This window comes from Tamandua tetradactyla, chromosome 7 (assembly GCF_023851605.1).
Source record: "Tamandua tetradactyla isolate mTamTet1 chromosome 7, mTamTet1.pri, whole genome shotgun sequence".
Classification (NCBI taxonomy): Eukaryota; Metazoa; Chordata; class Mammalia; order Pilosa; family Myrmecophagidae; genus Tamandua; species Tamandua tetradactyla.
In genome coordinates this window covers 173,546,521-173,618,609 of record NC_135333.1, presented here as the reverse complement: position 1 = coordinate 173,618,609, position 72,089 = coordinate 173,546,521, and positions in this window count along the sequence as shown.

Sequence of the window (72,089 nt, the reverse complement as noted above, 5' to 3'; positions counted from 1 at the left end):
ATTCTGTCTGTCTCTTCCTGTTAATCTGTCAGTGGTCCCTCACATGGCAGCAACCCTTTGGTAGTTTCTGGTTCCAGCTCCTGTACCACATATGCTCCAAATAACCATATACTTTTCTTTCTCGAGGAGATTTGAAGGGCTTTTAATTCTTTGCAATTCAAAAGTCTATAATTAAAATAGATGCCACGAAAATTTCTCACAGTGAGAATCTCAGAGAAAGGCAGTGTCATAGAGAAAGACACAAAATCATAGAGAAGAGACAGAGCTTCGTAGAGGACTATTTCCATGGTTTTGCCCTTTAGAATATTAAAAATAATAATTACAATGCCTTTTCCTTGGATAATTCAGTAACTTATAGTTACTAAAAAACTGATTACACACAATCATCTCTAAAGTGGGGATAATAATAGTACCTGCCTCACGTTTTTGCTGTGGAGATTAAACATGGGGACTGCCTGTACTAACATTTCCCACAGAGTAAATGCTCGATTGACGGTACTTGATCCTCAGGACAATGCGGTGGCATGGGGAGGCATTGTACAGCCATCTGATAGGTGAAGAAAGAAACACACAGGAAGATTCCAGGCCATGCTGCAAGTTGCACAGCTAGTAAGTGCCTGTCTATCCATCCATCCGTCTGTCCATCCATCTATTCATCCATCCATCCACCCGCCTGTCTGTCTGTCTATCTATCATTTTTATCAGGCAGACACTTCTCTGATGGGAAAGAGGTGAAAACTGAGTGATACTTTATAATTTTCCATTTTATTAGTTTTAATTCTGCATTGTCATGTCTGAATGTTTCATCATATCTTTTGTACCTTCCCTTCCTTTCTTCTCTCCCTTCTCTACCCCTTTACTTAGTTTTCCTTCTGCTCCCCATCTTCCTAGGGCTCAGGGATTAGGAAATGCATAGAAATATGTTACTGGTAGTGGGTGACCCATTCCACTCCTGCCTAATAAATTGCGGTCCTACTGAGCTTTATTCAATTATTAAACTGAAAAAGTCAACACAGGGACAAAAACAACAACCATAAACAACAAAATGAAAATAAAAAATAAGCAAACAAAAACAAAAGACAAAAACACCCAAAATCTGAAGAATAAAAAATTCTCAGTGACCTCAAAAACCAAAACTAAAATTCAGAGTTTTCTGATTATTCAGAAAAATCAAGGCTTTGCCACTGATAGAAGAAATAATCCCTTGCAATAGATTAAAACCAACCAATATGTAATCGGCCCCACCCAGTGCTACGCCGGGGGCTAGTGGCTGCCCTCAGAGGGCTGCAATCCTGATTTGGGGTGTGGGAGAGCAGATGATTAGCCCAAGAATTATAGCCCAGTGTGCCCAGTGCAGTGGTGGGGCGGCCACATGATGCTGTCTCCTCACTGCTTTCATAGGAAAGGTGGCGGAACTGACAGCTCATGGAGGCAGTCAGGAAAAGAAGAAGAGCTGGAGGGTCAAGCAGTGGGACAGGCTCGATGCCAGTCACTTGTTGCTGCACGACACGCCTCCCGTGTGTGGTGACAGGAGGCAACAGTCCTCTTGTGGTGCTCATTAATTCTGTGGGTCAGGTGTCAGGCCACACGCGGCAGGCGTGGTTTAGGAAGTGGTTGGGAGGACATGCAGGCTGGGGGCTGTTTCACACCGGGCTGGGGTGACCTGACCTCTGGGTTCAGCAGGGACAGTCAGCCTGGGCACGTGGCCATAGCCCTCATGGGGTCACACCTCCTTCTGGCCTGGCGGCCCTGGCAGCTCGGCTTCTTCCATGGCAGCTCATGGCTCCAAGAGCACGTTTTCCCAGCAGACAAGGGGGACCCGGCATCCCCTCTGTAGGCGAGGGGGACGCGGCATCACCTCTGCAGGTAGGGGGGACGTGGCATCGCCTCTGCAGGTAGGGGAGACGTGGCATCGCCTCTGCAGGCGAGGGGGACGTGGCATCGCCTCTGCAGGTAGGGGAGACGTGGCATCGCCTCTGCAGGTGGGGGGGCACGGCATCCTCTTTGACGATTTAGCCTTGCAAGTCCCAGAGCGTCCTCCCTTGCACTCTGTGGGTGGGCGGCAGCGGCGAGCCCCGGACCTGAGGAGAGGAGTTGCACAGCCCTCCTTGCATTGGGAAGGGTGCAGAGGAATCTGTGTCCAGGTTCTAAACCACAGCTGGGTCTGAAGGCGATGAGGTCTGAGTAGGGAACTCTAAGGGAGGGTTTGGACATGAAGGGTGATGTGATGGGAAGTGGAACCTGCCTTCCCCTTTGAGATCCTCTCCCCATTGAGAAGCAGACAACCCAGGAGCAAGTACCGAGGCAGCGAGGAGAAGATCTCCCGGTTATATCTGCTTTTAAATGATCTCTTGAGATTTCTTCAAAATGGACTGAGCTTCCCAAGGCTGCTTTGCTTTGGTTAATTCTAAAATTTGCACCCGTGCCCGTTCCCCAAAAGGGGAGGCAGAAGGCAGCAGCGGCAGAACTCTGGGTGGTGGGAGCACAGGCCTGGAACAGAGAAGGATGTCAGAAAAACGTTCCCTAAAAAGTGATTTAAATATCTCCTCTTGATCTCCATTCTTCTAAATTTTTAGGTAGTTTTACTTTACTAAAAACCTCTGCTTAAGACCCTTGGAGGAGTAGGGGAGACTTCCCTGGTCTCAGACCCGCATTCACCCCCATGGAGTCGCGTGGCACTGCCCAGCCACCGCCCTCCGTGTCACAGCCGCCCAGAGGTCACCTGCGGTCTCCAGTGATGACCTCATAGCTCTCTAAATGGGCAAGTGCGTTCGTTCTATGAGTAGACCAAGCTGTACCCCTGCATTCTGAGTTCCTCAACTGCAGCGCCGCTTTTGATCCATCACATTGGCACAGATCAAAATCGGTGCTGGTGAAAGTGTATTAATACGGGACCTTGTAGGTGCTGCTGAACAAGCTGTCTGACTGCCCAGCGTTCCCAGATCTGGGAAGTGATTTGACTTGATTGCATGCATTTTATGTGTCACGTTGAAATGTCTGTACCTACTGACGCTGCTCACCTTTTCTGAGGATCTACCTTAAGAAAATAGAGTGTGAGACTGGAATTTCGGTACAGGGAGGCTCGCTGCAATGTTATTAATAGTTATGCAATAAAGGAAGCAACCGTCCCACCCGGTGATGGAAACATAACACACGCTGCGTAAAGTCGATGTATGGTGGAAAATCATACTTTCAAAAAATTACTCATATATAATAAATTTGCACAAACTAAGATGCCTGGAGAGAAACTGGAAGATGCTGTACCAGGAGGTGTCGATTGAGTTATTAGTGATTTTTGTCACCTTTGGGGGTCTTTCTGTGTTTTCAAAAGTCCCGATAATGAACGTGTGCTCCCTTTATGGTCAGAGAAGAAAAGGAATGGCACCGATCCACGTCTTTCGCGAGTCCCTTTCTTCTCTCCTGAGGAGGGCTCAGTTGATGCCCGTGGGCTGTGCCAGGCTGCTGTGGCCACAGGCGTGGATTGTCCCCAGCTCTGGAGGACAGCCACTGCCGCCAGTGCTGCCTGCTCCCGGGGCTGCTGCGTGCAGTCCCGACCTCCAGCTCTGCCCTCTTCCCCTGGCCGTCACTGTCTGTTCCTCCGAAGGTCCTCTCCTTCTGAGGATACTGGTCATCTTGGAAAGGGCTGTCCCTGCTCCATCATCAACCTCACCCTTACTAATAACACCTGCAGAGATCTTATTTACAAATAAGTTCACCTCGTAGGACAGGGATTAGCACCTGCCTTTGGGGGAACACAATTCAATCCATGACGATGCCTCACCCCACCCCCACCCCGGCTCCCCCTCCCGCAGCAGCTCCTGGGTTGACACTGCGCAGGCTGTCCCGAGAAAGGGGACGAAGCTTGCATCAGATGTCTGGTGGCGGCGTGAGTCAGGCGGGCACCAGCACGAACGCCTGCAGGCAGGTCCTGAGATGGCCTCGGACCCCACAGCTTGTGGAGGCTTTTACTGGAGTGGATTAACCTGGCTTTGCAAGGACCTTGGCAAATTCCCATGAAAATGCTGCATCACCAGCACAAGTGTCTCTCAAAGGCTCACTTGAGTGGGATTTCTGCCCGACTCATAAGATTCGTTCTATGGAAAGGAAGCTGAGTCTCAAGGGAATCTGTGCTTTGGGTGAACTCTCACAGGGTTTGCTTGTGTCCCGGCTCATGCACAACTCTCATCAGTGGCAGGGACAGTTCTGTGGGACACAGGTGGGGGGAGTTCCACGGCTGCTGCCTCCCTGCAAACACCAAGAACTGAGGCTCCTGCCTCTGGGCCGAGGGTTAAGGAGGCCTGTGCTGAGAGCAATGGGCATTTCACCTTTAAATGTCTCATCTGGAAACAGCGCAGGTTACAACATGAGTGGGGTCTGCAATCCACCTTCTGATGGACAGAATTAGCGTCCTGTGCACGCAGCTGTCACGTGCACTTTGCTTGCCGCTCCCTAAAGGACACACATCGTCCCCAGCTCGCAGACCCCGAAGGACCCGCGCCCAGGTCAGGGCTGGGGGCCGAGGGCCCGCTGACGGAGATGGGAGCTGCTCTTTGTGCCCCAGGCCTCTGGGCTGCCTCAACGCGCCATCTCGTTAAAATCAGGAGGGTGGTACATATATGCCCATTAAATAATAACAGTATTCATGTAAATATTCATAGGGTGAGCTCCTATGATCAATTAGAATTTTGTTCATATAATGCCACATATTGAGAAATAAGTTATTTTCCAAGGTGCCTTGTATGAAACTTGATGTGTCTTGTCATTTTTTAAGTTTGCTGTTGCTGTAGATGGTTTCTTACTTGAAATGGATGCCCCTGTTAGGTCAGCCAGAGGCCCAGGTGGAGAAAATGGGAGGCCTAGCAAACTATGTTTAACAAATCTTTTAACAAGTATTCTCTTTTTTTCTTGTATTGCTGCATTTCGGATGATTCCCAGACCTGCAGCTGAAGGCCACACCTCCTGCAGTTTCTGAAGGCTGCGGAGCAGGGAACTTCAGCTGTGCATCCCCCCAAGGTGCTCAAGGGCGTGCAGCCATCCTGGGCTGGGCACCGAGGGACTGCAAGCTTGTCTGGGCTGAAGGACTTACACCCAGGCCCACCCTCGCCACCTCACGTGGGCCTTGGGGAGGGGGAGAAAGGGCGAGGGGGAAGGGGAGAAAGGGGGAGGGGGGAGGGGGAGAAAGGGGAAGGGGAGGAAGAGGGAGGGGGAGGGAGAGGGGGAGAAAGGAGGAGGGGAGAAAGGGGGAGGGGGAGGAGGGAGGGGGAAGGGGAGAAAGGGGAGCCACGGCCTGTTAGAACCCAGTATCATATGATAACTCATTGCTTTGGTGGTTTCGGTGTGGGAGGCGCCGCTGCTGTCCCCTCCCCAGGGCCTTCGCCAGCCCACGGTGACGGCTGGAGCCACGTCCACAGCGCCTTCTTTCCAGGTAATTTATGTGTTCGTTTATGCCTAGGATTCCTCCTTAACATGGTTAATTTATTTCCTATTTCTTCATTAGAGAAGTTATGCCTTTACAGAGCAATCATGCTTAAAATACAGAGTTTGCATATACCACCCTCCTGTTAAAATTTGCATTGGTGATTGGAGGGGAACAGTTATTACAATTGATGAAAGCACATTTTTGCTATTTTTGTACTAGTAACTGTAGTAAATGGCTAAACTTAGGGTTCACAGTTTGTGTCATTTCATGATTTAAAAAATTGTATTATTACCATATATACAATGGAGTATTTCTGCCTTTTAGTCACATTAAGATACACATTTCAGGGCTCTTAATTACAGATACAATGTTGTGCCACCATCACCCCCGAAATCTTTCCCTTCATTCCATAAAGGAACCCGGAACATTTTAGGTCTTAAATCCCAATTCCCTAGCACCACCCTGACCCCGGGAATCTCCAGTCCCGATTCTGACTCTGAACTTGCTTGTCCTAGTTGTTTCGCGTCTGCACTCACATCATCGACCGTTTTCCCTGTGCACTGGGAACCTGTCTCACTGTCGAGTTGAGGGTGGAGTTGAGCGCTGCCCTGTCATCAGGTGGGGACTCGTCATGAAGCACCTGGGCCCGTGGGCACAGCTCTCTGGGGTCAGGGACAGCATCCCTCCTGGCGCTGTGGGGTCACCTGAGGCGCCTCGGGGGGCCTGGCACCCCGGGGAGTGTGCACAGGGTCTCCCTTAGGAGAGGAAGGCAGGACAGGCGCCGCCAATCGCCCGCACAGAATTCGCAGGTCGGAACAAACCGTGGCCAGATGGCCACCTCCGTCCCCCCCAGGCCCGGGAGCGCCTGCGGAGGGGCTGCTCGGGAAGTGAGGCAGCTGAGGAGGGCGAGTGAATGCCACGGGCATTTTCTGTTACCCCACGGCTCCCTTCCCTGGCCTCACCTCTGCTTCCGAAGGGTCCTGACTAACTCGTTCACTTTCAAAAAGAAACAAGCATGGCTTCTCCACGGTCAGCCTTGGGGAGCCCCCAGAACCTGATGAGGGTGAAGGCTTTTCATGGCTGTCTTTCTGGGAAGGGTAGGGGTAGAATCAAACTCAACCCAGCTGTTTACTGCGAGCAACCCTCACGGTACAGCTGCCTCCACCCATTTCCTCTCACTGCGGAGGCTGCTGGCTAAGGGATAGGAGGTTTGGCTGTTGTTGTTATTTTATGTCGTCCCAGTTTGGGCTCAGGTGTTCTGATGTCAGGTACTGGTGTCAGCTTGGCCAGTTGTTTGTGTCCAGTTATCTGGTCAGGTAACCACTGGCCTGACCCCCTGCAAGGGTATGTCATGGCTGGTTGAGAAACCGGAAGGCTGAAGTATTAAATTGTCAGCCAGTTGATTGCATCTGTGGCTGATCACATCTGTGATCAACTAGGGCATGCCTCCCCCAACGAGAAAATCCAGGGAGGTGAAGGCTTTTAAGGAAGGTGAGAGACTCCTTCACTGCTTCGTCAGCCAGCGAGTCTCTCCTGGTCATGCAGATGCTTCCTCGGAGCCGCCAGCTTCCCAGCCTGCCCGTTTTGGAGGATTGTGGACGTCTCCATTCCCACGTGTGTGTGGAACATCTTTATAAATCTCCTGTTTACAGACCTCTCCTCTGGGTTCTGTTTCTCTAGAGAACATTCATTAACCCAGCGTGGCGCTGGGAGTGGTTCTTGTAAAGCAGAATCTAAAACATATTTTTTTGCAATTGGTTTCCTACGCTGACTAGACTTAGGGGCACTCATGACTCTGCTTTCATTAATCAAGTTGGCACTGAAAATCCGCAGGGTGAGTTGGCAAAAGAGATTCTCAAAATATCGCCATTAGATTCTACTCATTGAATGTTCATGTGAGGTAAAGGTCTGAGTGAGAATCTTTTTGACACTTTTATGGAGTTCGGTGGAAATAAGAGGTGTAACGATGCTGGCTTGTTGGTGGATGTGCTGGATACTGGGATGAGGGAAAGGGATGAGCTGAAGGCTTTAAATCTGCATTAAGTGCCATGTCAACAATGTAAAAGTTTCCACTTCTGCCCACAGAAGAACGTGTCTCCTGTGGTCACAGGTCTGAGATCTCGTGAATCACGTTCACGTTGTACGTTCTCCTGTGGCTCATGCAGTGCTGTGGCTGGTGGCTCCCCTGATCACCCCGAGACACCTCTCCCCTGTGTGCTGCCTGTGGCCTCTGGGTTGGGGCTGGCAGGGTGGCGTGGGGGCACCCGAGCCTGGGGTCTTAGGCATTGAGGCCATTTGCCCGGCTGTTTTGTGGGACTTTGACCCCCAGCCTCCTCCTCCAGGCCCTCTGGGGAATTTTGATGAATGCCAAAGTTTGGGATCCACTGAGTTTCAGTAAGAAGGTAAGGGGGCCGTTGAGAGCAGAGTTTTCAACACTTACCGTGTGCCAGGCCCTGTGCTCAGCCTTATGTATGTACAGTGTCTCCACGTTAACTTCCCCCGTGACCCGCTGGCCTCCTTTTATGGGTGAAACCCGAGGAAGAGTTTCCTCAGTGCATGGAGACGGCAAGTGGCTGGACTGGGATTCCAACGTGTGGGGAGCTGCCTGGAGGCCATCACCGTGTTCCTGCCCAGGACGCTGCCTCGGCCACAGCTGAGCAAGGACCAAGGGTGGGAGCCCAGTTCTTTACGGGGAGTCGCCACTGGGCTGCAGTGGGTGGCCGAGCCGGGAGCCTCATGGCTGTGACAGCGCAGCAGCGGCGTGCGGCGTCCGAGGTGCTCTCCACGCCCGGCCGGGTCTGCACTGCCCACGCAGTTTCTCTTTTGACCCTTTGGCTTTACAGGCCTGGCTGTCTCTGCGGAAGTGGTGCTTTCTCAGTGGTGCTAAGCAGCTCATTTTACTATAAATTTCACTTTGTGTATGTATGTTCTATGTACAGCTTTTAGGGTTCTTTCTGGCTTGGGTTGCTAAATCACGCAGGCTGCAGCAACAACATCTTGTGCATTGTGATATTTCAAGGTTTCTTCATTTCTGAATGTAAACACTGCTCCTTCGCCTGCATTTAGATGATCTTCTACAGCTTGTCACAGATGGAAATAATGCAGTTTTCTAAATGATCCTTCTATGGATCAGCATACCTGACTCTTAAATTCCACCCAACTTGTTCTTGGATCCTAAGTACATGTGCAAAAGAGTAGGATATTATAAATGTGATTATTTTTCTTCAGTCACCTGACCTTTGCATCACACTTTGCAATATCCAGAGCTCTTTTCCATATGTTATTTCTTTCAATCCTTAACACAGTCTTTGGATGGAAGTAGGGTAGGTGTTTTTTTTTTTTTTTTTTTTACTTTTTGGGGGTAGGTGGTTTTTAGAACAGTTTTCTAGTTGTGGAAATAGAAGCTCAGAAATGTTCAAGATACTATGTAGAATGGTGGTTATGAAATAGGTTATTTACTCCAATCTCAGTTTTACAAAGGAGACCAAAGCCCAGAGAAGTTAGGTGACTAGCTCAAGGTTACACAGCTGGTAAATGCAGAGCTAAGCCAGCAATTGAAGCCTCTTGTCTCCCACAGCAGAGCTCTTCCTGCACACGGATAGCTCTGACCCGACTCCATGTGCTTAAGCGCAGTCACGGCAGGTATACTGTCATTTATTTCCACACACCTCTAAGTGTCATAGTTTACAAATGCCGTGTGTGTGCGGGCCATCTATATGAACTTCTCTACCCAGGAATGTACCATTCAGCTCCTTAGCAGATGCAAAATTTCATGACTTTAACTCCTAAACTCATGATATTTGTTTCCTAAAATGGCCAAGGCCATGCAGTGTTGTATGGACGAAGAGCTACTTGTCATCCTCAAAAGTAAGAGGAAGTTCTGATGTAGCATAAACAATAAAAAGATGGTACTGTTCATTGCCTGAGTTAAGTGGCTAGAATGCCAACAGTCTTTTGCAGTCTTTCCGAGCATACGTTTGCAATGGCATATCTGCATGTGTGTAAGAATATGAAATAAAGTTTCACCATAATGCAATAAATGGGGCCCCAAAGTTTTAATCTCACAAAATGTGGAGTTGCTTCATTAGAGGCTAATTGAAGGCAGTATTTTTAGCTATTGCAAAACCCACAGAAATAAAGATCAGTTTCATAGTACTTAGAACAGACTCTACAGCACATTGAGAAAATCTAAATGATCACGGGCTAATCACTTCCTGAAGTGCCTGATCCCATCTGCTCCTGGCAATAAGAACTTAAGCTTGTCCTTGCTGAAAAACTCAAGACAGGAGCCGATTGCCAATTACCTTGTATCCAAATTCACACCATCTCAAGGTTTTGTGAAATAGAACATATGCACTTCTGCTTATGCATATATATTCAACTCTCAGCTTACTTACGGGTTGTCTTACTTAAGTCTGCGTATAAGTAGGTTGTTTATGACTCATGATGCATTTCTTTCATCGGAAAGTTCAACCTGAAAGCATCCTCTAAGGGCTCGGAGTGCAGCCCTGTGCAGCTTGCCGCCTTGCGGTTCTGAAGCTAAAAGCAAAGCTGGGGCTCCCGCTGCCCTGTTAAAGGGCCACTCAGAGTGAGCTCGAGACACCAGCCCCGGGACCCAGTACTGGACTCCCCCCCAGCAGAGGCAGCTGGGCAGTGAGCTCCACCTGTTTACTGTCCTCCTGGATGCAGCTGGACTGCACTTCTAGCCTCCTGTGTGAGTTTCTTGGGGCCATGGACTTTTTTTTGTTTTGGCCAGTAAATATGCATGGACGTGATGGACCCACGCCCAGGCCTGGTCACAAAAGCCTCCCACAGGACTTCCCATGTGCCCTTCTTTTCTGTGGTCGGTTGGAAGAGACCCAACCCCTAGGGGCTGACCAAGGGCAGCTTTATGAAACATTGTGTCAAGGCCTGCCTGCTCCATCCTTGCCTGGTCCGCTGGGCACGCCCAAGACAAGCAAACAACCCCCACATCTACTTCTGCTAGGACCCTGAGATTTCGGGGTCTCTCACAGCGTCATGTGTTAACTGATACCTCTGTGAGGCCCGAGCACTTGCAGTGAAGCCACCTTAGACTGACTTTTCAGGACTCGAGGGCCGGCAGCAAGGGAGAGAACCTGGAGGAGGCCAGGGGCTCGGCAGTCCTCACGTGGCGGAGGAGGGGGCTCCAGGCAGCGGACATGACGGGGACGGGGTAGTGGAGTCGAGGGTCCTTGCTGGTGGCCGTGCTTTGGCCACAAGTGTCGTCCTGCTGTGGCTCCTGGCAGAGCAAGTGCAGCGGCAGCCGTTCTATCTGCGCAGAGCTTGCTGCGTGTGACAAGCTCATTAATTGGGGAACTCACTTTATATACCGAATGGCTCATTTTTTAAATATCTAAGTTTTAATTTAGGGCTGCTACACAGCTGGACCGAGTGTGAAACCCACCTAGGAAGCCGTCGCCAGCATGGGAGTGCACCTCTCAGGTGTGCAACGAGGCCAGGCTTCCCAGGGCGGCGCTCAGCATGGGGCGGGGATACTGGGGCAGCCACCTGGGCTCCTCTGATGCTCCGAGGCTGGGGGACTCCTGGGAGACTCACCGAACTTCCTCAGACCCTCTCTTTCTTCCTTCTTTCCTCATCTCTCTCCTTCCCTGGGGGTCGGATTTGGCCTTCCCCATTTTCTCCTGCAAATGTTTCCCTTAATTTTTGCTTCTGGAATTCTCTCCTCATGTCTGCTTCTCAGAGGATCTAGATTAACACAGAAGTCACGGTAACCTTTCTGTTTGGAAGTACGAAAAGGGGATGCTTCCCTGAAAATATGAGGCCTCTGTGTTTATGGGTCCAGGTCCCCAACTGGGGAGTTCCCCTGTGGACCTGTGCGACTGTCCTTGTGCAGCTCCCAGCACCCCCAGGGGAGGCTTGGTGACCAGCGCTGGCATACTGCCTCGGGGCTACCAGGCTGTAAAAGCCATTCGGAAGGCGAACTTCTGGATTTAAAGCTCAGAAATTCCTGATAGTGATGGGAAAAGAATAAATGTTCCTGAGACTTAGCTGCACAGTGGGTTTTTCACATGGGATGTCATTTAATTGTGCAGTGACATTCCCTTGGAGATGGATATTTTTATCCCAACTTGGGAATGGGCTCGGAGGGTAGGTCACGAGCCTCGAGTCACACAACTGATGAAAAGTGGGCCCCTCATTTGAGCCCAGCCTTCCCTGCCCCCCACCCGTCCCTCTCTTTCCACTTTGCCACACGCCCTTTCGGAGGACAGTTTTGCAGCGAGTTCTTGGGAAAAGTACCGCCTGTGTCCTTGCTTGTGAACCAGTGCCCAGGGGCTCGGCCGTTTCACAGTGTGTGGCGAGGACGAGGCCCCTGCCGTGATTTGCCCGAACCCCGCCAACACCCCCCGATCTTCTTTATGTGAAATATCTTGTAATTAAGAAATTCAGATTCTTGCAGACACAGAGGCTTTTCAGTTTCGGCTACGTTTCCAAAAGTGGTTATTATGCATGGATGTGCTCGGAGAATTAGATTTCGGTGGACTTGACTCTAATTGCCCCATCCAGCTCTGTGATGAAGCTTTTGTTCTTTGTTTCAAGATGACCAGTCAATGCAGTTGTGTCGTTTTAATTCTGTCTGAAGAGTAGTACGAGGTCAGGCAGCAGAGCCCAGTGCTTTGTCCCCGCTCCTTCTCAGTACCGCAGCCGTTACTTCAGTATTTTAGTACATATTAAATACCAAAAGTAACATGAAATAGCATTGTGTTATGGCCAATTTTTTTTAGTGCAATATGGGGTTTTATATATTTAAAAAAGCATTAATACAAAGTAGAAAGAAGGTTGAATTTCACTTGTGCTCTGGCACCCAGAGGACAGAGCAAATAATTGTGAAACTTGTGGGAAGCTGAGGAAAACATGATTTTCATATAAAATTGTAGGTCCCTGTCTTTGAACACCTGTTACCATGGCAACTCTTTTAAAAGCTTAAAAAGACCAAGCTGTTTAGACAACTTAACTAGATGTTTTTGAACATATGGGAACTAAAAATATTTTTAAAACAGGCGCACACAGGTACCCATGTGGCTGACCTGGCTGATACCGCATACAAACATGGAGAAGAGAAAAGTGAGTTGGTTAAGAGAAATCCAGGATGTGCCCTGCTGTTGGCTTCTTTCACCAATTGTATTTAAAGTGGGACTTTTTTTTTGGAAAGAGATATATATATATTGATGTGCTCTTACCTGCACACTCAGTTGGAATTACAAACTTCCAGAATTATCTGCTTGTCATCAGATGCTCTAGGTTGCAAGCAGAAAATAAAGTTTTCAGTGTCTTGTCTTAAGGCACCAAGGTTGAATTCTATGAACATAGAATTCTTCAAAACATATTTGTGAACAAATTAACTGAGGGGAAAGTACAAAGGGAGAAGAACACTGGGCTTAGTTCTCTCCCCTGGGTGTTAGGTGCGGGCTTCTGGGCTTCTTAGAAACAGCATTTTCAAGCCAGTAGCCGGACCCCTAATTTTCCTCGTTGAAAGGTGTCTTTTCATCATCTGATGAGATTTCCAAAACAGATTATGTTATTTAAAAATACAGGTAAGCGAAGCATAAATTATAACTTGATTTGCCTAGATTATTAATTTATTTTAATAAGTAATGAGGGAAATTAAGACAAAACCAAACAACAGCAACAAGTAATGAGGAAAGAGTACCCTTGGATCTGTGAGAATGTAAGCGGGCTACAATTGAACTCTCTGGGAGAGTTCTGCTTCCAAGCACCGCCTTTACATCATCTATTGGAGTTCATGGAAAGGTGCCCAGTACATGCGTTCAAGCAGAGATCTAGGAAATATCTAACTTGATTTCTAAAACATCAGTCAATTGTTTTGCTTTTGGCTCTTTTTCATGCACACTGCTATGTTTTCGGTGGTTTGCATAACAGGAAGGGTAGGTAATGAGTGGAAATTCTCCTTTTCATGGCAGAGTGAACGTGGTGGATCTAGAGCTGTGATGGTCTGAGCCCAAACATCCGAGAAGGATGGAGGGTTCGTGTGATTGCATGACCTTTGACAAGTTTTGAGAAACCCAGTAGCTAAGAAAGTCCTTCTCCTTTTGTTTCACTTCTAGAAAAAGTCCTATTAATGTCAAAAGTCATCATGTTCTGAGGTGCTCTGTTTTCTAGAGAGATCAGTGATAGTGCCATCAAGGAGATAAGGAAGGATTTATAGGTCTGAGATTCTTAGTAAAGAGAGTTTATGCTAGATAAAGTAAAAAAGGAATATAGTACAGATGGTTGTTTTCAGTAGAAAACAAGTAGATGTTGTAAAATGCCCTATTTGCCTCACAAATACTTATTCTGAGTTTGGCAGGATAAAACTAACCCCAATGGTTCCGTCTTTCTTGTCCTCCTGCTCTTTGAGAAGAGAATGGAGCAAAAGCTGCACAGGTTCCATCTTAAGAAAAAAGCAGTGAAAATGGAAGGACCTGGCACTCCAGGGAGACTTGTGGCAGAGAAGTAAAGCTTGTTGGGCAAAGTTAAGAGGAGCAGAAGAGAGCTGGAATTGGAGAGTGGTGGGGCCTGTTACAGAGTAATCGTCAGGTGTGAAAATATCTCTTGTTTGAACTTGGAAGAGGGAAAATAGACCAACTTAACTTTAGGATTTGGCTAAATTGATTTCCAGGTAGAATACTGAAAGTGTCAGCTGATTGCTCCTAACTGGGAATGATACAAGACGGCAATAAAGACACGAGTTGGAGAAAGAAATCGCCAGTGCGCTCGCGGCATCTAAATGGCATATGAAGAGCCCGAGTTTGCTGAGTTGGGAAATAAAACTCTTTCTCACCTCTAGTCTTTCCATTTGGCAAAAGATGTTCAGAGTTGAATGCATCCCGGGGCACAAACTCCAACGTGTGCCTGTAAGACTATCTGTTAAGCCAGCGCTGGTACGATTTGGGTGGCAAATACTGAAAGGAGAAGGTGGGAGAAGGGTTCCCTGTGAACAACAGTTGGAGAAAATGCGACATAAATATAGAAACCTGCTTTCTGGTAGAGCTGGTATTGCACTACAAAGCATATTATAGAGCCTGTATTACATGTACATTGCTTGGAACAGTGGCTGGCATGTAGCAAGCACTATATATGAAAGTTAGCTGCTATTATGTCATTATTATTTCTATCACTATTACTGCAGATTGGTGATGAAGCTATGGACTTATGAATAAACGGTGCTGGCACAATTGATTATCCCTATAGAAAAAGGTGATTTCAGTTTTACCACACACCACATGCAAAAGTGAATTCAGGATGGATTAGGGTTATTTACAAGGCAAATCAATAAAACTTTTTTTTTTTTTTACATGGGAAGGCACCAGGAATCGAACCTGGGTCCTCTGTCATGGCAGGCAAGCATTCTTGCCTGCTGAGCCACTGTGGCCCGCCCAATAAAGCTTTTTAAAAGACAATGTTTCTTACTCTTTGTACAAGGTTCATACCTTTGAAGTAGTTCTTGCCAGAACTTATTTATATTTGTAGTGTTAATCGGTGGGACACATGGCTCTATTCAACCCTTTCAATCATGTTCACCTTCAATGTGGTAACATTACTTATCAACCCACTAGTGAGCCACCTTCACGCCTATCTATTCCCTTACGTTTAAGTCCAACCTGGTTAGCTAACCATTCATCCATCCCAAGCTTCCCTGTGTCTCTAGATCCCCTATATCCGTATTATAAGCCTTTAATTTTACCTTTACCAGAGTCAAAAAAGCAAAATCATTCAGTATCTATCCTTTTATGTCTGGCTAATTTCACTCAGCATTATGTCCTCAAGGCTCATCCATCTTGTCATGTGCTTCAGGACATTATTTCATCTTACTGCTGCATAATATTCCATCATATGTATATTCCATATTTTGTTAATCCACTCATCTGTTGATGGGCATTTAGGTTCCATCTTTTGGCAATTGGGAATAATGCTTCTATGAACATTGGTGTGCAAATGTCTGTTTGTGTCACTGCTTTCAGCTCTTCTGGGTATATACCAAGTAGTGCTATTGCTGGGTTATAGGGTAACTCGATATTTAGTTTCCTAAGGAACCGTCAGTCTTCCATAGTGGCTGCACCATTATACATTCTCACCAGCAGTGCATCAGTGTCCTATTTACTCCACATCCTCTCCAACATTTATAGTTTCCTGATTGTTTAATAGCAGCCATTCTTATAGGTGTGAGGTGGTATCTCATTGTAGTCTTGATCTGCATTTCCCTTATAGCCAATGAAAATGAGTATCTCTTTATGTGCTTTTGAGCCATCTTATTTGCTCTTCAGGAAAATGACTAGTCATATCTTTAGACCATTGTATAATTGGGTTGTTCTTTTTGTTGAGATTGATGATTTTTTTCTTTTTTTAAACATGGGCAGGCACCGGGAATCGAACCCGGGTCCTCTGGCATGGCAGGCGAGCATTTTTGCCTGCTGAGCCACTGTGGCCCGCCCTGTATGGTTTTTTTTACATATACAGGATATCAAACTGTCACCTGATATTTTCTCCCATTGAGTTGGCTGCATCTTCACCTTTTTGACAAAGTCTTTGAGACACAAAAGCATTTCATTCTGAGAAGTTCCTATTTATCTATTTTTTCTTTCATTGCTTATGCTTTGGGTGTAAAGTTTAAGAAGCTACCTCCTATTACTAGGTCTTAAGGATGTTTCCCTGTATTTTCTTAAAGGAGTTTTATGATACTGGCTCATATATTTAGGTCTTAGATCCACTTTGAGTTAATTTTTGTATAGAGTGTGAGGTAAGGGTCCTCTTTCATTCTTTTGTCTATTGATATCCAGTTCTCCATGCCCATTTATTGAAAAGACTATTTTGTCCCAATTCAGTGGACTTGGGGGCCTTGTCAAAGATCAGTTGACCATAGATTTGGTGGTTAAAAGATAATAAAAAAGAACATTTTCATGACCTTGGGCTAGGGAAGATTTGTCATAAGCAATACCCAAAGAGTACATACCATGAAAGAAAATCTTTATACATATGCTACATTAAAAATTAGTTCTATTCAGATCCCACAAGGAAAATGAAATGATGAGCTGAAAACTAGGAGAGGATATTTTACAACACATATAGCCTAGAAAATATTAATATTCATTATGCAATAACTCTTTATAACTATTTTTAAAAGCAAACACCACAATAGAAAAATGGATAAAGGACTTGCACAAGCGTTTTGCAGAATAATGGACATTAGTGCCTAATCAGAATATGAAACATTCATTCCCTCTCATTAGCAAATCAAGGAAATGCAAGTTAAATTAAAAATGAGATAGCAGTAGGTGGGGGGGGAAAAGCTTAAATTGAATGTTTTTGAGGATGTGCAGTGATCAGAACCTGTAGAAATTTAGACAACTAGTTTGAAAAACAATTTGGTAGAATCTGATATATTTGAATACATGCATACTTTATGACCCATACATTTCACTCCTGAATATATACCCTGACAAGAAACTCTTGCACATGTGTACAAGGCTGTGCTCAAGGGATGGCAGCATGATTGGTGATTGCAGTAATGAACAAAAAAATTGGAAAGAACCCACATATGTACTGCAGGAGAGTGTGTGAACAAATCGTAGAATAGTCACACAGCAGGAAAATTATGTAGCAATAAAATGAATGAATTACAGCAACATGTTACAACATTGAATGAATCTTAGAAACATAATGTTCAATGAAATAAAAACAAAACAAGTCATGGGAAGTACATAAAGCATTAGTCTATTTGCATAAAGCTCAAAATGAAGTGGGACCAAACAAAATATTGTAAGGGATGCGGATATATTGGGGAAAACTCTTTTTTTCTTTTGAAGCAAGGAAATGTTAAAAACCGCAAATATTTATCGCTAGGTGGGGGTATGTGTGGGGTGAATTTGGCATTGGCAAGGACCATGCAGGAAATGTCAACACTACTGGTAATATTCTTCATCATCTGAATTATGGGTCTCTGTGGGTTTATATTTATGATTCATGACTTATGTGTTTCTATAAATATACTTTTCTATTTATCTCATATTTTTTTATTTATCCCATGTTTAAGGGGTAGAAAAGAATGTGTCAGGGAATGTAACAGATAAATCATGAGTACCTATGTTAACTACAGACAAAATAGTTCTCATTGTGAAATACACTTAATGGGGCAGAGAAAGGACACTCTGATATTGATAAGGAAATGTGCCAGTCACTAGAAGTGTGATAGTCAACTTAGCTGTGTGTGCATTTTACATCAAAGACTGATAGAGGAGGAAAGAACTTGCTTATTCGTGAAACTGAAACATCCAAGAGGAGAAACTGACCAACCCAAAATCTAGTTGAGACTTTAAGACAATTCTTTCAGAAATGAACAGATTAAATAGTCAAAAATGAGTATAGCCACAGAGAATATAAGCAAAACATTTGACAGGTTTCCACACACACATGTTTGTGTGCATATATAAATACAAATGGAAAATAAACATCATTCAACCATGTATTTGAAAACTTACAAAAATCAACTACATACTCATGTTAAGCACACAGGAAATCTCAAAAAAGTTTTAAAAATTGATATATAAACCACATTGATAAAGAGTTAAACAATAAAACTTTAAAGAATACTTCTGTTTACTCTGAGTTTTTCACTTGGAAGTTACAGACTAATAACTAAAGAATAATAAATGAGACTGCTTCACATCAAAACTTTTGGGAGAGATCCCAAGTAGGACCCTGGGGAAAATATGTATCTCTAAATGTATTTTATTAAAATAAGAACAAGCACTGAAAAAATGATCAAGCTTTCAAAATAGGAAGCTAAAAAATGAATGACAACTTCAACCATAATAATTAAAATTAATGCAGATAAAAGAAGAATTTATTGAAACAGGAAATAAACAAAACTAGTAAAGTTGATCCATAAAGCCAAAAGCTGAATCTTTCTAAAGAACAGCAAAAAAACCTTTGACATTTATGATGAAGTAAAAAGAGAAATGGCAGGTCAAGTATTTTTATTTGACATCGATGATAAGAGGATACAGGTATTAGAAACATAAAAATGCTAAAAAGAAAGTGTACAACATTAAATCTGGAGATAGGTAATTAAAATTTACTTTTAAACTTAAAAAAAAATTGTATAACGTAGCATATATACAAAGCAAAGAAAGAAAAAAGCAATAGTTTTCAAAGCACTCTTCAAAAGTAGGTACAGAACAGATCCCAGAGTTTGTCATGGGCTACTCTGCCATCATCTCGGCTTTTTCCTTCTAGATGCTTCAGAATATAGGAGGCTGGAAGGAATAAGTATTTATATGTTATCATCACAATTGACTTTTTTGTGAAGAATATATACAAAAAAGCAATAAATTTCAAAGCATATTACAGAAACTAGTTGTAGAACTTTTGGTATGGGCTACAATTCCACAATTTTAGGTTTGTATTTCTAGTTGCTATAAGGTACTGGAGACGAAAAGAAATGTCAATTTAATGATCAGCAATCATATACATTTGTTAAACTCTACTTTTACTGTATAACTCCACCTCACCTTTGATCTTTCTATCCCACTCTTTAAGGAGTATTAGGGCTATGGTCATCTAAACTTTCATGTTGGAAGGGGTGGTCACTAATATGGGTTAGGGAGATGATACTAGCTGATGATCTAGAGGGGTTGTGCCTTCTGGGTTTCAGGACTTATCTGATTCCAGGGACCCATCTGGAGGTTGTGGATTTCTGGAAAGTTACCCTAGTGCATGGAACCTTTGTAGAGTCTTATATATTGCCCTAGGTGTTCTTTAGGATTGGCTGGAATGGCTTTGGTTGGGGTTTGGCAAGATATAATAAGTAGCAATGTCTAACTGAAGCTTGCTTAAGAGTGCCTTCCAGAGTAGCCTCCTGACTCTATTTGAACTCTCTCAGTTCACTGATACTTTATTAGTTACACTTCTTTTCCTCCTTTTCATCAGGATGGAATTGTTGATCCCACAGTGCCAGGGCCAGACTCATCCCTGGGCGTCATCTCCCATGCTGCCAAGGAGACTTTAACCCTTGGATGTCATGTCCCATGTAAGGGGAAAGGCAGTGATTTCACTTGCAGAGTTGGGTTGGAGAGACTGAGGCCACATCTGAGCAACAGCAGAGGTCCTCCAGAAGTAACTCTTAGGCATGCCTATAGGTAGGCTAAGCTTCTCTGCTACCTATATAAGCTTCACAAGAGTAAGTTTCAATATCAAGGGCTTGGCCTATTAATTTGAGCATCCCTAATGCTTGACACAGTATCAGAGGGTTCCCTGATGGTAAGGTTTAATAGTTCCATATTTTTTCTCCCCTCCCTCAAGGGACATTGCCAGTACCTTTTGATTATCTGCTTAATATACTCTGGCATGTATCCAGGCATTACATTAAGTTATGCAGGATTAAAGGCCCTCATTCTTATTCTGGGCTCCCTGTTTCAATTGTTGAAATAAGCTATGCAGTCAGGTTGAGTTTGATTATGTGGTACAAAAATTTTATGTTCCAGACAAAATAAAGCTTTCTTCCTTTGGTCTCAAAGAGTAGGTGCAGTTCTAACATGTAGACGATGTCTTCCTTACCCCTGTGTTCTGAATCACCTTAAAGGGGACCTGGTCGGCTTTGTGTTTACCTCTAAATACCAGGTTATATGTATATAAAACAGCCTCTCAAATCCAGAAATAATAATCACCACTCCAGACTGAATGTGTCTGCTGTAACAGCTTACAATCTAGGCCCCTGTTTTCTTACAAGCATCTTCTAAATGAAACCATACAATAATTGTTCTTTCAGTTCTGGCTTATTTTGCCTCACCAAATGCCCCATAGGTTCATTTACAATGTTACATGCCTTATGACTTTGTTCCTTTTTTGTAGCAGCACAATATTGATCATATGTGTACAGCATTGTTTGCCAATCTACTTCGAAACTGGTGCATCCTTTAGCCAGCTGCATTCATTAGGCATCATGTAGAATGCCCAAAGTCCACAGTCTATCAACACTCTCATTTTTAGGTAATTTCATCGTTTCCAAGAGAAAGATAACCAATAAACACACCCTCACCAAATAGGAAATCTAAACCTCCCCTTAACCCTTGTCCCCCCATTATTTACCTCTGCTGTTGCTGTGGCTGTGCTGATGGCTTCCTTGTGAACACAGCCCATAGCATGCAACAGCAGTTTTCCCCCTGGACCCTGGACTTAATCTTTGTACATGAGTCATACCTTTGAAGTAGTTCTTGCAAGAGTTTATTTATATTTCTAGTGTTAATCAGTGGGACACATGGGTCTATACAGCCCCTTTCAATCCTGTTCACCTTCAATATGGTAATATTAGCCTCTGGACCCACTAGAGAACAACCTCCACTTCCACCTATTTGTTTCCATTTGAGTTCAACCTCATTAGTTAACCATTCACCCATCTGTAGCTTCTATGTTTCTCTAAGTCCCCTATATTCTGCATTATAAGCCTCTGATTTTACCTTTACATGGTCATAAAAGTGGAGTCATACTGTATCTATCCTTTTGTGTCTGGTTTATTTCACTCAGCATTGTGTCCTCAAGGCTCATCCATCTTGTCATGTGCTTCAGGATATCATTTTGTCTTACTGCTGCATAATATTCCATCATATATATATATATATATTATATATATATATATTTTATATAATATATATACCAAATATTGTTAATCTACTTGTCTCTTGATGGGCATTTGGATTTTTTCCATTTTTTGGTGACTGTGAATAATGCTGCTATGGACATAGGTATGAAAATGTCTGTTTGTGTCACTGCTTTAAGCTCTTCTGGGTATGTACCAAATAGTGCTATTGCTGGGTCAAAGGCCAACTTGATATTTACTTTCCTAAAGAACCACAAAACTGTCTTCCAAAGTGGCTGTGTCATTATACATTCCCACCAGCAGGGCATAAATGTACCAATTTTTCCACATTCTTTCCAACATTTGTAGTTTCCTGTTTTTTTAATAGCAGTCATTCTTATAGCTGTGAGGTGGTATCTCATTTAGATTTGATCTGCATTTCCCATATAGCTAATGAAAATGAGCATTTCTTCATGTGCTTTTTAGCCATCTGTATTTGCTTTTCAGAAAAATGCCTATTCATATCTTTAGCCCATTTTACAATTGGGTTGTTCTTTTGTTGTTGAGCTGTATGATTTCTTTATGTGTACAGGATATCAAACCTCTGCCCAATGTGTGATTTCCAAATATTTTCTCCCATTGAGTTGGCTGCCTCTTCACCTTTTTCACAAAGTCTTTTGAAGTGCAGAAGCATTTGATTTTGAAGACTGCCCATTTGTCTAATTTTTCTTTTGTTGCTTGTGCTTTGGGTGTCAAGTTTAGGAAGCTACCTCCTATTACTAGGTCTTGAAGACGTTTTCCCACATTTTGTTGTAGAAGCTTTATGATGCTAGTTCTTATATTTAGGTATTTGATACATTTTGAGTTAATTTTTGTATAGGGTATAAGGTAAGGGTCCTCTTTCATTCTTTTGGCTATTGATAGCCAGTTCTCCCATGCCCATTTATTGAAAGGACTATTTTGCGCCAGTTCAGTGGATTTGGGGGCCTGGTCAAAAATCAGTTGACCACAGATTTGGTGGTCTATTTCTGCACTCTTGATTTGATTCCATTGGTCAGTACTTCTGTCTTTGTGCCAGTACCATGCTGCTTTGACCACTGTGGCTTTTTAATAAGTTTTAAAGTCAGGGAGTGTTAATCCCCCCACTTCATTCTTCTTTTTTAGGATGCTTTTAGCTATTTGGGGTCTCTTTCACTTCCAGGTGGAATTGGTAACTAGCTTTTCCAAGTCTTCAAAGTAGATTGTTAGAATTTTGACTGGTACTATGTTGACCCTATAGATCAATTTGGGTAGAATTGATGTCTTAATTATATTTAACCTTCCTCTTCATGAGCAGGGAATTCTTTCTACCTATTTAGATCTTTGATTTCTTTTAGCAATGTTACGTAGTTTTCTGTGTACAGGTCTTTTACATCCCTAGTTAAGTTCATTCCTAAATATTTGATTATTTTAGCTGCTATTTTAAGTGGAACTTTTCCTTAACTGACTCCTCAGGTCATTGCTTGTGTATAGAAATATTACCAATTTTTGCACATTAATTTTATATCCCACCACCTTACTGAATTTGTTTATTAGCTCAAGTTACTTTGTTGTAGATTTCTCAAGATTTTCCAAGTATAGTATCATGTTATCTGTAAATAATTAAAGTTTTACTTCTCCTTTTCCAATTTGGATGCCTTTTATTTCTTTGTCCTGCCTGATTGCTCTAGCTGGAACTTCTAGTACAATGTTGAATAATAGTGGTGACAGAGGGCATCCTTGTCTCATTCCTGATCTTAGGGGGAAAGCTTTCAGTCTCTCTGCATTGTGTAAGATGCTGGCTGTAGGTTTTTCATATATACCATTTATCATATTGATGAAGTTACCTTTGCTTACTATTTTTTGAAGTGTTTTTATCAGAAAAGGATGTTCAGTTTTGTTGAATGCTTTTTCAGCACCAATTGAGATGATCATGGGATTTTTCTCTTTCATTAACATTTGTTAATGTGCTGTATTGTACTAATTGATATTCTTGTGTTGAACCATCCTTGCATTCCTGGTATAAACCTAATTTGGTCATAGTGTTTAATTCTTTTAATGTCTTGTTGGATTTGATTTGCTAGTGTTTTGTTGAGAATTTTGGCTTCTCTGCTTCATTAGGGAGATTGCCCTATAGTTTTCCTTTCTTATAGCATCTTTACCTGGATTAGGTATTAAAATGATATTAGCTTCATAAAATGAGTTAGGCAGTGTTCTTTTTCCCTCAATTTTTTGGAAAAGTTTTAGCAGGATTGGTGTTAGTTCATTTTGGAATGTTGGATAGAATTCCTCTGTGAATCCACCTGGCCCTGGGCTTTTTTGTAGAAAGATTTTTGATGACTGATTGAATCTCTTTGTTTGTATTGTTGAACTCTTCTGTTTCTTCCTGAGTCAGTGTAGCTTTTTATGTGTTTCCTGGAATTTGTCCATTTTATCCAAGTTGTCTAGTTTGTTGGCCTATAGTTGTTCATAGTATCCTCTTACGATGTCTTTTATTTCCTCAGGGTCAGTGGTAATGCACCCCTTCTCATTTCTGATTTTGTGTATTTGCATCCTCTCTGTTTTTTTTTTTTTTCTTTGTCAGTCTTGCTAGTGGACCATCAATTTTATTGATTTTCTCAAAGAACCAACTTTTGGTTTTGTTGATTCTTTGTATTGTTCTTTTGTTCTCCCATTCATTTAACTCTTCTTTAATCTTTGTTATTTCTCTTCTTATATTTGCTTTGGAGTTAGTTTGCTGGTCTTTCTCAAGTTCCTCCAGGTAAGCAGTTAAGTCTTCAATTTTTGTTCTTTCTTCTTCTTCTTCTTCTTTTTTAAAAGCATGGGCAGGCACCAGTAATCAAATCCGGGTCTCTGGCATATCAGGCAAGAATTTTGCCACTGAGCCGCTATCACACCACCCTCTTTCTTGTTTTTTAATATAGGCATTTAGGGCAATAAATTTCCCTCTTAACACAGCCTTTGCCACATCCCATAAGTTCTGATATATTGTATTCTTGTTTTCATTCATCATGTGATAGCTACTGATTTCTCTAGCAATTTCTTCTTTGATCCACTGGTTGTTTAAAAGTGTATTATTTAATCTCCATATATTTGTGAAAGTTCTTGTTCTTTGGTGGTTATTGATATCCAGCTTCATTCCATTGTGATCAGAGAAAGCGCTTTGAATAATTTCAATGTTTTTAAATTTAGAAAGACCTGTTTTGTGCCCCAGTATATATTCCATCCTGGAGAATGTCTCAGGAGCACTAGAGAAGAATGTGTATCCTTGTGTTTTGGGGTGTAATGATCCATATATGTCTGTTAGGTCTAATTCATTTATCAAGTTGTTTAACTTCTCTATTTCTTTGTTGATCTTTTGCCTGGTTGCTCTATCTATAGAAAAGAGTGGTGTATTGAAGTCTCCTACTATTATTGTTGAAATGTCTATCATTCCTTTCAGTTTTGCCAATGTCTGTCTCATGTACTTTGGAGCTCCTTGAATGGTAGCATAAACATTTATGATTGTTGTTTCCTCTTGGTGAATTGTCCCTTTTATTAATATATAGTGCCCTTGTCTCTTATGATGTTTTACATTTAAAGTCTATTTTGTCTGATATTAATATAGTATTCCTGTTTTCTTTTGTTTAAAACTTGTGTGGAACATCTTTTTTCATCCTTTCACTTTCAATCTATTTGTATCCTGACATCTACTATTAATCTCTTCTAAGCAGCATATAGCTGGATTATATTTCTTAATCCATTCTGTCAATCTATATCCTTTAATTCATAAATTTATTCTGTTAACATTCAAAGTTATTACTGTAAAGGGATATCTTGAATCTACAATCTTATCTGTTGGATTTTATTTGTCAGATCTATGTATTCTTTTTCCTCTTTCTCTTTTTATCCTTATAGTTACCCTCACTAGTAACTTACCTTTACTTCTAGTGGCCCATCAATTTTAATTATTTTCTCAAAGAACCAACTTCTGGTTTTATTGATTTCTTTTTCTGTTGTTTAGGCCTCCTTCTCCTGTCTTTTTTTTTTTTTTTTTTCTTTCCCAACTAGGAGAACTCCCTTAAGTGTTTCTTGTAGGGCAGGTCTCTTGTTGACAAATGCTTTCACGATTTATTAGTCTGTGAAAATTTTAATCTCTCCCTTAGTTTTGAAGGACAGTTTGGCAGGGTACAGAATTCTTGGTTGGAAGTCATTCTCTTTTAGTATCTTAAATATATCATACCACTGCCTTCTCGTCTCTGTAGTGCCAGTTGGGTAGTCTGAGCTCAGTCTTATGTGGTTACCCTTGTATGTGGTAGATTGTTTTTCTCTTGCCGCTTTCAAGGTTTTCTGCTTTTCTTCAACATTTGACAGATTGATTAGCATGTGTCTTGGAGAAGCCCTGCTTGCATTTACTCTTTTTCGAGTTCGTTGAGCTTTTTGACTTGCACATTTGTGTCCTTTATAAGGTTGGGAAGTTTTCTCCCATTATATCCTCAACTCATCTTCCCAGCCCTTTACTCTTTCTGGGGCACCAGTGATTCTTATATCTGTACACTTGGTTTTGTCCAGCATTTCCCTGAAAACCAATTCAAATTTTTTCTTTTATTTTTTTCTTGCCATTTGCTGTTTTGAGTGTTTGAAATCAGTTGCCCTGTCCTCTAGGTTGCTTATTGTTTATCTGCTTCTGCTGATCTGCTGTTGTGTCTAGAGTATGTTTTTTATTTGGTCTACAGCATCTATAATCTCTGTGATAGCTGCCATTTTTCTATTTATTCTTTCAAATTCCTCTTTATGCTCCTCTAATGTCTTCTTGATCTCCTTTATGTCATTAGCCATCCTATTTATTTTCTTTAGTAGAGTTGTATGAGCATCTTTGATTAGTTGTGCAATGTCTGTGTCTCCTCTGGTGTTTTAATTTGGTCATTGGGCAGGGCTGTATCTGTCTGCATTGTGATGTGCTTAGTGATCTTCTGCTGTTTTCCTGGCATGTAACTATCTTGATTGGTTTACTCTGGAAGTTGATTTCCTTCAGTCCCCTAAACCTCTGTATTTGTGGGATGGTTGTGGGGCACCACGGTGCAGTGATGCACTGCAGGGCAGGTGTAGGCATGGCTGGGGGTGCTACGCTGGTGCTGTGAGCATGGGCGCTCGGCAGGGAGGATGTGGCTGCAGGTGCACGGGTCTGGGGGCCCTGGAGTGTGCTGGTCTAGGGTCTGGGGGCCCTGGAGTGTGCTGGTCTAGGGCACGGGGCCCTACATGTGAAAAGCTCAGGGCAGCAGGGTCAGTGTTGTGGCTGCATGAACTGGGGTCCCATGTGGCCTGGCTGTGCTGGCCATTGCTTGCCCAGAGCTTGTGAGTGTGACGGGGCTGTGTGTATGTGCAAATCTGGGAGGGCCGTAAACTGATGTGCATGTGTGCAGAGCTCAGGGCGGGTGGGGTGGGGCGTGCAACTGTATGGCCTGGGGGCGGGTGTAGCCTGGGTATGGAGGTGAGCGCCCACAGCCTTTATGGGCCGGTGACTACCTCCAGGGGGCAGGGAGGAGTTGGGAGTGCTCGGGTGGGGTGGGGCGAGACTGCACTTGTGCAGGAGAGGTGGGTTGGGCTGGAGCAGGTATGCCCGTGCTTGGGGTGGGGGTGTGTGGTGGGTAGGCACATGAGGGATTGATGGGGTGGGGGCAGGGGGCTTGGAAAGTGGGGAGTGGGGTCAGGTGATGGGGTTCAGGTGCATGGGGTGTGGTGCAAGCCGCAGGTCACGGGGTTGTACTGGTGGGGTAGTGCATTCAAGGAACACAGCCTGGCTTACTTCCTAGTCCTGTCTCCCCGTCTCCCCATCTCCCCGTCCCTGCCTCCTGAGGGCTCCAGCCTTTGGCTTTAGGCTGTTTGCACCAGCTGGATGGCTCCGATTCTCTGCTTCTCAGGTCTTCAGCTTTTGCAACGAGGGCCCCCCCATCTGGTGCAGAAGGCTCTCCCAGGTCCCTTACACCCTGGGGTTGCCATCTCAGCCACCACCCCATACCTCTTCCAGCTGTTCCTTGGAACAGGGGTGAACGTAACCTTTTATATCCTGCCATTTTCCCAGAACCTACTTTTAAGCCTTAATCATTTAGTCACATGCATCTGATTTAGTGTTATCTGTGAAATGTGTAGGCTCTGAAGCACTGAAGAAAATAAGTTTAGGGTCGATCCTAATTCATCAACAATTCCTGTGCCTCCTTTCAGCAGCCTATAGCTACTACATTTGCAGGTTGAGTGCATTCTGTTGGGGAGCCTCAGCTCAACACAACCCTGAGGAGCAGAGATTTCAAATACACGGCTGGCATTTGGTTACAGGGGAGCCTCTTTTGACCCACATTGTACTTTTAAAAAATTTTGAACTATTGAAAATTAATTTAAAAAAGATATTAAGAGATTTCACCTAAAAAAAAAAAATCTCAGTTTTTTTCTTAAGGCAAAGCCCAGAGCTGCTGAGGCTCACTGACAAGGGCGTGTCCCTCCCCAGACCTGCTCTGGAGGAGAGTCTTGAGTTTTAATCCAAGCTCGGCCACCCACTAGCAGGGTTGCTGTGGGAAAGTCTCCTGGGCTCCTGGGCCCACCATGGTTTCCATGGCGGTAAGATGTCAGAATCAGTAGGGGAGAACGTGGTTAGGAAGATGAACAGATATTGATGTGAAGATGGAGCAGCTAGCAGAGCTCTGGGTCCCTGATTGGGGGCTCAGCAAGTATCCAGTGTCCCTCCTGCTCTCTCTCCTCCTCCTGCTTTTTCTCCAATGTCTAAAGTTACATACGCCCTTTATTAAGTCAAAGAAACAAAATGAGCAATAAAATTATCTTGACAAAATATTTAGTAATAATAACATCCTCTGTTTAGGTGTTAGAAAATTGAACATTGTCTTGCTGATTTCACTTTACTGTAATGTATAGGCGTCGCTAACTGCCCACCTTCGAATAGCCTGTGAGCTTGAGACTTTAGTTTCTGTTCCTCTTTCCGCACTGTGCTGGTTTGAAAGGATATATGTACCCTAGAAAAGCCATGTTTTAATCCTAATCCCATATTGTAAAGGCAGCATTTCTTCTAAACCCTATTCAGTACCGTATGTTTAAAACTGTAATTAGATCATCTCCCTGGAGATGTGACTCAATCAAGAGTGGTTGTTAAGCTGGATTAGGTGGAGGCGTGTCTCCACCCATTCGGGTCTTGATTAGTTTACTGGAATCCTATAAAAGAGGAAACATTTTGAAGAATGAAAGAGATTCTGAGAGAGCAGGATGACATAGCCACGAGTAGCAGAGCTTACCAGCCAGCGACCTTTGCAAATGAAGAAGGAAAATACTTTCCAGGGAGCTTCATGAAACAGGAAGCCGGGAGAAGAAGGTATGAGATGACGCCGTGTTCACCATGTGCCCTTCCAGATGAGAGAGAAGCCCTGACCGTGTTTGCCATGTGCCTTCTCACTTCAGAGAGAAACCCTGAACTTCATAGGCCTTCTTGAACAAAGGTATCTCTCCCTGGATGGATGCCTTTGATTGAACACTTCTATGAACTTGTTGTAATTGGGACATTTTCTCAGCTTTAGAACTGTAAGCTAGCAATTTATTAAATTCCCCTTGTTAAAAGCCATTCCGTTTCTGGTATATTGCATTCCAGCAGCTAGCAAACTAGAACACCCACCTTCCACTTGACAGTTCTTCCAATTAGATTGTAAGCTCTTTAAACAGGGTCAGCACCTGCCTTATTTACTCTGTTCTTGACATCTAGGCAAACCCTGGCACCTAGGAGGCATTAAATCAAAGTTTGTTCAATGCATGGTTACGTGAAAGAGACATATAATTACATATATAAATAGTGTATAGATGAGAGTGAGAGAGAAAAGGTATATGTCTCATTTCCAAGGCAATTTCTCTTTAAAAGAATTTGAAAATTATTTTTCACTAGTCTTTAGTACATCTCTTATTCTTCAGTTCATTTACTCTTTCATTTTCTTAAAAATGCATTTATAATGCATGGAAACTATGTAGCACAGTGAGAGGCACACAGAAGTTGTTTATTTGTTTATCCAAGAAATTTATCTACATTGTACTAGTCACAAAGCAACGTGGTGTGGATTGGTTAAAAACCAAACATTCAGTGTGTGTCAGGATGGGGAAGTAAAGTTGGATCAGAACCCGGGGGAACGGGCGGGATGGAAGGCTGACTTAGATTTCAGCAGGAAGAGCCGGGACAGCAGGTCCAGGGCCACATCGGCGGGTGGCACGCGCTGGAGGCCCTTCCCGGGAACGCGCCCCTGACTCCGCCGGCCGAAGGGGTGCTGCCCCCGCTCTGCGGCCCGGCCCAGCGGTGACCTGTGGCCTGCAGAGTCGCCGGTCACTGCTGCCACGTGGGCTGGAAGAGCAGAGGAGCACCCGCCCTTCTCCCCTCGCCTTCCTCAAGGAACGGCAGCCCCCTGTGCGCACCTGTCACGGCCAGCCTTGGGCAGGCAGCTCCTGAGACTCTTGTTACAAAAATCCCGAGAAATGTACGCATCGGGTTTTAGAATGCGGAACTTTATCAATATTATAAAATATTAAAGTTGAGAGAGATCAGAGAAAAGCTGTGAAAGTTGAGGAAAGATGTACATGTGAAAATTTTAGTGGAAGTTTTGAATGTTACGATACAGGTGTTTGATGTTGAGAGAGAAGAACTTTCAGTGAAGGGGTTTCCTTTGAATTGGAATGACACCTTCTTCCTTTTCAAAGGCGCTTCTGACCTGCTCTTCTTGGTCATTGGAAACGCATTTCCTGGTTACGCGACTGTGCTTCCACCTGCGCGCGGTGCCAGATCGGAAAGCAATGTGGCTGTAGCATGTCCCAGGACGGCTTTGCTCCGCCGTCTCCCAGCCCTTCGCCCACTCGTCTCTAAGGACTTTCTGTGACTTCAAACCCGGATTATATTCTCCGGACCCTGCTCCCAGCCCAGGAGCTGTAGCGCCCACATGGCAGGCCAACTTACACATCTTCAGTCAGAAATGCTTTAAAGTGGCAATGCATGGAGAAGGGGAAAGTGACAATTTTTGGTTATGTGTGGAAAGCATTTCCCGAAATAGTCCACTTTGAGATTGATGCCCCATATTGTCTTTTGCTTTTAATGCCTAACCCTCCCTTTGAAGGCTTTGCATCTGGAAAAAAAGTCCCACATTTGCCTAAACTTTGACCAAAAGCCTTGGGCTTGTGCTAATATTATCACTGGCATTAAAGTGTGAGGTCCTCTTGCAAAGTGAACTTTTCCACCCGGTTTTGTGCCCAATATTCTAGGTAATAAATTCTCCGACGAGCTTGAGCTGGGGAAGGGATGCGAAGACCTCATGGACTCTATGGAAAGTGTAATTCCTAGGAATCTAAATAATTGGAAAGAAATTACATTGCCTTTTTTTACAAAGAAAAAATATTTGCTTGTCAATTAAAAATTATGCCACTCAAATATAGTCAACTGTTTTCTTCTTATGTAAATGATTTTACTTATTTTCCATAAAATAGTTATGGTATGCTTTACCATCCCCCAATGTTTCACCCAGTGTTAGCATGAAATAGTAGAAGTTTTCTCAAGGTGTACTCTGCGGGTACCTGTGAGTTTAATAGATGTTAAGTATAAAGGACGGTTCCATGGTCAAGATTTTGGAGATGGTGGATAAAGGAAGTTGACGGTTCCGTTTTCCTACCAGAGAACCTGAGCCGAGTCCGCGTGCGCTGTGGCTTTCCGAAGGGCAGGTGTCTTCCCAGCGCGAGGGTTACCCTGCCGACCTGACCGCCTTGCACGGCGACTGCATCGCCTCTGGGACGTGGAGTCAGTTTTCTGGGTTTGAATCCCTGTCACCCTGGGCAAATCACATGGCTTCTGTATTAGTTAGGGTTCTCTAGAGAAACAGAATCAACAGGGAACACTTGCAAATATAAAATTTATGAAAGTGTCTCACGTGACCGTAGGAATGCAGAGTCCAAAATCCACAGGGCAGGCTGCGAAGCTGATGACTCCAATGGATGACCTGGGTGAACTCCACAGGAGAGGCTCACCAGCCAAAGCAGGAATGCCACCTGTCTCCTCTGAGTCCTCCTTAAAAGGCTTCCCATGATTGGATTTAGCATCACTAATTGCAGAAGACACTCCCCTTTGGCTGATTACAAATGGAATCAGCTGTGGATGTAGCTGACGTGATCATGACCTAATCCTATGAAATGTCCTCATTGCAACAGACAGGCCAGTGCTTGCCCAATCAGATGAACAGGTACCACAACTTGGCCAAGTTGACACCTGTCCCTAACCATGACAGTCCACCCCTTGTCAACTTGGCACATATATATATATATCACCTTAGACCATACTTAATTTCCAAATGAAAACAAATAAGCACACATTTTTTCTTTTACCTGACAATACTCAACTGTCCTGCATATAACTGGAAACACATTAAATCTCTCCAGAATAGCGTGCAAATCCTTGGGCAACATTCATTCTTAAACTTGATATCTTACAACTTAAATAGTATAACACAAACAAAACAGCATTACAGTCCTTGTTTCTGTAACTGATCACGTGGTTGAAGTTCATATTTATCACTACCTTCTTCCACTACCCATTCCATGTTCCCTTTCCCCTCAGCAAACACTTCAACTGGCCGTGGTTCTTTGCCTGGTGGGGTGACCCAAACCTTCATTCCTGAAGTCTCAGAGCCATTAGTGGTCCTGCCTGGATTGTGTTGTTGCAGTTTTCCATTGATTTTAATCACAGGGCATGGTAGTACTAATAGACGCCCCAGGGGATCTCCTATATTCCAAGAAAACTCTTCTTTACTTCCATTATGTAGTTGCAGTCCTACTTCCTTCTGATAGTCAGGGTCAATTACCCCAGAAAATAATGTAATCCCCTTCTTGGTGTGTTGATCCAGAGGCATAAGTAGCCCAAAGTGGCCAGGTGGCAGTCTTAACTTCCAGTTCAGTGGTATCACTGTTGTTTCTCCTGGAGAAAGCACACCCCGTTTTGGAACTAAAACCTGTAGACCAGCAGAACTCAGGGCAGCAGCGACAGGAAGCAAAAATTTTCCTAGTGGATCACTAGGAGTAATAGTGAGTGGCACCACACCCATTTCCACCCCTTGGTTCCTGGACCCATGGATCCTGGCTATGGGAGAAACAGCACAATACATTGGACACTGATTCAGAGCATACACAGCGTCCTGGAGAACATTACCCCAGCCTTTCAAGTTTTTGCCACCTAGTTGGCACCGTAATTGAGTTTTCAAAAGGCCATTCCACCGTTCTATCAATCCAGCAGCTTCTGGATGATGGGGAACATGGTAAGACCAGAGAATTCCATGAGCATGTGCCCATTCCCGCACTTCATTTGCTGTGAAGTGTGTTCCTTGATCCCAAGCAATGCTATGTGGAAGACCACAACGATGGATAAGGCATTCTGTAAGCCCACGGATAGTAGTTTTGGCAGAAGCATTGCGTGCAGGGAAAGCAAACCCATATCCAGAGTATGTGTCTATTCCAGTTAGAACAAATCGCTGCCCCTTCCATGAAGGGAGTGGTCCAATGTAATCAACCTGCCACCATGTAGCTGGCTGGTCACCTCGGGGAATGGTGCCATATCGGGGGCTGAGTGTGGGCCTCTGCTGCTGGCAGATTGGGCACTCAGCAGTGGCTGTAGCCAGGTCAGCCTTGGTGAGTGGAAGTTCGTGTTGCTGAGCCCATGCATAACCTCCATCCCTACCGCCATGAACACTTTGTTCATGAGCCCATTGGGCAATGACAGGAGTTGCTGGGGAAAGAGGCTGACTGGTATCCATAGAACGGGTCATCTTATCCACTTGATTATTAAAATCTTCCTCTGCTGAAGTCACCCTCTGGTGTGCATTCACATGGGACACAAATATCTTCATGTTTTTAGCCCACTCAGAAAGGTCTATCCACATACTTCTTCCCCAGACCTCTTTGTCACCAATTTTCCAATTATGGTCTTTCCAAGTCCCTGACCATCCAGCCAAACCATTAGCAACAGCCCATGAGTCAGTATACAAATGCACCTCTGGCCAGTTTTCCTTCCAAGCAAAATGAACAACCAGGTGCACTGCTCGAAGTTCTGCCCACTGGGAGGATTTCCCCTCACCACTGTCCTTCAAGGACACCCCAGAAAGGGGCTGTAATGCTGCAGCTGTCCACTTTCGGGTGGTACCTGCATATCATGCTGAACCGTCTGTAAACCAGGCCCGAGTTTTCTCTTCCTCAGTCAATTCACTGTAAGGAACTCCCCAAGAGGCCATAGCTCTGGTCTGGGAAAGAGAAGGTAATGTGGCAGCAGGAGTGGAAACCATGGGCATTTGTGCCACTTCTTCATGTAACTTACTTGTGCCTTCAGGACCTGCTCTGGCTCTATCTCGTATATACCATTTCCACTTTACAATAGAGTGCTGCTGTGCACGCCCAACTTTATGGCTTGGTGGGTCAGACAACACCCAACTCATGATAGGCAACTCAGGTCTCATGGTAACTTGGTGGCCCATGGTTAAGCGTTCAGTCTCTACTAAGGCCCAGTAGCAGGCAAAAAGCTGTTTCTCAAAAGGAGAGTAGTTATCTGCAGCAGATGGTAAGGCTTTGCTCCAAAATCCTAAGGGTCTGCGTTGTGATTCTCCTATAGGGGCCTACCAAAGGCTCCAGACAGCATCTCTATTTGCCACTGACACTTCCAGCACCATTGGATCTGCTGGATCATATGGCCCAAGTGGCAAAGCAGCTTGCACAGCAGCCTGGACCTATCGCAGAGCCTCCTCTTGTTCAGGTCCCCACTCAAAATTAGCAGCTTTTCTGGTCACTCGATAAATGGGCCGGAGTAGCACACCCAAATGAGGAATGTGTTGTTGCCAAAATCCAAAAAGACCAACTAGGCGTTGTGCCTCTTTTTTGGATGTGGGAGGGGCCAGATGCAGCAATTTATCCTTCACCTTAGAAGGGATATCTCGACATGCCCCACACCACTGGACACCTAAAAATTTTACTGAGGTGGAAGGCCCCTGTATTTTTGTTGGATTTATCTCCCATCCTCTGACACGCAAATGCCTTACCAGTGAATCTAGAATAGTTGCTACTTCTTGCTCACTAGGTCCAATCAACATGATATCATCAATATAATGGACCAGTGTGATGTCTTGTGGGAGGGAGAAACGATCAAGGTCTCTGCGAACAAGATTATGACATAGGGCTGGAGAGTTGATATACCCCTGAGGTAGGACAGTGAAAGTATATTGCTGACCTTGCCAGCTGAAAGCAAACTGTTTTTGGTGGTCCTTACTAACAGCTATTGAGAAAAAAGCATTTGCCAGATCAATAGCTGCATACCAGGTACCAGGGGATGTATTGATTTGCTCAAGCAATGATACTACATCTGGAAGAGCAGCTGCAATTGGAGTTACCACCTGGTTGAGTTTATGATAATCCACTGTCATTCTCCAAGACCCATCTGTTTTCTGCACAGGCCAAATAGGAGAGTTGAACGGGGATGTGGTGGGAATCACCACCCCTGCATCTTTCAAGTCCTTAAGAGTGGCAGTAATCTCTGCAATCCCTCCAGGAATACGGTATTGCTTTTGATTTACTATTTTGCTTGGCAGGGGCAGTTCTAGTGGCTTCCACTTGGCCTTTACCACCATAATAGCCCTCACTGCACAAGTTAGAGAACCAACGTGGGGGTTCTGCCAGTTGCTCAGTATGTCTATGCCAATTATACATTCCGGAACTGGGGAAATAACTACAGGATGGGTCCGGGGGCCTACTGGACCCACTGTGAGATGGACCTGAGCTAAAACTCCATTGATCACCTGGCCTCCATAAGCCCCCACTCTGACTGGTGGTCCAGAGTGACGTTTTGGGTCCCCTGGAATTGATGTCACTTCTGAACCAGTGTCTAATAATCCCTGAAGTATCTGATCATTTCCTTTTCCCCAATGCACAGTTACCCTGGTAAAAGGCCGTCGGTCTCCTTGGGGAAGACTTAGAGGAAGGTTAACAGTATAAATTTGTGGCACTGTAACAGGTTTCTCCCCCATAGGGACCTGGCCTCCCCTTCATTCAAGGGGCTCAGGGTCTGTAAACTGTTTCAAGTCTGGAAATTGGTTAAGGGGCCGTGACTCTGTGTTTTTGTAATTCAGGTTAGACTTCGGTTCCTTAAGAACCACTCCTGGTACCAAGATGTATTAGTTAGGGTTCTCTAGAGAAACAGAATCAACAGGGAACACTTGCAAATATAAAATTCATGAAAGTGTCTCACGTGACCATAGGAATGCAGAGTCCAAAATCCACAGGGCAGGCTGCGAAGCTGATGACTCCAATGGATGGCCTGGATGAACTCCACAGGAGAGGCTCACCAGCCAAAGCAGGAATGCCACCTGTCTCCTCTGAGTCCTCCTTAAAAGGCTTCCCATGATTGCATTTAGCATCACTAATTGCAGAAGACACTCCCCTTTGGCTGATTACAAATGGAATCCGCTGTGGATGTAGTTGACGTGATCATGACCTAATCCTATGAAATGTCCTCATTGCAACAGACAGGCCAGTGCTTGCCCAATCAGATGAACAGGTACCACAACTTGGCCAAGTTGACACCTGTCCCTAACCATGACAGCTTCTCTGAGTTCTAGTTCAATGGCAACACGGGGCTAAAAGCATATGCCTCCTGGGTTTGTGGTGAGGATTAGTGTATGTAAAGCATTCAGGTGAGTTATTTGCATAGTAATAAATAGTAATAACTTCTGGTTGCCATTCCCACTTTTGGAGTTAGGAGTTTATCATGAAATGGACATGTGCACTGAATTAGGAGTTAGAAGTAGCAGATTCTACCCCTTCCTGACTGCCTGATCTTGGCAAAAGCCTCTTCACCAAGACAATTGTGTTCCCAATATCATCACCCTCAAAAAATATAAAATCTGTCCTATTTCACAGAGAAATTATGATTGCTAGTTTTTAAGCTATCATAGTAATGTTCAAACATCATGCCATTTTATCATAAATTGTTCTTCTATCTTTAATGCACCCATTATTATACCTAACAAAATTATTGGTAATTCATCAACACAATTTAATATGAGTCCATATTTGTTTTTCATAGATTGCCTCAAAAATATCTGTTTAACTTTTGGTAGGATTGAATCAAGATGCAAACAAGTTCCATATGCTGCATATGTTGTATGTCCCTTAAGTTTGCTTTTATTTTATGCCTCTCCTTTCCCTCTTTCCTCCAACTTCATTGTTACAGAAATGGGTGATTTCTTTGTACAATTTTCCACATTCCAGATTTTCCTTATTGCTACCCCGGAGTACCTTTTAATTTGTTCTTCCATCCCCTGTTCTAGTTTGCAAGCTGCCAGAATGTGATATACCAGAAAGGAAATGGCTTTTAAGAAGGGGAATTTATTAAATTGCAAGTTTACAGTTCTAAGGTAAATGTCCAAATTAAGGCAAGGCTATGAAAATTTCCTTAATTTGGAAAGGAAGGCACCAACAAGAGGTTACCTTCACTCAGGAAAGGCTGATAAAGTTCAGGGTTTCTCTCAGCTGGAAGGGCACATAGCAAACATGGTGACATCTGCTAGCTTTCTCTCCAGCTTCCTGGTTCATGAAACTCCCCAGAGGGTGTTTTCTTTCTTCATCTCCAAAGGTCTCTGGCTCTGTGGGCTCTGTAGCTTTTTCCAAAATGGTTCCCTCTTCAAGGGCTCCAGTGAGCAACCCCAATTTGAATGGGGGTAGAGACACATCTCCATAGAAACTATCTAATCAAAAGTTACCACCGACAATTGAGTGGGTCACATCTCCATGGAAACAGTCAAAAAGTTCCCACCAAGCAATACTGAATGAGAATTAAAGGACATGGCTTTTCTAGGGTACAGCACAGATTCACCCCCCTGCCCATATTTTTTGTAAGCAGGCGATTAGATCTAGAGGCTCTATTAGATACCAGCCTCAATACTTTAGGCAAGATACTTAAGAGAGGGAACTATGTGCGTTTTTAAAATTAGACAAGTTGCAGGTTTACAGAAAATTCATACAGAGAACACAGAGTGCTCTTATACCCCATCACATGTGTACTTTTCCAACACTTTGCATTAGTGTGGTACAGTTGATATCACTGGTGAAGCAATATTGCTATAATTATACTATTAACTGTAGTCCATAGTTTATATTATGGCCAACTGTGTTATACAGTCCCATAGCTTTAAAAATTTTATTATATATATGTAGATCCTAAACTTTCCCCCTTTAATAAAATTCAAATATAATTTACTGGAGTTAGTTACAGTCACAGTGCTGTACTGCTATAACCACTGATCATTACCAGAACTTTCCCATCACCCCAAACAGAAACTCTGTACCAGACATTAACTGCCAATCTGTACTCTAACCCTGGCTCTGCTTACTTGTATTTCAGTTTCTGACTATAAATTTGCTTATTCTAAATATTTCATATCACTTAGATCAGACAATACTTGTCCTTTTTACAAACACTGTATGGCTTACTTCACCCAATGTTATGTCTTTAAGGCTCGTTCAAATTGTCACATGTGCCAGAACTTGATCCCTTCTTACAGCTGAATGATATTCCTTTGTACACCTTTGCCAGTTATTGGCCACCATGGTAGTTGAAGGGTATTTGAGATGTTTCCATATTTTGACAATTGGTGAATAATGCCACTGTTAACATTGGTGTGCAAGCACCTCTTCAAGCCCCTGATCTCAATTCCTTTGGGTAAATACCTAGAAGTGGATTGCTGGGTCATTTCTGAGGAACCACTAAAATATTTTCCACCAAAGGTATACCATTTCACTTCTTACCATCAGTGAATGAGCATGCCTGTTTCTTCACGTCCTGTTCAACACTTGTTATTTTCCATTTTATTTAGTTATTGCAGATTTTATTGAGATGTACTTACTTATATTCCATCCAAATGTCTCACAGTATCATCATCTAGTTGTGTAATCATCATCACACTCAGTTTTAGATAATTTTCATAGCTCCAAAAAGAAAATTATCAGATAGACAAAAAACGAAAACCTAAAACATCCCATATTCTTTCTCTCTCCCTGTTATTGACCACTATTATTGGTATGGTGCATGAATTACTGTTGGTGAAGTAATCTTAAGGTATAACTGTTAGCTATAATCTGTAGCTTGAAATAGATACTTTCCCCCATATACCAGTCTATTAGTAACTCTTTGTACTAGTCTCATTTGTACTAGTTCACATAAGAATTTAAGTTTGTAGTGTTAATCAGTGACATACCTGACTCTAAACAACTCCTGTCAACCAAACTCACCTACGATATAGCACTATTCCTCACCATTTTAAAAATGGTAGCCACTCTACTGGGTGTGGAATGGTATTTCATGGTTTGCATTTCTCTAGTGGCTAATGATGGTTGACCATCTTTTCATGTGCTTATTAGCCATTCATATAATTCTTTGGAGAGATGTCCACTCAAGTCTTTTGCCCACTCTTAAATTGGGTTGTTTGTCTTTTGTGTAGAATTATAGGATTTTTTTATACATTGGTATGGGTAGTTTGAATATGAAAACGTGTTCTTAAATTTAATCCATTCCTATGGATGTAAACCCATTTTGTAGGTATGGCCTTTTGATGAAGCTACTTTGGTTAAGGTGCGACCTGTCAACAAATCCCAGAAGAGAAGGGAGAGACCATCTGGTCTTTGGGAAGGAAGCATCACCTTGAAGTTGCCTTGATTTGGACTTTTCTTGGCCTCAAACTGTAGGCTAATAAATTCCATGTTCAAGCCAAATCATTTCATTATATTTGCTTTAAGAAGCCCACAAAACTAAAACAATTGAATATTAAACCCAAATATTCAAATATTTTCTCCCATTCTGTAGGTTGCCTTTTTGCTTTCATGATGAATTCCTCCAAAAAATAAACATTTTAAATTTTGATGAAGTTGCATTTATTTATTTTTTATTTTGTTGCTAGTGCTTTGGGGATAAAGTCTAAGAGATCTTTGCCTACAACAAGGTCCTTAAGACACTTCCTTATGCTTTCTTCCAGGAGTCTTATAATTTTTGTTCTTATATTGATGATATTGATCCATTTTTTAAGTTGATTTTTGTATATTGTGTGAAGTAGCAGTCCTCATTCATTCTTTTTTTTCTCATTCATTCTTTTGCATGTGGATATTTAGTTTTTCCAGCATTGTTAGTTGAAGAGACTATTCTTCCCTCCTTGAGTGAACTAGGTACCCTTGTCAAAAATCAATTGGCCATAGATGTGTAGGTTTATTTCTGAACTCTCATTTCAGTTCCACTGGTCTTCCTGTTTGTCTTTGTGCCAGTACCATGCTGTTTTGATCACTGTTGCTTTGTAATACATTTTAAAATCAAGAAGTATGAGTCCTCAAATTGGTACTTCTTTTGCAAAATGGTTTTGGCTGTTTGGGATCCTTCACCCTTCCATATGAATTTATTTATTTTTTTACATGGGTAGGCACCAGGAACTGAACCCAAGTCTCCGGTATGGCAGGCGACAACTCTGCCACCGAGCCACCATGGCCCACCCCCATATGAATTTTATGATTGGCTTTTTCATTTCTTCAAAGAATGCTATTAGACTTTTGATTTGGATTGCACTGAATCTGTAAATTGCTTTGGGTAGAATGGGCATCTCAACAGTATTTAGTATTCCAATCCATGAACACAGAATGTCATTCCATTTATTTAGGTCTTTTTTAAAAAAAATTCTTATAGCAATATTTTGTAGTTTTCCATGCATAAGTCCTTTACATCCTTGGTTAAATTTATTCCCAGACATTTGATTTTTTTTAGTTGATATTGTAAATGATTTTTTTTTCTTTATTTCCTCTTTAAGTTGTTCATTACTAGTGTATAGAAACATCACTGATTTTTTCATGTTGAACTTGTATCCCACCATTTTGCTGAATTTGTTTATTGCCTCCATTGGTTTTGTTGTGGGTTTTTCAGGATTTTGTATATATAGGATCATGTTATTTGCAAATAGGAAAATTTCACTTCTTCCTTTCCAATTTGGATGACTTTTTCCTTTTTCTTGCATAATTGCTCTGGCTAGAACTAAGAGTAAGTGTTGAATAACAGTGGTGACAGAAGACATCTTTTTCTTGTTCCTGAGCTCAGAGGGGGTGTTTTCAGTGTTTCACCATTGAGTGTGATGCTAGCTGTGAGTTTTCCATAGATATCCTTTATCATAATGAATAAGTTTCCTCCTATTCCTAGTTATCTGAGTGTTTATATCAAGAAGTGGTAGATTTTGTCAAATTCTTTTTCTTCATCAATTGAGATGATCATATGATTTTTCTCCTTCATTCTTATTAATGTGGTATATTACATTAATTGATTTTCTTATGCTGAACCTGGCTTGCATCCTTGGAATAAATCCCACTTGATCATAGTGTATAATTCTTTTAACATACTGTTGGATTTGCTCTGATAGCATTTTGTTGAGGATTTTTGCTTCCATATTCACAAGGGCCACTGGTCTGTAATTTTCTTTTCTCAGGGTACCTTTATCTGGCTTTGGTATTAGGGTGACATTGACCTCAGAGAATGAATCAGGGAGTGTTTCCTCTCATGTTCAATTTTTGGGAAGAGTTTAGGCAGGATTGGCTTTATTATTTTTTTTTAAATATGTAGTAAAATGCAAAAATGAAGCAATGTGGTCCTGGGGTTTTCTTTGCTTGGAGGTGTTTGATTACTGATTCAACCTCTTTACTCATCATTAGTCTGTTGAAGTTTTCTATTTTCTTGGGTCAATATAGGTAGTTTGTGTGTTTCCAGGAATTTGCCCATTTTATCTAGGTTGTCTAATTTGTTGATATACTATTGTTTATAAAATCCTCTTAAAAATAAAAATCCTCATAAAAATATTTTTATTTCTATGAGTTTGGTAGTAATGCCCCCCTTTCATTTCTGATTTTAATTACTTGTGTCCTCCCTCACCAGTCTTGCTAAAGCTTTGCTGATTTTATTGATCTGTTCAAGATTCAACTTTTAATTTTGTTGATTTTCTCTATTTTTAAATGCTTTATTTCAATGATCTCTGCTCTTATCTTCCTTATTTCCTTCCTTCTGCTTGCTTTGGGTTTAGTTTGTTCTTCTTTTTCTAGTTCCTTCAAATGTGAGATTAGATCACTGATTTGAGATTTTTCTTCATTTTTACATATGGTAATAAAGCTGTAAATTTCACCTTTAGCACATGCTTTTCTGCCTCCTATAAATTTTGATTTATTATTTTTTGTTTTCATCTGCCTCAAGATACTTCCTAATTTCTCTTTCGATTTCTTCCCTCACCCACTGGTTGTTAAGAGTTTGGTATTTAATTTCCACATATTTGTGATTTTTTTTCAGCTCTCCCTCTGCTGTTGGTTTCTAGCTTCATTCCACCATCGTGGCTGGAGAAGATGCATTGCATGATTTGCATATGTTTAAATTTGTTGATTCTTATTTTGTGACTTAACATACCATCTATTTTGTAGACTGACCCATGTGCACTAGAGATGAATGCATATTCTGCTGCTCCTGGGTAAAGTGTTTTATATGTATGTCTGTAGGTTAGTTGTTTTATAGTATCATTCATGTCTTCCATTTCCTTATCGATCTTTTGTTTAAATATTCCATCCATTGTTGAAAGTGATATATTGCAATTCACTACTATTAATGTAGAACCATCCACTTCTATCTTCAAATTAATCATTGCTTTCTTCATACTTTAGGGCTCTGCTGTTTGGTACACATCTATTTATAACTGCTATTGTTACGTATCTTGTGGAATTGAACCCTTGAGCCCTTTGTTATATATAGTGACCTTTTTTGTTACATGTAATGGTTTTTTGCTTAAAGTCTATTATTATCTGTTAGTGCAGCTACCTAGCTCTTTTTTTTTTGGTTAGTATTTGCATGTTATTTCTTTTTCTATTCTTTCACTTTCAACTTACTCGTGTCTTTCAATTTAAGGTGAGTTTCTTTTAAACAGCATGTACTTGGTTCATGCTTTTGGATCCATTCTGTCAATCTCTGTCATTTCATCGGAGAGTGTAATACTATTATATTTTAAGTAACTACTGATAATGGAAGACTTTCTTCTGTCATTTTACTGTTTGGTCTCTGTAAGTCTTCTACCTTTTTTGTTCCTGAATTATTATGTTTATACTTACCTTCATATTTATTTTATTTTTTTGGACTGTACCATTAAGAGTCCTTTCTAATTTCCTTCTGCCTACAATTTCTATATATTTCTTGTGGTTACCAAAGAGATTAAAAATTTTAAATACTTTATTGAGAAATCTTTATACATGTGCAGTCCATCCATGGCATATAATCAATGGCTCACAATATCATCACCAAGTTGTATATTCATCACATGATCATTTTTAGAACATTTGCATCACTCCAGAAAAAGAAATAAAAAGAAAAAATACTCATACGTCCCATGCCCCTTACACCTCACTCTCATTGATCCAATTTTTTCTCCCTTATCCTTCCTATTATTTATTAATTTTTATATAGCTTCTCCAATTGTGAGATTAGATCTCTGTTGTGAGATTTTTCTTCTTTCTTATGTATTGAAATAAAGCTATGAATTTCCCTCTTAATGCTACCTTTGCTGCCTCCTATGAGTTTTGGTTTAATATATTTTTGTTTTCATTGGCCTCAAGATACTTCCCAATTTTTTTACCCTTTATCTTTCCTATTGTTTATTCATTTTTATCCCTGTTTTTTTACTTATCTGTCTATACTCTGTATAAAAGGAGCATCAGACATAAGGTTTTCAGAATCACATGGTCACACTGTAAAAGCTATATAATTATGCAATCATCTTCAAGAATCAAAACTACTGGAACACAGTTTTGGTGCTTACACCCAGCCACTCCAATGTACCATAAACTAAAAATGTATAGCTATATAATGTATAAGAATAACCTCCGGGATAACATCTCAACTCTGAAACTCTCAGCTATGGAGATTTTATTTTGTCTCATTTCTTTTTTTCCCCTTTTGGTCAAGAAGGCTTTCTCAGTCCCACGATGCTAGGGTCTGGCTCATCCCAGGAGTCCTGATTCATGTTGCCAGGAAGATTTACACCCCTGGGAGTCATGTCCCACATAAGGGGAGGGCAGTGAGTTCACCTGCTGAGTTGGCTTAGAGAGAGAAGCAACATCTGGGGGTGACTCTTAGGCACAATTATCAGTAGGCTTAGCCTATACTTTGTGGGAATGAGTTTCATAGGTCAAACCCCAAGATCAAGGGCTCAGCCTATTGAGTTGTTTGTCCCCACTGCTTGCGAGAATACTAGTAATTCCCCAGATGGGGAAGTTGAATATTTTCTCCTCAGTACTCCCAAGGGACCTTTGTAAATAGCTTTTTGTTCTCTGCCCAAATTATTCTTGGATGTATTGGGGCATCACACTAACCTATACAAACCAACAAGATCGTATGCCTTATTCAAGGTTCCATGTAATTATGATGTTCAAATCCACTGACCATATGAGCCACATTAGATAATGTGTTATTCAAAATATAAACTTTGTACCAAATAAGCATCTCTCCCTTTGGTCTTACACAGAAGTTGATGTTTTAAAATATGCACCCCCTATCATGACTTTTTATGTATTTGCATTTTAGAACATGTAAGATCTAAAAAGTGGAGTTACATACCAAACAAGCAAACAAACGATGGTACTGGCGTTCATAATTACCCAAATGGCTATTTTTAATCATGGTCTTCGTTTCTTTATGCTACTTGAACCTGCAATCTAGTGTCTCTTCTTTTCAGAGAGCTGCCTGCAGCATTGCATGTAGGGCCTCACAATGGCGAACTCCCTCAGCCTTCATTTGCATGGGATTGTCTTCACCTCTTTCTAATTTTTGAGCGCAATCTCACCAAATACAAAATTCTTGATTGGTAATTGTTTTATTTCAGTCATTTAATTATTTTGTACTGGTGCCTTCTTGCCTCCATAGTTTCTGATGAGAAATTGGCATGTAATCATGAACATAACATGTAACTTTTCTCTTTTGTGCATTTCAGAACTCTCTCCTCCACATTTGACAGTTGATAACTATGTTTTGTATGGTGTCCTCTTCAAGTTTATCCTGTTTGGGATTCATTGGGATTCTAGAATGTGAATATTCATATCTTTGGGAAGTGTTCTGCTTATGTTTCTTTGAATAGTCCGTTTGCCCCTTTCTCTCTCTCTCTCTCCTCATGGGGCCTCCGTGATGCTTATTTTTGTGTGCTGGCTAGTATCCCACAGATCTCTCAGTCTCTGTTCACTTTTTGTCATTGTTTTTTCTTTCTCCTCCTCAGCCTGAATCATTTCAATATCTTGTCCTCAAGTTCACTGATTCTTTTTTCTGCTAGCTCCAATCTGACACTGAAACCCTCTAGGGAATTTTTTATTTCAGTTATTGTGGTTTTCAACCCATTATTTCTATTTGGTTCCTTTTTAAGTTTTTTCATCTCTTTACTGAGATTCTCATATTGTTCATTCATTTTTCTTCTTGATAGCCTTAGTTCCTCCTCAGTGTTTTCTTTTATATTGAATATATGTTGAGGATCAGTTTTTCAAAATTTTTTTCTAATGTGTCCAAAGTTTGGTCTTCTTTGTTGATTTTTTTCTGGATTTTATCTTTTTCCTTTGGATGAGTAGCCAGTTCCTCTGATAATCTTTTGCTGCACATTTTAATAGTTTCAAGTATTAACTCTGGGATTGAGTCCCTGAACAATCTGTTCTTTAAATTTATATCCAGCCTGTGATATGACAGAAAGTCCTTGAGTGCTAGGAGGTAACAAAAATAAACCAACGAATACAAAAACACCTTCCAAAGATCTTGAGCATTAGCTCTGCTTTAATTGATGTTCCTCCTCAGAGTTTAGCTCTCTTATCAAGTCTGAGGCAATTATGTTTCTACTGGCCTTAGGAATTTTCCCATTTATAGGAATTGAAATGCCTTGTCTACTCCTCATGAAATTGACTTTTCCCCTCTTCCTGGTTGTTCAATTGTTTTTCTTAAAGCTAGTCATCCTTTGCTCCATGCTACTTCAATTTAGTTTTTTCTCACATTGCTTTAGCTGTCTCCAAGCTTCTGCAGGGAAGGCACGTTGTGGGATGGGGAGCCAAAGATGAGTTTCCTGGTTCAATCTTTTAGTCCGTACATGATAGATTGGCTCCAACATGCAGGCAACTCAGTAAATGCAGAGGGGTTACTCTTCTTTTTCCAGATCAGAATTTGGAAGTTCCAAAGACACAGTGGGAACACAGGCTGGCTTCATGTTGCATCATGAGGCTGGGGGAAAGGCCAGCAAAATTGCCATGAGCTCCTCCTGCCACTTCTAAAGCTGTGTATTCTTTATTCAGTTTTTGCCTAGTTACTGCAACCCTTTGACTGTTTTCTGGAGTTTTGAGGAAGATGGCTTTGCATCTTTTTATAGTTGTTCAAAGACTCTTGGGGGAGGACAGCACCCTGGAGTTTCTTACTTTGACACCTCAGTCAGCTGAAAGTCCAGGTCACCCACAGGTGCTTCTTGTTGCATCACATCCTGTGCCACATAATCTCTACTTGTCCCCTTTTAGAGATGCTGAGATTGGTCGATGGGTCAGGTGGTCCAACATGATCTATCTATTGTAAATTCCCCTTCAGACATTCACTAGTGATTTTAGCATACATTCATAATCATTGCCTAGATCCATTAAAAAATATGTTTTTATTGATAAAAACGTAACATACAAACATTCCATACATGGTATACAATCAATGGCTCTCAATATCATCACATAGTGGTATACGCATCACCATGATCACTTTTCAGAACATTTGCATCACTCCATAAAAAGAAATAAAAAGAAAAACTCATACATACCATACCCCTTCCCCCTCCGTCTCATTGACCATTAGCATTTCCATCTTTGTTTCCCTTACATTTGTTTATTTTTTATCCATATGGTTTACTCATCTGTCTAAACCCTAGATAAAAGGAGCATCAGACACAAGGTTTTCACAATCACAGTCACATTGCAAAAGCTATATCATTATACAATCATCTTCAAGAATCAAGGCTACTGGAACACAGCTCTACAGTTTCAGGTACTTTCCTCCAGCCACTCCAATACACCATAAACTAAAAAGAGATATCTGTATAGTGCATAAGCATAACCTCCAGGATAACCTCTCAACTCTGTTTGAAACTTCTCAGCCACTGACACTTAATTTTGTCTCATTTCTCTTTTCCCCCTTTTGGTTAAGAAGGCTTTCTCAATCCCTTGAGGCTGGGTCCTGTCTTATCCCAGGATTTCTGTCCCATGTTACCAGGAAGATTTACACCTTTGGGAGTCATGTCCCACGTAGTGGGGAGGGCAGTGAATTCACCCCGAGTCACCTTAGAGAAAGAGAGGCCACATCTGAGCAACAGAAGAGTTTCTCTGGGGGGTGATTCTTGGGCCTAATTATAAGTAGCTTAGCCTATCCTTTGCTAAGGAGTAAGTTTCATAGGGTTGAACCCCAAGATCAAGGGCTTGACTTATTGATTTGGTTGTCCCCACTACTTGCGAGAATATCAAAAATTCTCCAAATGGGGAAGTTATATATTTCCCCCTTTCTCCCTATTCCCCCAAGGGGATTTTGCAAATACTTCTTTATTCACTGTCCAAATCTCTCTGGTATTTACTGGGACTTCACACTAATCTGGACAAACCAACACAATCTCATGCTCTTTTCAAGACACCATGTACTTACGGTGTTCAACTAAACTGACTATACAAGTTGAATTAAGAAATGCACAACCCAAAGTATAAATTTTACACCAAATAAGCATCTCTCCCTTTAGTCTCACACAGAAGTTGACGTTCCAAAATATGAATGATATCATCCTTTACCCTGTATTCTGATAACCTTAGTCCTTGCCAGATCACCTTCATTCACATCTCTGGTAGAAGTCTGATCACTTTTTCAACTTTTTAAACAGTTATTGAATGGGGCACTGCTGACGCTCATAGCTTCAGAGCTCTATTTCGGAGTCTCAGGTGTCATATACATACCTCAAGTTTCAGGGAATGACCAGGTTATACACAAATAGTTCAGCATCTCAGAATTTAGAAGTAACAGTTACACCTGAATAAATGTGACTGCTGGAAGAACTTACAATCTAGGACCCTTTACAATAGGCCCCAACCTGATCACCCATGCTCACAACTTTAGTTCACCGACTATAGTTTTGTGTTATAGTTGGTCCATATGATTATACATGATAAGTTTTTCTTTTTGTTCCTGACATTTCACTCAACATACTATCCTCAAGTTTCATTCACCTAGTTGCAGTCTCACAACTTCATTCCTTCTTGCAGCTGCTCATCAGTCCATTGTATGTACACACCATAGTTCTGCCTTCCGCTCCTCAGTCATTGTACCCTTAGGCCACCCCATCCGTTGTGGATTGTGAACACTGCCCCCTTAGACACCAGTGTGCAAATGTCCGTTCATGTCCCCACACCCAGCTCCCCCAGAAACTGTGTATATACTGAGCAACCGCGTTTCAGTCCTCGTCGACTTCTACGTTAGGGATTAAAAAATGGCAGTTGCCTACTTCTGTCATTCCTTCTGCATTTGTCAGCTATGATATTTTTATAAAGAAGAACGTTCCTTCATCGACTATTTAGTTATCCTGTAACACGGGAGAGGAAGGATAAAGCACATGTCGTGGTTTATTCATTTGTTATCCGTTGTGCCTGAGCAGCTGTGTTAGGGGGCAGGATACAACAGCAAGCGTTTCTACACTCAGCCTTCAGAGAGCCTGTGGCCTGGAAAGTACACCTGAGCTAACGGACAGTTGCCACGTAGTGTGGGATACTGTAAAGAAAGCACATGGTTCTGTGGAGCCCTTCTGAGTGTGCAGACATTCGCTCCCTTCTGACCACTTGCTTTCCTCCACCTTGTATTGTAATGCTGAGGGTCTACATATCACGTCCCTCCGTACACTCAAGCCCCTCAGGGAGAAGGAAAGTTCTCCTGTGAAAAGTGTTTTATCGACGGCATGTCTCTAGAAAAGGTAGGAAATGTGTGTGACTGGGTGGAACTAGCACGGACTCTTAGAGCGAAAGGGGCTCTCTTTAATTTACAACTCCATCACTTCCAGCTGTGACATCTGGGGCACATATCCTAATTTCTAAGTCACAGTTCCCCCAATCAAAAAGAAAAAAGGTGGAAGTGACGGCATCTCCTGAGAGAGCATTCCTGGAGGAGCACGGCGCTGTCTGAGAGGGTAGCTTCTTGGTAAATGGTAGCTGATGCTGCTGTCCCCTCACAGTTCCTTGATGTACGTTTGTTTGTACCCAGGGATTTTTGTTGTTAGATGCTTGGGAGCTATTAGAATGTGGAGGAAGGGGTGGTCCAGACTCTGCAGCTGGCCCTGGGGACGCTGACCTGTCTGGAGGTGGAGTGGCTCCTTCCTAGGACATGTGCCGTGAGCCCGAGGTGTGAGGGTCCCAGGAGGGACGCTGTCTGCGGGGACCCCGGGCGGTGCTGTCCTCGCGGCGGTCACCCCCGCGCGGTGGTCACTGTGGATGTTTCTAGAGGCTAAATCGCAGCACTTGCTGGCCATGGTTCATTTGCCCAAACAGCATGCATTATATGATAAATAAATAAACTCATGGCTGAGACAAACCTCCAGGGTCATGCGCTTCCCTTTAAATCCATCTTCCGGCAGTAGAACGCGATGGATTTGGTATTAAACAAGAAAACGCCTTTGCGATGGGCACACCTACGTTTCAGCAGAATTCTCTACTGGTTATCTTCAGCTGAGAACTCTGACTTCATCAGGAACGTTGAATTGCCATAATTATTTTGGAGACTCATTAAATTTTAACTAGATGCATGCTCTTTCTGCTCAACTTGGGAGGAAAAACATACTTTCAATATCTGTCAAGTCTGCCACCATTACGCATAGCATTATGCCTAATTTTAAGCCCTCAAATGCTGATCTTCTGGGAGAAATGCTGCAGGTGTCACCCCGCGAAAGTGTAATTGAAAGACATGAACAAATAAATAGTACAGCACAAAATCTCAGAAGTTTCCTGGTGCATTAATACTAGAAGGCTCGCGTTGAAAATTCCCCATTCAACCCTCCTAAGGAGTTGGGGGTGGGGTGGGGAGAGAAAACCCACTTATCTTAAAGATTCATGATTCAAGCGCCCGATAGAATCTGCAGTTTCCATAGCGCTGGGCCCTAGATTTCCCTTTAATGTAATTAAGCCTCAAGATTTATGAATACAACAGGCCAGAACTTGATCCGTGTTCATTTCCAATTACCGCGGTGAAAGGCTTCTATCCAGATGTCTCTATTTACAGCATTCAGGCCGGCCGGACCGGACCGGGAGGGGAGGGACCACAAATTGTCACACTTGTTAATTCCTCACAGAGGATACTCAGCCAGGTCCTGGCTTTGACCTGGGGACAAAAGGCCGGGGGCCCCGGGGCCAGGGCATCAATGCGTCCAGGCACAGCGTGCTGGCCCCCAGGGCTCGCTTCCCTGCTTTGTAGGTACTTGTGTGATAATGGAGTCCGGCCCTTATTTTTATTTCTGTTACAGTTCTGGGGGCACCGAAGGAAAAAGGCTGGCCCTGATGTGAAAGACAAACATATATAATGAGGGCGCCAGGTCTCCCCTGGCAACAGTGGCCGCGACGCAGGGCTACACAGGGACACACACAGCATGCAGTGACCCACATAATCGCGCCCATTTGGGGAGCATTGTTTCATTTCTCTCTGGCCGGGTGGTTTTTTTTTTTTTAATGTTCCTGGGTCTGCAATTTAGTTTTGTTGGAATTATCAGAACACACGTGCTTCTCTCCTGCTACAGTTACAGTCCTGCTTGTTTGGGACACCAGACACCCACCTGCTAGGGTGGCCTAAAATATTCCATTTTATTCCCTTTATGTTTGCTTTAAAAATTTCCGAGTTTTCCACGGCCATTCTACAGGTTTCTTGGGCATGTGTTAAGTGTTTCCTCGTACTGATGTGAAGTTTGCATTGAGGTATCATTTTAAAAGGAAAACCCCACACAAAAGGCTTAGAAATAAGGGCACAGCAGGAGATGCAGGACTTCTAAGGAAATGTACCGTGTCCAGTGAAAAACTCCAAACCCTACCCCACGCTTTTCCTCTGGGGCGTGTGTCTGGGCCGTCATTTTATTTTCCCAACTCGCAAACCAGAGCTGTTAGGTTCTGAAAAAGAATGACTCAGGATATTGCTTCTGTTGAGCTGTAACCAGCGGTTACATTAACACGGCGCTCCGGAAGATTTGTTGGCCAGTTCTCTTTCATTTCAGAAGGTTGTTTCTCAAAAGTACTGCAAATCTCCTCCCCCCTTGATTAGCCCCATAAGTCCATTTTGGGTTTTCCTTTTCTGAGTCATGACCTTTACAGAACTCAAACTCATTTCAGTGAATTTAAAGGGATTTGACTAGAACAAGGAATTGTTTACAAACAGAGTTTCACTCAGATTTATTCCATTCTTGTCCTTCAGAGCGAAACTCCTTTTCCTTTAAGACATTCTTTAATAATTCAATACCAAATCTAATCAAGTTCAATACTTCATTACCCATAAATTCATCCCTCTGGCTGTAATGAATATATTGCAGAGACAAATGGTATAATTTCTGGCCATGTCCTTTCCTTCTGGGACGATGGCTGTGCCAGGCCACAGGGCAGGACAGGGGACAGCATTTTGAGGCCATTACCTTGACAACTTTAGCAATTAACTTGTATCTTGCAGAAACTCTGGTATACACTGCCAGCAGTACTTCAGTTGAACTGGGGCATTTTTTAAACAATATTACCGTGTTGAAACAGTAGTTTTATCGAGAAACCTTAGTGCTTAGCTACGTCCTTCTGATGTGTCATGTCGATGTCTCAGTACATTTGTTTTCATAATATTTTTAAGTGTACATTTAATTGGTCTTGCTCTTCTTTTTGCTTCCTGACGTCTCTTCTCTCTTTTCTCAGGTCTCCTTAGCCCGTGAGGACGTTTTCCCCTGGCACAGGATGGGCACGGCAGCCTTCTTTGCCCTGGGACGCTGTTCTCCACTGCAGTCACCCACTATTAGGGTGTCACAATTATTCAAGGGGATTTTGTAAATAATTTGTTTGCCAAAGTACAAGACTTTTCAATTCTTCTTTAAAAGCATGCGACTAGATTCAGTGTCTCCTCACTTTGCCGTTACAATGCACTTTCTTGATGGGGAGAAGGAGTGCAGTTAGCGCTGTTCGGCTGGGGATTATTCACAGCCACGGAGCAGCCACTGGCCGTGTCAGTCCATGATGCGTGTTGTGGCACAGAGAGCAAATGCAGAGCTTGAGAACCAGTGCAGTTGAGGGCTCCCATGGAGCAGGAGGTGCTGACCCTACAGAACAGTTGATAAAGGGCAGTAAAGCTGGATGCCAAGTGCCAGGACAAGGCTGAGGGCTCGCTACTGCGTACGACTCCACCAAGGCCCTGGGTCCGAGCCCCGGAGGGGAGGCTGCAGACCAGAGCCGCGGGCTCAGCTCCACACCTTTTCCCGAGCAGAGGTCACTGGGGTGGCAGCGAGAGAGCAAAAGCTATTATTACTCCAGCTGCACAGATAGGACCAGGTTGTTCAAAATGCTCATTATAAGGCAGCAGCAGCTGGAAAATAGCTACAGGATAATATTACATGGAAAAAATGTATGTTTACTGCGGTAACCATATTAAATATGCACCTCTGGAGGATGGGGGAACTTCTTCCTTTCTAACATTTCCTTCAGTTTTAGAACATGCAGCTTTTAGGAAGTGTATATAATAGCGCTATATAATTTTATATAGTTAATTATAGTTATGGGAATCTTTGTAGCAAAGAAAACTTACCTCTGTACAGTGCAGGAGCACGTCCCTCCTTGGGGCTGCCTGGAGGGATGGATGTCAGAATTAGGGCCTGGGAAGCAGAGCCAAGGAAGGCTCCCCCCCCCCACCCCACAAAGTGAGGAATGAAAACAACCTTTGGGTGTTCTGAGCTAAGGTTCTTTGCAAATGCCCAGGGTCGAGCTGGGGAAATCAAGTCCGTCAAAGGCGTGAACACAAGCAGGTCGGGACGCTGACGTCCGAGCAGAGGAGAGCGCACTGGGCAGGGCTTCGGGGGTCTGGAGCTGCCGAGAGCCTTCGGACTGCCAGTGGCACGTGGCTGCATGGCGTGTGGCATCAGGGGAAAGGAGAGGCCCTGGGGAGGGCAGGGGATGGACGTGTGGGGTGTGGCATCAGGGGACAGGAGAGGCCCTGGGGAGGGCAGGGGATGGACGTGTGGGGTGTGGCATCAGGGGACAGGAGAGGCCCTGGGGAGGGCAGGCTTTCCCAAGGCCGACACCTCGTGCCTTTCCTCCCTCACCTCTTTGCTGCCTCGTCTGCTTCACCCCCTACGCCCTCCACACTGGAGACCTTTCTAAACCCACCTTTGCTTAAAAAGTCACACCTTTTCTTAAAACCTTCCAGTGCTTCGCTGTGGCTGTGAATGGCTAGTTTTGGATGAGGTGGCTGCACTGGTCAGTGCCGGCCGCTCTTCCTGTGTCTGCAACTGCTTACGGCTGCTGTCCATTGGGGACGGGTTGTCGCGGGAGCGCCATGGGTTGTAAGTGTCGCTGGGCCATAAGCGAGCACCCCCGTCCTGTCCAAGCACACGGCGCACCTCCTGGAGTGGACTTTCCAGACCTTGTTTTAGATGCTCAGATACCTGCAACTAGAAGTTCCAGAGAAGCTCTAGAGATCTGAATCTTTCAGATGTAAAGATACAAAGACACAGATTACTACATCAAGAAAACAAAATATCTTTCCCAGTCAGTGGAAGAAGACTAGAGTTACACAGTAATTGAGACATTGATCTGGGGTGAGATCATGTAAATTCCATTCTCATATCAGCTGTAGGAATAACCAGCTCTTCTAAACAGCCCGTAGCCATCGGGCATAGTTGCAAAGGCTTTAAAAAACGTCTTTGCTGGTACAGCCGACTTAAACCGGAACTAGAGCGTTTAAGTGACATCCTTTTCCAGAATTTTTTAAATGTCGACTGACTTTGTACATTGTGACTTCTGTTACTTGGATCTTACATAATAAGTTTCACATTTCATTCATCCAGTCGCCCACCCATTTATCCATCCGTTTGTCCGTTCCCCACCCGCCCATCAACCCAACCGTCATCCATCTGTCCTGTGCATCTGGCATCCATCCATGCATCTTCCCGTAAGACTCGTGTAAGCCGCTGTTCAGTAGGAGGCATTCTTAGCTGCTAGGTGGGCTCAGAACGAAGCAAGACATAACTCCTCTCCAAGCTTAAAGGTTAGTAATATCTCCCAGGCCGTCGAGGGTAGGACCTGGGTGCTGGGGAGGAGGGGAGGGTCTGCGGCAGAAGACAGAGCTGCGAGGCTGTCGTGCCGCTGGCGAGGGTGAAGCCCCCAGGGAGCAGCGAGGCGTGGGTGGGCTGACCGGGAGAGGGGCTGGGGCTGGCCAGGTGATTTGTACAAAGAAAGGAGAAGATCTTGAATGACAAAAGTTTGGAGAAGCTTTGGTGATTTCGGAGCAGGGAAAACCCCATGAATGTCAATTCAGGTCAATATGGGCGACGGATTGGATTGGGGGTCGGATGAGAGAGAGAAGCGGCAGAGAGCCCAGTGGTGAACGGATTCACTGGGCCACTTACTGCACAGGCCGCAGCGGCAGGCGGGGACTTTCCCACGGAAATGCTTCAGTCTTGGCCATATTTCAGGGTAGAAGAGAGAAGCCGTGTTTGTGTTGCCCTCATCACATCTCATTACTCTTTCTGGTTTCTGTTTAACGAGGATTTTCTCCTGAAAATTGAGGAGCTGGTAAGTTGTATATTAAAAAACGAAACTCAACTGTGAACATTCATGTACCTTTTGTTTCCTAGCGGCATATGAAGATTGGAGGGGAGAAACAATGGTTAAAGTCCCGCGGTGGGGAGTGCAGGAGCGAGAGGCCCTTTCTCTTAATGAAATAGCATCAAAATTAGAAGCCAACCCATTGTTCTTGAGCAGACCGGTTTTAATATCTTTAGTGCAACTACTGTGAAAACAAATATTTAACTCATCAGTATGTAACTTGCTTGGAAACACAGGACACAGGGCTCTAATTTAATTCTCGACGTCACCAACTTAAAGGAACAAAGACAAGTCATGCTAAGTCTGGGGGAGTAGGTCCTCTTCTCAGCAGGGTGGACTGAGCGTTTGTGAAGTTGTGCTGTGTTTCTCTGGGCCCTCCTGACAGTGGGCTGAGCTCTAAACCCAGAGTGTGAGCAGCAAACGCAGCCCCATGCAAACACGCTCACTCCTCTTGGGAGTGGCTGCACGAATGCGCTCATCAGGTGCCAAAGAACGTCTCATTCCCACGGATTTATAACTTCTGGCTGGCCTTGGCGAAGGTAACTGACCCGACCCTTGCTGCAGCAGTGCTCTTGGGGTCACTGGATCTGCCCCTCTGCCCCTCAGGAAGATGCGTGCTCTTCCCTCTGCTGTCAGCCGCGTCCAGGGCTGTGTGCCCCCCCCCCCCCCCCCCCCGTGCAGCCCGGGACCTGGGGGCCCACAGGCTGCGCGCTGAGAGGCCTCCCCCACTGCCCAGGCCACTGAAGGAACTCCCGGAGCCGGAGCTCTTCTCCATATGACATCTGTGCTGCCTTCTGTATTCTTTTATACAGATGTTACTGACCCCTCTGAATAACATACGCTTTAGTTATGACACCAACAACCAAACGAAGCCCCAGCACTCAGGCCCACACATGCGCACTCACGCAGCTCACACGCACTCACGCACACTCACCCTGCATTGCCAAAAGGCCAATAGCGAACACTCTGGGGTGAAGACAAGGGACTTCTTTAGTCACCTCTGTTAAATCTGTGGACCGACCTGGGGAGAATGAGGAAAACTTGAGCAGCGGGCACAGGCGTTTTCTCTTCCTGTAAACAGGCGGAGAATAAAATTTGGCAGATTCTCAACACAGCAGCTGTGCCTGTCTCCCCAAGAAAACATCATCCAGCAGTTTGTGAATTCCTGTTAAATAATTGCTCGTCGTGTAAGGTGACTGTTGCATTCTGTCCCTCATTATGACTATCTCGTGGCCTGATTTGCAGCACATTTAATCTTGCTCAAAAGCAGATTAAATTCTGAAAGCATATGTTACTGTAAAGCATGAGTCACAGACTGTCAAGATAGTTTGCAGGAGATTATTCAGCAGCTGTCTTAAAAAAAAAGCCAAAACGCTGCCTTCAGGACATGCGTCTATGCCAGAGGTTCTCCGGACTGCTTCTGGCCGACGTCAGGGCGGGACGTGGGAGAGGCCGGCGCCTGGTTCTCCGGGTGTGCACTTGGGCTTGCCTCCTTGCCTAGACTAAGCAGGTCTGGTCTCCTTCGACGGTCGTCCCCTGGGCAGACCCACCTTTCCTGGACGGTGCAGGAGGGCAGGCACCCCCCGGCAGGCTTGTTAGACGGCTCTGGTGTGCCAGCTCACGGCTGTCTCCGGCACTCGCGATGGCTGGTGGGAGGCATGAGGGAGACACGCTGGGCCTGAAACTCCAGAACGAATTACTTTCTGTGCCTGGACCAGAATCTGCCAGAGATAAGGGGTCTGTAACACTGGGGTTTTCAGACATGCACACTGGAATTTGATATTTAAACAAATTAGTTCCCCCTAAGTACTTATTTTCTTTATCGCCTCTTTTGACTCTCCCAAGCTGCCTACACCTCTGGGCCTTCTCACAGGGAAGCCTACTCAGCTGACCAAAGCAGGAATACTTCCCACACATTTACGCCCCGCCAGCGCACTCCTCTGGGCTGGGTTCCCGACAGCCTTGGTCAGCACTTTCCAGCGAAACCACGCAAGAATCGTTTGCTTAATTCCATTGCATCTTGTAGGCCCACTTGCTGCTAAACTGACTTGGTTTTCCATGTCCTTGCATATTTGCTCTGGTATCTGGCTTTTCCTCGGATTGCTAAGATGTTCTTTTCTAAAATACAACATGAAGTGGACTGGGTCTAAATTTAGCATCATAAGTTCTACTTGCCACTTTAATTCTCTAATCCCGACATCATCAGATGTGATGGAAGCACCAAGTGTAAAGTGCCTGGCAGAGCGCAGGGTCCGACAGATGGTTGTTTATTAGTGTCTCCCGATGGCCGCAGGAGGCAGCGACGCGGGCAGCACAGCCAGGCTCCCGGGCAGACCCTTTCCCACAGCCATGTAAAGGGCAGCCAAGCTCGCTCCTTGATGGGGGAGGTCCCTCTCGCATTTTCTACCAGTTATCTGACAAACACTACCAAATACATTTGTATAACTACCTCATTTGGTTATTACTGTTTAGATGAAGCAAAATAACCTCAGTTTAGTTGAAATGCTGTTCAGTGTAAAAGGACTCGGTGTTCAGAGTATTTCTCGTCTTGAATCTGAACTACGACATTTTACGTGTGCTGATTCAGAGGTCACAAGCTTGGACTCAATTAAGATGTTGGTCTGAGAAGAACCGGAGAACATGTCTTTCTCTGGGGCATCAGGTGGGTTTCACTGCCTAGTTGGCCAGTCCCGACAAGGGCACAACCCTGCTCGGTTGTGCTCCACGGACGTGGAGCCGTGAGGTTGGTGCTGGCGTGCGGTGCTGTGTCACTCGGTCCATCACCAGGAGAAACAGTACTAGTCACGACTTTAGATTTAGGTGGAAATGGGGTGTGGAGTTCAACTAATCAGTTATTAATTCTCTCCCTCATCCTCTGCATGTGTGTAAATATAATTTCTATATCCTTCTGTAACTTCACTTTTGGATAATAACTGCCTTGTGTATTTTATAATTCAAATGGAATAAATGTAGAAAGTTCTGGGAAGAAGATATTGCTATAGGTTTATGTTGGGGGCAGGTTTTAGTCCAAGTCCCTCTTGTTCAGAAGCTGAGTATCCCTGCACTGCCATCTCCCCTTCAGTCTGGTTCTCTGCTGGAGGGGGGCCCACCGCGCCTGGCCGTCAGGCTGCTGAGGTGCGCTAGTGGCCACCGGTCCTCCTCTCTCCTTCTCTGGCGGCTTTCAAGAGAGAGAGAAGAGGTGAATTTACGGTGTCGTCTGCTGTCATCCTGAGTTGCGGATCTGAAAGGAAAGAGGTCCTGCTGCTCTCTTCCCGAAGACTAGAGCCAGTCTGGAAATAATCCCCCAGCTCTTTCCTCCCCTAATTTCCTTCTCCTTCCTTGTTGGCACCTGGGCTCTGTCTCAGTGCCTCAGTGCCCTGCCTGTGGCTGTTTTCTAGGCATTTCCTAGATGGCAGCAGGAGTGTGTGCCCCCCACGCCCCCCAGACCTGCTGCGCCCGTGACAATAATCGCCAGTCCTCCAGGTTTCCAGGGAACACGGCAGAGCCTCTGTCCTGGGCATCGCCCTCCAGCAGCCACGGTCGGCCTGGGCTCAAGGTGAAGACGATTTGCCGCCCTGATCCACCGGCACTGCAGGAGCAATCAGCACACAAATTTCAGCACAGAGAGCTTGACCCAGAGATGGTCGCATGAATATGTTTTTTTTTTTTAAGTTTTTATTTTTTTAATTATTATTATTTTTTACATGGGCAGGCACCAGGAATCGAACCGGCAGGCAAGCATTCTTGCCTGCTGAGCCACCATGGCCTGCCCCACATGAATATCTTTACCTTCTTTTTTCATTCAAGTTTGCAGAGAGATTAAATGACCTACTCAGAATCCTAAATGGGTTGCAGAACTAGGATGAAAATTTGGGGCTTCTGACCTCAAAATTAAGGCTACTTTTGGTCTAGGTTCTCAATTTTTGCTTAGGAAAGGGCTGTCTCCCTGGGAAAGGGAGGCTGCAGGAAACAGCCAGTTTGTCATCTCTGGAGGTTCCCAGCTCCAGACCGGATGCCCACGGGGCGCGGGTGTGGGGCTGCCAGCCAGACGTCAGCTGGGATGCTCGGTAAATGGTCCTTAAGAAGCCCTCTGGGCCCCAGAGTCCATGATTCCTTGTACAGGTCACTTAAGAAGACAATTTCCTAGACATGAAATGCTTCAGGAAATAAGTTCCATGCCTGGGACTCATTTTTAATTAGCTATTCAAGATCCTAAATAACGTTTGGGTTAATTAGTTTTTGTCTGGTTTCAAGAAGCACATTTAGTATCTTGGGCCATGTCAATAAATTATGCTTATTATAAGATCATTATTAGATTAGAAAATTATGAAATTTGGAAAATAAGGATCACTACATAAATGCTTCATATTTTCAAGTTGAAGAGCTGCTAAATGCCTCACCAAATATCACTGCTTTTTGGTAGGGAAGAAATCTTATTTGTTGGATTTACTAACTTCTTCACATTTAAGTAGGATCTATAAGAAAGTTGATAATTTGAAATCATTCTAGAAAGCAAAATTTCAAGAGTGCCCATCTGTCCATTTTTGACAACAATGAATGTTAACTAGATTTTCACGTTTTTTTAAATGGGTCTCAAAGTGATGTTCTTATTGAACCTTAAAAGCCATGGTGAGCCTCCCTGCCTCCTGCCTCCCCACTGGCCGCGCCATAAGTCTGACTTCTGGCCATCCTTTTGTTCAGGGAAAACCAGCCATATTGTGCTGATTGCTATTAAATTAAAGCAGAAAGGGAGAGACAGGAACGCGGAAGCCCATCTTACCAGCAGGGACACCACTATCTTTTATTTTCATTTTGGGAGGGTCAGAAAGTCATGGCAGGCATCTGACCCCTGATAACCTCTTCCATGCTGCAGTGTGCAGCTTTTTTGGGGAGGAACTTAATTAAATACAATTGAATTTCCCTGCTAACATTGCTACTGAAAGGACTCCTTTTAGAGGACTTGGTGTTTGCTGGTGAGGAACAAACAAAGATGCTTCTTTTGTTCCTCAGAGAAAGGTTAGCATATGTTAGTTAAGGATTTGTGATTTCTTTTGACAAAACGGGCGGGTCCCTAAAAATCAATGGGTCTTCTGAAATGGTAACGACAATGAAAGATGAAATATTCAGTTGACCAAAACTCTAACCCTTCTTGTTCTTGACAACTGTTGCCAAACAGTATTTTTAAAGTGTTTACTATGCTTATCGATACTCAAATAATGCATTATGATCAACTGGCTTATAAAGAAGTTGCTAATATTTGGTCACACAAAATATAACTTGATCATCTCCTGGATTTTCTAGTTAACAGAGGAAGAAAAAGTAGACACGGATGTTTTTGTGTTTTTCTATTTTGCTAGACAACTATTAAAATAGGAGTTGACAAAGATATACTGTCTTTGGTTATGAACAACTTATTGTCCACATTAAGTATTGACTATAACATTTTCTTCAAGTTACGCTTTAATTAAAAAAGCAACAATTGAATAAATATGTGGGTTAAATTGCTATCATTAGGCTTCTGAAAACAATGGCTGACTATTAGAAACGGAAGAACCAATGTTGTAACCATCACATACACAAATAACAAATTATTAAGATGCCTTATTCAAATTTGAGCCTTGGTACTTTTTTGAGATGAGTCAGGTCTGTATCTTCTTAGATCCAAAGAATCTTTTAATCCTAGATGATTTCGTTTTCTTTGAAGAAAGGATTAGAATTAGGAATTGATGCTTTTGAATCAAAAGTCAACCATTGTGTGTGTTAAGCCGACTTCCTCACCTCCACACCCCTTCTTCTGTTCTGAATCTCCCAGGTCTCTAATTATTTGGGGGTGGGGGGATCACTTGACCCCATTGTCTGCCCAGACTTCTGCCCTGTCCCTTGTTCTCCAGTCCTGGTCGAACCCCGGGGTACATGTGCTGCCCCGCAGCCTTCCCTCTGCGCCTCTGTCTTTCTGGAAGCTCGTGTCGACCTACGCCCCCTGCAAATACCCCAGTGCAGCCACCCACGGTGAGGTACTGTGGAAGGTCGGGAGGTTGTGCCCTGGGCCTGAAAGCAGGTGCCTCTACCAGCCACTCTGAGCCCCGCGCGGGGCTGTGTGGCCCGGGCAAGGTGGCTTTTGTTTTCAGTCCAGAGGCCCCACAGCCCGCCATGGCTTTGTCCATTCCGTCCTTAGCCCATCTCCTTCTGGCCGATCTCATCCTGCAAAAGCTGCAAGGCGGTAAATGAGCACGTGCACAGGAGTGAAACCATCAGTGATGTCGCGCGTCCAGTGTTCTTGGTCATGGGAGGCTGGCCCAAGTCTGTTAAAATTGTTAATCACTGCAGGCTTGGCAGGGGTCGTTTCTCTATTTGAACAAAAGGCTAGTTTAGGCAAATACAAATAAAGGCCCTTCCATAAAATGCAGTGCCGACCTCTCATCCTCGTTACCGTTTCCCCCACTGCCCACGGTCCCGTCATGATGAAATACATGAGGGAGAAACCAGAATATAGGACAAAGAACACAGGTTTTAGAACTGTCGTTAAACTCTCTGGGCTTGAGATTTCTCATCTACAGAATAAGATAAAAGCTGTCGCCTTCGTGGTCCTTGGGTACAGAGCTAAAGAGACTATTGCAGGGACGTGCCTGGCCCAAGTGGCAGCTAACCCTGGTGCTGTGAGCTTCCTCCAGGCTAGACTTTTCCCGTGCCGACCCTCTGCTAAAGGCATTCTTCCTTTCCTTCAACTACATCTTTTTAATGCAGTGTTATTGAGATATATCATATACCATATAGACATCCAGTGTGTCAACCAGTAGCTCACAGTGTCATCATAGCTGTGCATTCATAACCACAGTCGATTTTTGAACATTTTCATTACTCAAAAAAAAATAAATAAAAATAAAACACCCAAAACATCCCAAACCCTTTATCCTACCCTATAATTTTATTTATTTTTTTGTCCTTATGTTTTTCACTTATCTGTTCATACCCTGGATAAAGGAAGCACCAGCCATCTCACGGTCACACTGTAAAAGCTAAATTGTTGTACAATGCCTTCAAGAATCAAGGATACTGAATTACAGCTCAACGGTTTCAGATATTTACTTATAGCTGTTCTAATACACTAAAAACTAAAGAAGGGATATCTATATAATGCATAAGAATAACCTCCAGGATAACCTCTCGACTCAGTTTGAAATTTCTCAGCCACTGACACTTAATTTTGTCTCATTTCTCTCTACCCCCTTTTGGTCAAGAAGGTGTTCTCAATCCCTTGATGCTGGGTCCCAGCTCATCCCAGGATTTGTGTCCCACATTGCCAGGGAGATTTACACCCCTGAGAGTCACAACCCACGGAGGGATGGAAGTTCACCTGCCAAGGTGGCTTAGAGAGAGAGGCCACATCAGTTAGATCGTTTCCGCTCCTGCTTCCAAGATTTGGTTCAGCTGACATCTCTGCTAAAAAGGGTCTTTGAACCCTCTCGCAGCAATCTTCTCCTTAGGTTTGGGCCAGGTACTTGCCTGCTGCTTGTGCATCCTTTTTTCATAGCCTGTGTCCTGGTGAACCATAATTGTAAGGAGGGAGTGTTATGGGGACTCTGCCTCTTTTTATTTTGCTTAACACAGTGCCTGCATATCAGTAATTATTCACTATCAAGCTGAGCTGTCTTGGATTCAAGCAGACCAAAGCATGTAAAGGAGCTTACTAGGAGTGGCCTTGCCTAAACTACTTTCCTTGTATGTCTCATTTCTAATAGGCACTCCCCTGTTGCCTAATTTCTGGCCATGACATTTTCCAAGCGTCCTCTTGGGCCTCGGGGTGGGTGCCCAATCTCTTTCCAAGGCTTCAATTGCCTCTAGTCCTGGTCTCACGACCTTTTCAAACCAGCTGCTGTAAGGCTATTGTTCTAGTTTGCTAGCTGCCAGAATGCAATATACCGGAAACAGAATGGCTTTTTAAAAGGGGAATATTAATGAGTTGCTAGTCTACAGTTATAAGGCTGAGAAAATGTCCCATTAAAGCAAGTCTATAGAAATGTCCAATGTAAGGCATCCAGGGAAAGACACCTTGGTTCAAGGCCAATAGCTTACAGGGTTTCTTGCTCAGCTGGGAAGGCACACGGTGAACATGGTGGTGTCTCCTGGCTTTTTCCTCAATGGGTTCTCCTGGGCCCTGTCCATTTTGTGGGCTCCCTTGGTTCTGGTGGCTCTAAAGCTTTTTCCAAAAGGGTTCCCTCTTAAAGGGCTCCAGTGAGCAACCCCACCTTGAAAGGGTGGAGTCCCAGCTCCATGGAAACCATCTCATCAAAAGTTACCCCCTGTAGTTGGGTGGGTCACATCTCCATGGAAACAATCAGAATTGTCCCCCTTGGGGACAGGCAGCAGCAGAAATATTGATGAATTGAAAGGACATGGCTTTTCTGGGCTCCATGACAGATTCAAACCAGCACAAGTATCTTACTGTCTGGGGCCCAATATCACCTGGGAGCATGTTACAAAAATAGAAACTCAGGCTCTAGTCTTGTCACCCTCAGTCACATCTGGATTTTATCTACTTCCCCAGGTGATCAGAACAAACAGTAAAATGCAGGAAGCTCTGCTTAGTAGCAGGTGCCTTCAAGAAGAGTGAATTCCTTGAAATTCCTGATATCTAAATTATTTGCCTAAGAAAACTCAGGAAAAGTTATTGGGGCGATTGCAAAGAGGATGTTTGTGTATTGATGAATCCTTGGTACAAATGGGGAAGTAATTTCCTGACTAAGAAAACCTCAAATGAACTATTCGTATTAGAGCTAGGTGGACACCTGAATATTTCTTTCAGATAAGCGAGAACTCAGTTTTCCAGCCTAATGTCTTGACACTGTGCTTGCAAAGAAATTATTTCTCTTTTTAAAGAGAGAGTACATCTTTCGAAAGAATGGCACACCCCCTATTTTGGAAAGCACGGTTTTCATTTGGTAGCAGTTACATGACCAAAGTGAAGATTTCAAAATGTATCTCCTGGTTTCCGTTTTCTCTGCCAATCCCAGAGGCAAAGAAAGTGTTTGCTTTTGTCAGAGCGGACCGCCGAGCACTTAGCAAATGTTTCCACAAGACCAGCTGCTCTTCACACATCCCCCTGGGAACCTTTCTTTTGGTTACTAACCCTCAGCGCCTGCAGTTCCCTCTTCTCAAAGGTATTTGTCCAGAAAGGAAGAGCTCATGAATCTTTGGGTGTTTCTGAGGAGGCACTCTGGTGAAAACCTTTGCTCCTCTCCCCAGGCCTTTGGGCTCATCTCAACACTGTCTCTTCCAGCCAAGCCGTCCGATCGCAGCCCTGGGAGCAGCAGCACCTCCGTACTAGGGTTTGGCTAAACACTGTAGGGTTAAACATTGTGAGAAAATTCATCCCACCTCTTGAAGGCTTCTATAAATTTAAGTGCAATTTTGCAGTAAAGTTTCTGTTTATGAATTTTGTGGCCGCATGGAGTTCGGCATTTACTTCCTTTGCTCTATTACCAGTTCATTAATAATTTTCCCCTGTGTCTCTCCTTTCTCTAAAGCATTACCTTGCTCTCTTCCCCCTTTGATAAAGGACCCCCGGAACGCATTTAATTCTGACATTGAATGCCACGTGCTACATTGTGGTCAAACACTGACTGGGAGAATCAAGTTACAAAATTCAGTGACAGAGAACCGGTAACTGTTAAAATGTAGTGGCCGGCCAATAATCTGGTTGTGGGTTCAGTGTTTGCTGTTCACACCTCCAGTGGTGGCTCACGCCTGCACAGCCGCGTGCGTCCGTATGTAGGCACGTGGGTGTGAGTGTGCCCACGTGCAAATATCTGTCTCTTAAAACCCAGACTAGGGCCCTCTGGCACATGCCACCTGTTTTCACATTATTGTTGTCACAAAAACCTTTTTAATTTTTTTTTTAATTAGCTGAGCTGTCCTATTTTTTCATTAACTTGCCTCTTTTCTGACACTGGGGCTGGAACCATATTTCTTTTCATTAGACCTGACCTTGCTTGTCATTTATACCATACTTTTGCCTTTCTTTTTTTTAATTTCAAAAGAAATAGAGGTTCTCTATTATTTTAGATAAAGCACCTCTGGTTTACGAGGCGACTCTTACGGCTTTCTAAATGCACTTGATTTACTTTCAATGTGTAATTACTGCCAAACAAGTTAATTGCTTTATAAGTGTCCAAAATTCCCTGGTTTAATTTTACTTTCATTTACCAACCTTCATTACACATCCACTGTTCAACATAAACACAAATGATAGTTAATGAATGCCTAATGCCATATTCATTAGAAAATCAGGTTAATGACTAGCAACGAATATCCCAGCTACTTCATTCTTTTGAACATTTTTTTTTCTTTTTGGCTTATTGCTTACAATAGCTCTTTTGTTTACAGAGGAATTCTACCTGCATTCTAGACCTGTTTAAAAGTTCGAGATAAGCCTTTTCGAAGAGGGAATCAGATAATCTCAATCCCTGCTTCTTCTTTTCTCCTGCCGAAGTCTTTTCCCTTTAGAAAGAGGCTCCTATCAAAATGGCGCAATCAGAGTGCGCATGGTTTCCTCAGACTATTGGCTACCACAGACCCACATTGTGTGTAGAGCAGACATCTCAGGACTTCCGTGAAGAGATAGTCTGGAGGTGCACTGAGCCACTTTAGGAGGTATCATTTGCACAGTGGTCTCTGAATGGTGCCACCCTGTTGTGCTGCCTACAGTTGGCACAGCTTTGAAAAGTAGCACTGAGAAATTTCTACTGAAATAAAAAATCTGCCAGAGCAGTGTGGTTTGGGATAATAGTCCGTGCTTACAGTCGGCCACCTAGGTGGGGTTAGCTACCTGGAGAACAGCAGATGCATGATGGGACATGGTTGGAGTGGGCCTGGTGTATGCATTATATGTTTGTATCAGTCAGGTTTCTCGTATGATAATGCTGCGTAATAACCAACTCCCAAACTCAATGACTTTTAACAAATGACATTTATTTCTCGTTCATGCGCATGTGTCTATGAGTGGGCTATGGCTCTGCTGGGCTCAGCTGGGACTGGTTACAGGCTGCAGGGGAGGTTTGAGTCTGTTGCATTTGTCTCCTTATTCTGGGACCAGTGGCTACCCAGGGCATGTTTGTCTCTTTGCTAAGGCAGAAACACAAGTGGCCACGCCAAGTCTTGCATGGACATTTAAAGCCTCTGCTCGTGTCAAGTCTGCCAACATTCCGCCGGCCAAAGCCAGTCACGTGAGCACATTGAGTATCAAAGGGACAAGGAAGTCAACTTCAGCTCCTCGGATGGGAAGCACTTCAAAGTCATGTGGCAAAGCTAAACATGTTTAATTCACTTTATCCTAATATACCATGGTGCGCTTAAACTCCTAGTCTTTCTCCTTCATAATGGTGGTCTCAGTTGAAATCGCACACTTATTAGTGTGACTGCTCGGCTATCAGCTGTGTGCCCCCCGGACTCCTGAGAGAGGGAGCTGTGTCTGCGTGGGTCCATTCTTCCCGAGCATGCAGGGCAGCGTTCTTGGTGACACCAGGTACTCAATGAATGACACTCATTGAGAAAATTAGCTTCTGCTCTGCCTGAAAATCATCCCAGGGATGGAAATTCATCTTCAAAAGGATCAATTAAGTGGTACTAAGCGCCTTATGTTAAACTTTTCAGGACTCTCCTGGGTATATCCCCATTGTGAGGAGTGCAGCCTGGTGGGAGAGAAGCACACCCCAGGCAAACGTGAGCAGTGTGTTGTTTTGCAGCATTGGCTTAATACTGTCATCCTTTTGGGCTCATTAGTTTGATATGTAAGATTTAGTCCTCCCCTTTTTGACTTTATAACTGCCAAATATTTATTTTTGTCATTTCAAAAAATCAGAAGAATGTTAAAAAAACTTTTCCTATCGAATTTGAGATCCCTGTTTGAGAATCAGTGACATAGACGGTATTCTAGTTTGCTAGCTGCAAGAATGCAATATACCAGAACTGGAATATTTTCTTTTTAGAAAGGGGAATTTAATAACTTACAAGCTTACAATTCTAAGGCCATGAAAATGTCCTAATTAAAGCAAGTCTATAGAAATGTCCAATCTAAGGCATCCAGGGAAAGATACCCTGATTCAAGAAGGCTGATGAAGTTCAGGGTTTCTTTCTCAAGTGGAAGGGCACATGGTGAACACAGTAATGGTTTCTCTCTCATCTGGAAAGGCACATGGTGAACACAGTGTCATCTCCTAGCTTCCTCCCCTAGCTTCCTCCCCTAGCTTCCTCCCCTAGCTTCCTCCCCTAGCTTCCTCCCCTAGCTTCCTCCCCTAGCTTCCTCTCCAGGCCTCATGAAGCTCCCCCAGGGGCGTTCCCCTCATCTCCAAAGGCCACTGGCTGGTGGGCTCTGTGGTTCTCTTGGCCTCGTGGCCCTGCTCAGCTCTGCTGTGGCTTTCTCTTCATTCTCAAAAGGGCATTCTCTCAAAGAAAGTCTCCTTTTTTATAGGATCCCAGTAAACTAATCACGACTCACATAGAATGGGTGGAGACACATCCTCACCTAATCAAGTATAATACCCACACTTGGTTGAGTCACATCTCCACGGATATAATCTAATCAAGTCTCCAACCCATAGTGCTGGATAGGGATTAGAAGAAACGGTTGCTACCACAAACTGGATTAGGATTAAAATATCTCTTTTCTAGGGAACATAAATCCTTTAAAACCAGCACAGACGGTCACTGCTTTATCCCTCACCCGCAGATATAAACCCCGTGTGTAACTGCAGCATTCACCTGACATGCAAGCACAGGGACCGCAGTGTACCCGGTGGCCTTGCAGCTATGTGGCACAATACATAGAAATCAGGACAATAACTCCACCTGCTATAATCAATAAACATAAACAGATCAGTGAGCAAAATGCTGGCCTGTTAGCAGCATCCTGCCTCTGTGCTGCTCCCTGGCTCTGTGGTGCTGCCGTGGTGCTGCCGAAGTGAGCGTTTCCCCGCGGTGAGCACAGGCCTCTCTGGGGTGGTGGCCGGTGCAGGCGGAGGTGGTCGGCGGGGCTGGCGCCTCCCAGGCTTATCCCACCAGAACTTGTTCAAATAAGCAGAATTAACGGGAAAAAAGAATTGCTGACATTTATATCCGACGGGCTCTAATTGTTTATTTCCTTCCTATTTACCATGAAGCTGGTGGCAATGTCCCCTAGAGATGACCACCGAGCTCAGTGACACGGATGAAGCACCACAGTCCTGAGCACTGCCGGGGAAAGGCTGCGATTCTCAGTTAGTTTTACCTGCCATGGTCTCCCCTTCCACAATGTGTGAGCCAGATTACCACAAATTACTGCCTTCTGAAAGGCGGCTGGTGGTGAATGGAAATAGCATAATTCAAGTATAGAGATCAAAGGCCGTGGAAAATCATAATTTGAGATGAAAGCAAAAGGTCAACAATGGGAGAGAGAAAAACATGACCTTGTTCTCTAACTGCTCTTACTTCACTAAAGCCCAGGAATATTCCATCCTAATGATGCCTCTGTGATATTCTGCTTCACTGCTCATTTTCCCATCTGGACTCTAAGTACTGGAACTCTTAAAGAATCCTTGTGGCTAGTAGTTCCTGTGACTCCCAGTGTGGATGGAGTCAGGGAGCAGAGGGCCTCAACACGGCCCCTCACTGCTGCCGTTTCGCCATCAGTGCATCAAGGGCCCAGGCAGGGAGAGCTTCAGGACTGAGGACAGTGGCCTGTCCACTCAGGAGGGTGCAGCACAAGGGACAGCGAGAGCCTGACACTGATGGGTTCGCTTTACAGCACCGTGGGGCCTGCCAACCCTTGGCCACAGCACTTTTCATCAACCAGCCAATATGCAACCTTGTTTTATGTGTGTTTCTGTTTAAAGATGTCTTATGAAATATGTTTTGTTGATTCATTAACATTGAATTCATGGCCAGCGGCTCTATAACTCATGCCTGAATGAAGCTTGTCTAATTCATGTTTTTTTCTCCATACAGCATATGTTCTAGTTTGCTAGCTGCCAGAATGCAATATACCAGAAACGGAATGGCTTTTAACAAGGGGGATTTAATGAGTTGCTAGTTTACAGTTCTAAGGCCAAGAAAATGTCCCAATTAAAACAAGTCTATAGAAATGTCCAATTTAAGGCATCTGGGGAAAGGTACCTTGGTTCAAGAAGGCTGACGACGTTCAATGTTTCTTTCTCAGCTGGAAGGGCACGTGGTGAACATGGTGGCGTCTGTTGGCTTTCACGTGGCTCTACCAAAAGGGACTCTCTCCAAAATGCTTCCTCTTTTAAAGGATTCCAGCAAGAACCTCCACCCAGTGGGTGGAGACACACCTCCATGGAAATCATCTAATCAGAAGTTACCACCCACAATTGGGTGGGTCCCATCTCCATGGAAACGATCAAAATGCTCCCACCCAGCAATATTGAATGAGGATCAAAGGGCATGGCTTCTCTGGGGCCCACCACAGATTCAGACCGGCACAGCATATCACAGACTTCTGTACGTAGGCTTCTTGTACCCTTGTACATGCCAATGCTTAAGCACCGTGCATGGGGCCTTTTAAACAGCAAAGTCACCAACGAGAAGCAAAATGAAGTGAAAACCACAGCACTAACTCTGCAGAAGGCCACTTATTTACAGTACGAGCTGAAACAAGAAGACGGAGTATTGCCTGTCCAACCAGACAACACGTGCTTTGGGTGAGTCGGGTTCCCTGTCACTCTGCACATGTCCACAGATGGCCGTGAGGGTGGTCCAGGCGTGGTAGTAGACAGTAGGCAAATTCACAAATATGGGATCTATGAAGAAGGGGGATCGACAGTGTATGTCAACATATATATATATATTCCAAATTAGATGGCATCTACTGTGTTCACCAATCACCTGCCCAGGACAAGAGACTGTTCAAAAGCAATAGCAAAGAAAAGTTCTTTTAGGGGCCTACCACCTAATGAGGAACATAAAAATGGAAAAGTAGCAAACAAATAATCAAGGTAATTCCAGGTCATGAAAACTGCAGTGCTATGAATAAGGCAAACCGTGGCAATGCAGCTGCGAGGGACGTGCCACAGCAGGGAGCGTCCAGCGTCAGCGAGGTTAGGGAGGGCCTTTCTGAGGGGTGACATTTATGCCTTGTCTAGAACAGGAGGAGGGCACCGGGTGACGTGCGGGAGGCGGAATGCTCCACGCAGGAAGAGCCGCCAGCCCGAGACAGGCTGAAGGGCAGAAAGCTGTCGGGAGCTGACAGTGTGAGCAGAGGGTGTCTGGAGAGCGGACTGCTGCTGTCTCAGGGAGATGGGCTGGGCAGCAGGAGACCTTGTGTGCCCTCGTGGAGGCTGTTAGAATATTCCAGTGAGGGATGAGGGGCAGGTGGCCAAGACGAGTGTCAAAGCAGCTGAGTCGGTGAGAAGTGGCCAGATGTTGGGAATGTTTTGGCAGTAGAGCTGACAGTGCACAGTAGTGGCTTGGCTGTGGGATGTGAAGCTAAGGGTACTCAAGAAGGGTTTCTTGGTTTTTAGCTGTAGACGTTTTTCTTCTTTTACATGGACAGGCCCGAGAATAGAACCCGGGTTTCCAGCATGGCAGGTAGGAATTCTGCCACTAAGCCACCATTGCACCGCCTTCTGTAGACATTTTATAGACCACAGAAATAAAATTTTGAGGCTTTAGAAGTATTTTCATTAAAGTAAGGAAAAACAAGAATGCCCACTCTCATTGCTTCTATTCGATAGTGCCCTGGGGCCCCAAAGCAATGAAATATGAAAAAAAAGTTTCAAGTAATGGAAATAAAATCAGACAATATTTATTACAAGTATACGGTGTTGATTGAAGATCTAAAATGATCTCCAAATTATTAGAACTTATAAATTATTAAAACCCAAACTAGGGCGGTGCCATGGTGGCTCAGGGGCAGAGTTCTCAGCTGCCATGCCGGAGACCCGGGTTCAATTCCTGGTGTCTGCTCATGCCAAAAAAAACCCAAACTATAAAGTATTGAGGAATAGATCTAAAAAAAAAAAAAGTGCTTGGGAGATGTGTATGGAGAAAAGTAGAAAAGATTACTTAAAGATATAAAGAGGGTCTGAATAAATGAAGCTGTATACCATGCCGGTGAATAAGAAGCCGGTGCCGTCATGGTAAAATTAAAGAGCTGATTCCACAAGTCACATGCAAGATCAAAGTCTAAGAAGAGATAAAACTGTTATAAAAGAGAATAAAATGCAGGAACTTGCCCTAGCAGATATCAAGACTTTTTATAAAATTATAGGCTGCACCAATGGAACAGAATAAAATGACTGCTGCTGGTGTCTGAGAGTGGGATATTGTACGCTGACGGGAAAAGGAAGAACTAGTTAATAAATGGTGCTGTGGCCATTTAGTCCTACTGAAAAAAAGCAGAATTGTATGTCTACTTTTCACCATACAGAAAATCAGTTTTGGATGGGTTATGCTCTAAATGTGAAAAGAATAACTTTTAGAAGAAAATATAAAATACTTTTATGACCTTGGGGATAAAGAAGGGTTTCCTAAACAAGGTATAAAAATCCCAAACTTTAAACAAACTCTAAAGATATGTTGTTGAAGTTTATTACATTAAAATAAAATTTTTGTTCTATCAACACTCATAACAAAAGTGAAAGGCAATTTGCAAATTAATGATAAATATTTGCAAAGCAAATACTACCAAAGGATTAGTATCTAGAATTTACATAGAATTCCTACCAATTAATAAGAGAAAGATAGTTAACTGGGTAGAAAAATGAATAAAGGATATAAATAAACTAACAATCACAGAAGAAACCAGAATGTGCAATAAATACATGAAGAGATGTTTAAGTTTGCTAGGATTCAGGGAAATGCAGATTAAAAACCATAATGGAGGACCATTTCATGATCTGTTTGTTAACATTAAAACGTCTGATAATAACAAAAGTTGGCAAAGGTACAGAGAAATGTGAAGTCGTGTATACACTGCTTCTTCAGAGATAAACTGGCCTATAGAATCACTTCGAAGAACCCTTTGCAACAACCATCCCATTTGTCTAATGCATGTATAGTGACCTAACGGTTTCCCCTGGAAATCAGAATTCTGGAGACTCGATGGACTCGAGGAGGCACACAGAGGAATGCTTTTGTGTTGTTGTTGTTGCTTTTCTTTTGATAACGACAAATTGTAAAGACATAAATGTCCATTCATAGGAGAATAGATAAATACACTGCGATGTATTCATGCACAGACTGTTAAACAAGCAGATAAAAGGAATTAACTAAAACTACACATGCCATGAAGAATCAACCTCAGTAACTTGGTGCTGAGTGGAAAAATCAAGTTAAGTTTATGTTTAGTGTGATAGACCTTGCGATTTAGGGCTTACGTGATACACGTTTGCGTCTCCTCCTAGTTTAGTGTCATTTGAGACACAGACACACAAAGCAGACATGGTGGTAAAATATACTCCAAGTCCAAGCTGGGCTGAAGGACTTAGGAGTGTGTCCACAAATCCAGACAGATGCACTCCTTCACTCACAGTCAGGTGGGCTTCCAGCTCGCTCACAGTCAATCCCGGAGTCCTCCAGGGCTGGAGGCTCTGGTCCCTCCACCTTCTCTGCAGCCCCACGCTCTGGTGGCACCCTCCCAGCACCCCCCACCACCCCCGCCCTGCACACTTCGTTCTGCTCCTTGCCCCCTCCCCTCTCTCCGGGCTCAGCCCTCCTTGGCTCAAGCCAGTGGGACCCTGTTCTGGCAGGACGCCCGGCGCTGGAGCGCTTCTCAGCCCCCCAGGGGGGATGACTGACAGCTGGTCTGCGCCCAACACCCACGGCAGTGTGTCCACAGTGTGGCTGCACATGCCCACGGCAGCGTGTCCACAGTGTGGCTGCACACGCCCACGGCAGCGTGTCCACAGTGTGGCTGCACACGCCCACGGCAGCGTGTCCACAGTGTGGCTGCACACGCCCACGGCAGCGTGTCCACAGTGTGGCTGCACACGCCCACGGCAGGTTGTCCACAGTGTGGCTGCACACGCCCACGGCAGCGTGTCCACAGTGTGGCTGCACACGCCCACGGCAGCGTGTCCACAGTGTGGCTGCACACGCCCACGGCAGGTTGTCCACAGTGTG